At 39.5% G+C, this 72089-nt stretch overlaps 1 protein-coding gene and 1 long non-coding RNA gene across 3 annotated transcripts; one reads left to right on the top strand and one right to left on the bottom strand.

The window, feature by feature from the left end:
- Positions 1-46519: 46519 nt before the first annotated feature.
- IntS3 (integrator complex subunit 3) lies at positions 46520-63606 on the bottom strand. 2 transcript variants are annotated; one of them, XM_070277558.1, is made up of 12 exons: positions 63420-63606; positions 63213-63339; positions 62548-63158; positions 59595-60228; positions 59358-59544; positions 59106-59302; positions 58248-59057; positions 58034-58191; positions 57835-57979; positions 57553-57678; positions 46841-47029; positions 46520-46783 (listed from the first exon to the last, which is right to left on the bottom strand). In XM_070277558.1, the coding sequence occupies exons 2-12, from the start codon at positions 63291-63293 to the stop codon at positions 46712-46714; spliced, it is 3210 nt and encodes a 1069-aa protein (XP_070133659.1). In that variant the 5' UTR covers positions 63294-63339; positions 63420-63606; the 3' UTR covers positions 46520-46711. The 2 variants fall into 2 exon arrangements, with proteins under 2 accessions (XP_070133659.1, XP_043069639.1); XM_043213704.2 differs by having other exon boundaries at positions 63213-63605.
- On the top strand, positions 55515-56271 carry LOC138925848 (uncharacterized). Its single transcript, XR_011442084.1, has 2 exons — positions 55515-55747; positions 55801-56271. It is a non-coding gene; the product is annotated as an uncharacterized lncRNA (long non-coding RNA).
- Positions 63607-72089: the final 8483 nt, after the last annotated feature.

The raw sequence follows: 72089 nt of genomic DNA, 5'->3' as shown, positions 1-72089 counted from the left end.
GTCGGAAAACTCGGACTTGGAGTTGACACGGAGGGAAAAACAATCTTGCAGCAGTGTGAATGAAATTTAATGTTCGGATCACTGCTGAAGACCGGCAGAGAGATGGGGACTGAAAAATGTACTTATCTTTTGGCGAAACAATGCCGAGAACTGCCTGCAGAAGAAAATCCAGTAATTATCCGGCTCGAAGGACCAATGTTTGTAGGGGGGCGTGGTTGCCGCAAAAGATTCCAGGTATAGAAATGTTGAATAAAAAGTCGGGGGCGTCTTCCAGTGAATATAACGCGGTCAGCTTTATTGGGCTGCTTACATCGAATACTGACTTAAAAACTAGTACAAAAAGAGACGATCGACGACAACCAACGAGCGAGAGAGAGGGCACAGAGGGGCGAATGTGGATGCGCTCTTCAGCGCGGGTGCGCTCTTTAGCGGCACAACGGCCCCTCACCTAAACAGATATTAAAAAATGCTCTACTACAAATTCATATTGTTTGGATATTCATATTAAATTTTAAAAATCTTTAAAGTACTGCATCTCAAAATGAAAAATCGCGAAAATGTATGCGATTGTGTAATACCAGAATAGCGAGAATAGAACTTAATAGAACTTTTAAAAACGCTGTATTTCAGTCAATTTACGAGATAAAGCAAAAAGAAAAAATATGTATTTAATTATTTTAGATAAACTATCAACATATGCAATATAAAAAGTTGCTTCAAATTCCCAATTAAAGAAAGAAAAGAAACACAATATTAAAAAATTGACAAGAAGAGTTTTAAGATAATTAAATTAAATAAAAAAAGAATTCATTAATACAGAAAGTGCAAGGAAACCGAAAGATAAAATAATCCAATATACCTCGTATCTCTCTTGAAAGTGGACATTTGAATTTGAAGTTGGCTAGTACACAAAGGTCTATTATGCGTGCATTATTTTTTACTGGTATCCCCTAGACCCAGGTATACCAGCTCCTCATATCTAGTGTCACTTCCAAAAGAGATACATGATATTAAAAAGTTGGAAGAACAAACAAAAACAAAAAAGTAAAAAAGTGCAGAGAGCCACAAAAAACTTCTAGGAACTGCACTAAATATCCATTCTATCAAGGAAAAAATTCAAAAAAAATTGATATACAAGGAAAATATTAAAAAATTTAATAAGGGCACCGTATCGCTCAAATAAAATTTTGCGTGATTATGGTTCCACGTTTCAATGGTCTAACTATTAGGATAGATGCGTTTTATAATTTATCAACCACTCAAACTTTAAAAAAAAAAAAACCATCGTTAATGCAATATAAACCTCAAATTTTAGAGAAATGTGACAAAAGTACATACCATTTTCGACAGCCTGTTTCGATTCTTCAGCTAGAAAACGCGTGAATAGTCACCAGTCCCTTTTTACTCGAAGAAAGAAGGATTTGAAAATCAATTTCAATTGGAAATTGACTTGATAGAATAAGGCACCATTCATACCATTCGATCAATGTGCCGGTCAGTGTTTGAAAAGCTACGTTACACCCGTAGTTTTTCGTTTTGCTCTTGCTACCGCTGCCACTTTTTTCCAAAGCAAGAGCAGAGCCGTAGCAGAAAAAAAAAATTTCTTCTCTGCTCTGCTCCGAGCTACGAAAAGTTGAAAACAACAGCAGAAAAAAATATTCTGTGCTCCTCGTAGCCGTAGCCAAAAATCTAGAGCGAGAGCAGACCAGAGAAAAAAATATTTTTTATGTGCTATTTTTTTGTGCTACTTTATGTGCTACTTATTTTCGTATGTGAAGAGATAGGAGGTGGGATAGACAAGGAAAGAAGTGGGGCAAGGAAGGACTGGAGACACGCTGTAACACGCAGGTTTCCGAAGTTCACGCCAGTTTACTCCGCTCACGCGTTTTCTGAGGAGTCGGACGCATTTAAGTAAAGCACCTTTTTTCAGAAGCTGGGGGGGGGGGCCCCTTGCAGGATGTTCAATCATTAGGTTGAACATAACAAATAAAAGCTTAAATAATTCTAAAACATTAAAATTCAAATTAAATAATACTTTCAAATTAAATAATGCTTTCACTTATAATTAAAAGAAAAAAATGTATTAACAAAATACAAGAAGAAAAATATAAAAAATTATACAGCCCACTAAAAATTATAATCGAAGAAAAGGTTAAAGTAACATCAAATTTATTCAAAAAACAAGAAAAAAAGCTAACTTCGGGCGGAGCCGAAGTTAATATACCCTTGCAGCTAAAACCGGATATATAGCGCAAACATCGGATATTGTTGGGCGATCCTTATGCGTATATGATAATATAACCCCATTTATTACAATATAAAATCTAAAAAAAAGTACCAAACTTCTATCTTCAAAAATACCAAAGTTGGTATTTCTACCAAAAACCATTTCCAATCGTTCAGTTATATGGCAGCTATAAGATATAGTCAGCAGGTCGTTATAAAATTTGGTAGGTCGGATTAACTGACCAAAATATAATCTGTACCAAGTTCCAGCTTTCTATCTTCAAAAACACGAAAGTTGGGTCATTTCCGATCGTTCAGTTATATGCCAGCTATAAGATATAGTCGGCCGATCCTTATGAAATTTGGCATGTCGTAATATTTTGCCAAACATAGCTCTCATGTAAAATTTGAACTCTCTAACTCTAAAAACACCTAACCCTAAAAGTTATACCATTTCCGATCAATCAGTTATATGGCAGCTATAGGATATAGTCGGCCGATCCGGACGTTCCGACTTATATACTGCGTGCAAAGGAAAAAAGGGTGTGTGCAAAGTTTCAAGTCGATAGCTTTAAAACTGAGAGACTAGTTCGCGTAGAAACAGACAGACAGACGGACATCGTTAGCATTTTTTGCGGTCAAGACTGGGTCTTTCGCTGTTCGCCGGCCATGAAGTCCTGCCTCCTCAATGTTCCTTCGAACGGTTCGAGTGCTTATTTTGACCCCTTTCAACTGGAAAATCTTACTTCTTACATTTTTTGATTCGAAACGATCAATATTGCCTAATCGTGAAAGGATTCGATCCTCGTGGTAGTTGGACTTCTTTTTCTTTCCTGATCCTGGCAAATGCTTTAGAGCTCTGGTATTCTCAAAATGTTGTAGGAAATCCTCTAAAGAAGACCTAATAAATCCAACGTTAGAGCTTATTCCTCGGAAGCTTTAGATTTTCGATTGTAAGGCCAATATGGCTCCTTGGATATTTTCAGTCATTTGCGACATATTCAAAACAAAATTATTTGTAACATAAGAAGTTTAATAATTTAAAAAATGCTTTCAGATCATGAAAGCTAAATACCTTTCGGATATAACGAAAAAATTTGAACTTAATATAATAACACGCGCTCCTACCTTACTATTACAAAGTTCACATTTAGTGCAAGTACTTAGAAGTCCGGATTTCATTGTCCGCTACCGTGTTATTATTTATTTTTTTTTTCATATTAAAATTTCATATTTCATTCATTTATTTTTTTTTTTTTTTTTTTGTTTAAAATTGCTGCCGGGTTAATTAAAAAAAATTTGTTGTAACAAACAACCTGCCTAGTTTTGCAGTGAGGCTTTATGGGCCCCACTTCTATTGGGCATAAAATATTCTGCTCAATTTCACATAAAGCTGTTTATAATTATAATGCAACGAAGTACATTAATAATGCAACGCAGTGCATCAAGTAAATCAAGAAAGGAAAGCTAACTTTGGGCGGAGCCGAAGTTGATATACCCTTGCAGCTTTAACCGGATATATACCGCAAACATCGGATATAGTTGGCCAATCCTTATGAGAATATGATAATATAACCCCATTTATTATAATACAAAATACAAAAAAAAGTCCAGACTTCTATCTTCAAAAATACCAAAGTTGGTATTTCTACCAAAAAACATTTCCGATCGTTCAGTTATATGGCAGCTATAAGATATAGTCGACCGATCGTTATGAAATTTGATAGGTCGGATTATCTGACCAAAAGTAGAATCTGTATGAAGTTTCAGCTTTCCAACTTCAAAAACATGAAAGTTGGGTCATTTTCGATAGTTCAGTTATATTGCAGCTATAGGATGTAGGCCAACCCGGGCCGCTCCAACTTATACACTGCGTGCAAAGGAAAGAAGGGTGTGTGCAAAGTTTCAAGACGATAGCTTTAAAACTGAGAGACTAGTTTGCATAAAAACAGACAGACGGTCATGCTTATATCAACTCAGGAGGTGATCCTGATCAAGAATATATATACTTTATAGGGTCGGAGATGTCTCCTTCACTGCGTTGCACACTTTTGACCAAAATTATAATACCCTCTGCAAGGGTATAATAATAAAAAAAAAATATTTATTGTTGTTGTGCGCTCTTTGTAGCGCTGACGGTTCTCTATATCCGTGGTCGGGCTTGATGCACCCGACGGGGCCGGTGCTGGCTGCACAGGTCTCAAGATCTCAGGTCCCCGGAGCTGCTGATGTCCTGGGCCTTTTGCACTGCTGTGTTATTTTTTTGCAAATAAATTTGCACGCTGGGGCACACTCCAGTATATTTCGGCAACGGCTTTGGGGATGGCAGCTTATTAGTTTGAATTATAGTTTTTATTTTTGCTGAGTGAGTATGCGGTGTAGGGTTTTCTTTAATTTGTTTCAGCTGTTTCTGATAAAAGTCAAGCATGGCCTGTAGCCTTGCTGTTGCATTCCACGGTGTGTTGGCCTCGGGTGAATATAATTGCCACTTAATGTTAGCAATTACTCTCTACTTCCTCTTTTTTTTTTTTTTTTTAATTTTCGTTTCAGTTCGCCTTTGTCCTCTTCAAATGTTGTTTTTGTTGATATTGTTGTTATTAGGCTGTTCCTGCTGAGCTGGTGTTACTGAGTGGTGTTGGTGGCTGCCTTAGGATGTTTAATATTTGCTTGCTGCTGATAATTATTATACCCTTGCAGAGGGTATTATAATTTTGTCCAAAAGTGTGCAAGGCAGTGAAGGAGACATCTTCGACCCTATAAAGTATATATATTCTTGATCAGGATCACCTCCTGAGTTGATATGAGCATGTCCGTCTGTCCGTCTGTCCGTCTGTCTGTCTGTCTGTCCGTTTCTACGCGAACTAGTCTCTCAGTTTTAAAGCTATCGTCTTGAAACTTTGCACACACCCTTCTTTCCTTTGCACGCAGTATATAAGTCGGAACGGCCCGGATCGGCCGACTATATCCTATAGCTGCCATATAACTGATTGATCGGAAAAGGTATAACTTTGGTGTTTTTAGAGTTAGAGAGTTCAAATTTGACACGAGAGCTATTTTTGGCAAACCATTACGACATGCCCAATTTCATAAGGGAAATTTCATATAGCTGCCATATAACTGAACGATCGGAAATGACCCAACTTTCGTGTTTTTGAAGATAGAAAGCTGAAACTTGGTACAGATTATATTTTTGGCCTGTTGATCCAACCTACCAAATTTCATTAGGATCGGCCGACTATATCCTATAGCTGCCATATAACTGAACTATCGGAAATGGTACTTGGTAGAAATACCAACTTTCGTATTTTTGAAGATAGAAGTTTGGGACTTTTTTTAGATTTTTTATTTTAGTTAATTAGTTTTAATATGATGTAATCATGAGGATCGGCCAACTATATCCGATGTTTGCGATATATATCCGGTTTTAACTGCAAGGGTATATAAACTTCGGCTCCGCCCGAAGTTAGCTTTGCTTTCTTGTTTTTGTTTGTCATGATTAAGGGGGAAAAAAAAAATTGAGGGCATTTGCTGCTACTAATAGCCCAAAGCAATTGCTGTCCTGTGGTGTCCTTTTGGTCCTGGTCCCGTCACGGTCGCCATGTAGAGTCTCCTGGCAGGATCGCCATGTAGTGTTCCGACTTATATACTGCGTGCAAAGGAAAGAAGGGTGTGTGCAGAGTTTCAAGACGATAGCTTTAAAAATGAGAGACTATTTTGCGTAGAAACAGACAGACGGACATACTTATATCAACTCCGGAGGTGATCCTGATCAAGAATATATATACTTTATAGGGTCGGAGATGTCTTCTTCACTTCTTCAATTTTTATTTTCGCTGAATGAGTATGCGGTGTAGGGTTTTCTTTAATTTGTTTCAGCAGTTTCTGATAAAAGTCAAGCATGGCCTGCAGCCTTGCTGTTGCATTCCACGGTCTGTTGGCCTCGGGTGAATATAATTGCCACTTAATGTTAGCAATTTTTTTATTAATATTTTTAACCCGCCCACCGCGACCCATAACACTCACTTAACTCTACTTCCTCAGCTTTTTTTTTTTTTTAATTTTCGTTCCAGGTTGTGTTTGCCCTCTCCAAACGTTGTTTTTGTTGATATTGTGGTTATTAGGCTGCTCCTGCTGATGCTGGTGTTACTGAATGGTGTTGGTGGCTGCATTAGGATGTTTAATATTTGCTTTCTGCTGATAATTATTTTTTTTTGTCATGATTAAGGGGGAAAAAAAATTGAGGTCATTTGCTGCTACTAATAGCTCAAAGCAATTGTTGTCCTGCGGTGTCCTTTTGGTCCTGGTCCCGTCACGGTCGCCATGTAGTCTCCTGGCAGGATCGCCATGTACTGTTATTTAGAAGATTTAGTCCAGTTGTTTGTTGATTAAGGCTGACGCCTGCTCCGATCAATCTTTATTGAATGCGCTTGCTTTTGCGCTGTGCACTGTTTAGCAGTGAGCAGCGCTAACATTATTTTGTTTTTGCTTATTATGTACAGAAACAGGAACGTTGCTGGCTAGCTATGCGCGCACATACATATGTATACACAGCGACGGTCAAGCGTGGGAACGCTGACATAGCTATTGGGCTGTTATCCAAGTGCGAATCATATTTCGTCTGCACTTGAGTATGTGCAGAGGGCACTTAGCGCTGCGAAAAAGTCGCTGGTTATGTATGATGTATGTTGGCGTAATAACAAAGTGTTGCAGCCTTATTTATATGTATTTATATGCACATGTACGCATGCTACAATAGTGATCCCTTCCATATAGAGAGTCTTTTACGGACTACTTACAGAAAAGGGAACTATGCATTGCAATGATGCGGAGGCTAAAGTAAAGTCAATAGCCGTGAAGAAGTTGTGGGTAGAATGGGTTGATTGATTTGGTAATTACCTTTTCTAATTGAAGCCCTCTTGAGTTATATGGGGCTGACCCCCACGTATTGAAATCTCCAACATAAAGGATTGGTTTCCTGGTAAGTTTTACTACAGGGTGACAATAAATAACCCGGACAAACTTTGAAGCAATCTATTATAAATGTATTATGATGCAGACATTAAAAAAATGCATTTATCGATAGCTTGTACTTTTCTAAAACAAATATATTTACATTTTTGTGATTCCCATCAATTTGATATTTGTTTCGGGATGTCTAAAAATCGTTGTGAAATTTTAAAACTGTTTCAACAAGGAAATCGCCAATGCGACATTGTTCGTTTGCTTGGAATACCAAAACAAACGGTCTCTGAAGCTATCCGGCGATTTAATGAGCTTGGCCATGAAGGTGACCGTCCCGGACGAGGCAGACCATGTACCGCTAACACTTCCACTCGGAATTGCAGAGTCTCGGTCAGAAAAATAGCCCGTGAAATCGGAGTGAATCGAGAAAGTGTTCGGTTGATTGCAAAAAATGAACTTAATCTCAAGCCCTACAAGCTCCAAAAAGTGCATCTTCTTACGGATGACAATAAGCGCGTGAGACTCCAAAGATGTCGTCAGCTAAAGCGTCGGGCCGCAGGTCAAAAATGGGAGCGTATTCACGGAAATGACATCACCAAAATGACAGAAGCTGTTTTGCTAAAGCTCCGGGTACCTCTGCAATAATCGAGCGCCGTCAATGTGAGCAGTCTTTATTGGTTTGGGGAGGAATATGCGCCACTGGCAAAACACCCCTTGTTTTCATCGATCAAGGGGTCAAAATCAATCAGGAAGTGTACCGCCGGGACGTTTTGGAAACTGTTGTGCTTCCTTGGGGCCAGCAGCACTTCGGTGATACGGAGTGGACGTTTCAACAGGATTCAGCGTCAGCCCATAGAGCCAAATTGACTCAGGACTGGTGCAAAGCCAATTTCCCGGACTTTATCACATGCACGCAAGATCAGAAAAGGATAACAATAGTGTGAGCAAACGCGAGGAGAACAAAAAGTCGTTCTCGGTTTTCGCTGCCGCAGCGAGCCAAAGTGGACTAACGAGTAATATTTGGTGCATTGACAGTGGGGCAACAGCCCATTTATGTGCAAACAAATCGTTATTTGTTTCAATTCGTGAGCATAAGGAAAAAATAATTCTGGTTGGAGAAAATTACATTGAGGCTGAAGGCATTGGAACAGTAAAACTGTTTTGGCAAGAAAACATTATTGAAATGGTTGATGTATTGTTCGTACAAAACCTTCAGTGTAATTTTATTTCGGTGTCGAGAGCAACTAATAACGGGTTCGAAATAAGTTTTTCGAAAAATAGTGCTAGTGTCAATAATAAGAACGGCGAAACGGTATTAAAAGCAAACAAACAGAATGACTTGTTTATTTTCGAAAATAAAAACAAAACGGCTTTTGCTGCAAAAGGAAAAACAAATCAAGTAATAACGTGGCACAATAGATTCGGACATTTAAATTTCGAAAGTTTAAAATCCATGATTCGAAAAGAACTAGTGTATGGTCTACGCGGAGTAACCGGTAGCACGAATGACTTTGTTTGCTATACTTGTGCGAAAAGCAAGATATGGAAATGGCAAGGAGCATGATGGTTCACGCTAATGCGAAACGAGTACCTGTGGGGGGAAGCGATAATGACTGCGATGTATTTGAGGAACCGATCAGAAACGTCTACATTGCCAGACATGACTCCATACGAAGCATGGTTTGGGAAAAGGCCCAGCGTATCCCATTTTAAGGTGTTTGGTACAAAGGCAATTGTGCTAGACAAGACAATGAAAAGAAAATTTTCTCAGAAAGGAATAGAGCATATCCTGGTTGGGTATTCAGAATCTGCCAAAGCGTATAGACTCTTCAATCCTGATACGCAAAATATCAAGGAAGCCAGGGATGTGGTGTTCCTTGAGCACGATATAACAAAAACCGAGGATATATCGACAGTAGAATTGGTAGAAAAAGGAAGCGTTTTTGGTGAGGAGATAAATGGGGGTCACGATGCAAATGACGGAGATCATGCAAGGGACGGACAGTCGGGAGCCGAAGATGGTGAAGACGAGTTGGTTGATAGCGTCGAACGAGTTCAGCGAGGCCCAGGTAGGCCTAAGATAATTCGTACTGGAAGGCCAGGACGACCACGTAAGGAGTACAATATGCTTAACGCTATTGGAGTTGCCGACGTCCAAGTACCGAGTGGAGTCAAGGAGGCTTTGAGCTCGATACAGGCTGAAGAATGGAAGGTTGCGATGCAGAAGGAGTATTCTCAACTACAGTCCACCAATACATGGAGTCTTGTAAATCTTCCTCCTGGCGAGAGAACTATTGGATGCAAATGGGTGTTTGCGGTTAAAGGAGACCAGTACGGCAACGTGGAACGGTTCAAGGCTCGCTTAGTTGCAAAAGGTTGTGGACAGGAGTACGGCATAAACTACAAACTACGATTGGTGATCGCACTGGCTGTCGAGAACAAAATGTTTATGCATCAAATGGACGTCTCAGCTGCGTATCTAAATAGCGACCTACAAGATGTAGTCTACATACGGCAACCGGAAGGGTTCGTGGACACAGCGTATCCAAAAGGGTGTTGAAGTTACACAAGTCTTTATACGGTCTGAAGCAGAGTGGGCGTGAATGGAACCAGAAATTGGACAGTACTCTTCAGCGTATTGGTTTTGTACAATGTCCCAGTGAGCCATGCATTTACACCAAGAACAGCGGCGAAAAATTTAACATAATTGTTGTATATGTCGATGATCTAATTATTGCCTGTTCCATAAAAGAAGACCTTGTCGACATAAAACTTCAAATCGCACGGGAATTCGAAGTAGTAGATGGCGGAGAGCTGAAACATTTTTTAGGCATGGAGATCGAGCGGGATGGAGAGACGGGCAGTGTGGCAATTGGCCACAAGCAATATATCGAGGGGCTGTTACGAGATTATGGCATGGAAGACTGTAAGCCGAATGCAACGCCTTTGGAGGTTGGTTATCAGAACCTATGTGTTTTGGAAGAATGTCCACGAGCCAACCAGAAGCAGTATCAATCGCTTATTGGATCACTGCTGTACCTAGCAATGACTACGAGGCCGGACATTGTTCATTGTGTGGCAAAGTTGGCTCAGAAGTGCAGTGACCCCCATAAGGAACATGAGGTGGCCGCTAAACGCGTCCTTCGTTACCTAAGAGGAACTTCGAGCTTGAAGCTGCACTTTGATCGAACTGGTGTGCCTGTTCACTGCTTTGTGGATGCAGACTGGGCAGGTGACTCTTCTGACCGCAAATCGTTCAGTGGTTTGGCGTTCTTTTTGGCTGCACGGAGGCTGAGTATGTGGCGCTTTCAACAGCAGCTAAGGAGGCAGCTTACGTGCTGAAGCTGATATCTGAGATGGGTTTCGAGACGGCGCCAACATTGATGATCTACAGTGACAACCAGAGCGCCCAATGTTTAGCGAAGAATGCGAGTTTTCATGCTAGAAGTAAACATATAGATATCAAGTATCATTTCATAAGAGTTTTATATAAGAAGAAAGTTATTGATATTGAATATGTTCCAACCGAAAATATGATTTCAGATGTTCTAACTAAAGCTCTATGTAAAGTTAAGCACACAAAATGTATTACTTCACTAGGGTTAAACTAAAAAATAATCTTTTGAATTAGATATACCGCGGTGAGAAGGAGTGTTGAAAATATTTGTATATGCACCACTGTATATCTTATTCCTCTTATGTTATACACTAAAGTAACGAGTAACGAATTATCACTCTCTCTTTAAGTTCTGGTTCTGCCTGCGTGCAGCATTTTTTAGTCTCTAATAAATCGTCAAACCGAATAAAAATCGGTTAAAATTACGCGTTTAGGAATTTTTAAGCGCAAAAAAGTCACGAAAAACGGGTTATTCAAATAAATCACGATTTTGAGAGTGTTACAAATATTTCAAACACGGTTTTGTATTATATTCGACCTAATAAAAAATTCCTACTAGGATGTACAATGATTCCTCTTTAAAAGTTCCTCCAATTGTATTTTTTTGTCGCATTGTGTTATTGCTGCTCGCTTTTAGCTTTCTCAATCTATTTCTTTAACAATTCTGTGTAATATTCAAGTTGGTTTTTATTTGTTTAAAGCATATTGAATTAATTATGGGCTCTTACAATATCATTGTCTGCTTGTTAAAATCGTCTAACAAGCCGATTTCATCCTTCCAGGCCACCATCTTCTGTTGGTTGTGTGGAAGTGTTGCTCATGCTAAATGGAGCGATCTCCGTGTGAAGCGATCTGCGTGAGGTCTGTTAGGTCCGTAAATGTTGTTGCACCCAGGAGTCGACTACGCCCAAGCGCAGAACAGTGGTACAAGAGGTGTATTTCTGTCTCCTCCTCCACATCCCTGCAGTTCCTACCGTAATCATAGACCGATAGTCTAGACGGATGCGTTCCTATTAACCAGTGTCCCATAATGGCCTTAAACGCCGCAGTCCTGCCTATTAAGGTAGATAAGTATCATTGATCTTTTTTTAGAGTAGATGGGTATATCATGCGAGAATTCCTGCAGTTCTAGAGATTCTCTCATTTCTTCAGTGCTACCCGGTCGAAGTGATCCCTGCATTTTATCCTACATTTTTTTAAGGGAATGCCAACTAGTTCTTTCTCCGGAAGGATAGGGTTGGAACTACCTGCCCTTGCTAGTTCATCAGCGGCGCAATTTTCCTCGAGGCCCGTATGCCCGCTGCACCGACATCTCGTTGAGAGATCTGCGACAGTCATTCACTGTCCTAGAGTTGGATGAAAATCCGTCAACATCCCTGAGTGCCGCTCGACTATCTGAGAAAATACAAATAGTTCCTTGAGTGGCAGCCATTGCTGGGGATCCAAGTGCTTCCATGATATCTGTTACTTCAGCTTGGAACACACTACAGCTTAGCCTGATTGACGATTGACGGTACTTTGACCCCCAATATCTCTACAGGCAATAGATCGAGTATGAAGTCTAGGGCGTCAGTTGGTGTGGTACGATGACTGCCTGTAACGCAAGCCAACGCCATTAAAGAACGCAAAGGCGTTTTCCTAAACCTTTACCTACATATGGATTTCGATTGGGCTGGCCACCAGACCACTACCCCATAGAAGGGGATACCTATATTGAACGCTGTATAAAGCCATCTTACTATTTTTTGGTACCCAATTCAAGCCCAATGGCCTTACGGGAAGTATAGAGTGCGATAACCGCCTTGCTTGCTCTATCAAAGAATTTAGCGTCCAGTTTCCTGTCTACCGTAACGGGTAAGAGTTCCCCCTGATAGAGCCGTCTCTGAGGATCGGCCCATCTTTAACGTGTGTCCTGTGATGTCATTTGGGTTAATGGTAAGATGATTGTGGATGCTAATAAGTCTATCCATTGTCATGAGGAGGAAGGACGAAAGACTTATTGCTCTGAAGTCCTTAGGGGAGAAGTGCAATGGTTTTCCGCTTTGGGTATGAAGACAACCTACGTTCGAAACCCCGTCTCGGGTACGATACCTGTCCTCAAGATTTCTGTGATCCATAACCATAGATTGAAACCGGCTTTGGTTTCTTGTGCCGGGAAGATGCCATCTGGGCCTGGAGATTTGAAGGGCTTAAAACTATTTATCGCCCACAATGTGCTATGTTTTTCTTCTTTGTGGTAAAAGGCTCGCCTTTTACATGTTGTATCGGCTTTACAGAGCCTATACTCCTGTCTCCAAGGACCCAAAGTTCCTGGATGAAGGCCACATCAGCTTCACTTTCGGCGAGGTGGAGTTGAAGGGCAGCTGATGCCAGCTGCTGATTTTATCGCCTGATGCCAGCTGCTGATTCTATCGCCTTGAAGCTACCCTGAAAGCGGCCTGCGTCTTCGCATTCTGGTAGGGGTCCTCCACTCTTCCGCATCTCCTCCATCAAGCGCCCCCGCACCTCATTGACCACCTTCCTCCAAAGGTCCATGGGGATCAGTCCATTTTAAAATCCCCTGTCTAGGACTCCAATGAGTGTACTGTCCTCTGTAACCTCGGTGAATGAAGGGTTAGTCGTCGAATGAACGTTTAGTCGGCTGCGGCTGGACCTTCTTCTTCTTCGCCTGGACGCATGACTATCCCCAAACACCCTGGACCCCAGACCGCCTTCCTTAGAGTTTGACTTGTCATTGACCTCATTTCCTGACTTTTTAAGTCGGGAGTTCCGTTCTCCACTATGAAGAATTCTCCTACTGTCACACTTTTTATTTAATTTTTCAAAGTTCATATTGAGTCCCACGAGTAGGCAAGAAGGGACATGACCCAGCCCGTTTGTCACAATAAGGCTGGTTAAAACGATAGGGGTCGGGTGGCCCCCCAGAGTTCGAATATTATCGTCCGAGACGTTCTTCTCCCCGCCCAACTACGATTAGTCATCATCCTCCGCAGAGACATGACCGTGGACAGTAAAGTCGCACTAACAGCGGTGTACACAGTTATGGCACGCAATTGCTTGAGCGTAGGTCCCGCTGGTGCACCCGTTGCCTAACGGCCTATGGACCTAGTCAAGGGACTGAATAAGGAAGGAACTAAAAAAGTACATGAAGTACATTAAGCATACTGTTTCGTCATTGAGCGTTTTCAATGCCGTAAATAAAAAATCAGAATTTAATTAGGTTCAACGTTATAACTTTATTCAGGCCGCATAGGAAATTTGGATTTATGAGGATTTATGAAAAATATGGGAAATCCAATTTAGGATGCGAGCGAAGTAAGGAGATGAACGAGAGTGGCGCCAACCTTCCAGAATAGGCTGAGCGGATGCTCGCTAACTATAAACGCCGAAGTAGCAAAGCCGAGCGGCCGAAAGAGAGTCGGCTTGCGACCAGCAAAACATCAGTTACTAATTAATTGTTGTGTATAAATTAGTTGCTTGCTGCTTGACCCGACATTCTCCCCCCAGTTGGGGCTTCTACTCCAACTTCATCCTTAAGGGGTAAAAGGCACAGCTTAGTCACTGCTCGCTTGGTAATTCCAGATGAGGTTTTTATCACCGCCACTCGAAAGATATCATCCCGACCAGGGATTAACTCCATTATTCTCGCAAGCGGCCATTTCATCGGAGGTAGATTCTCGTCCTTTACTAGCACCACATCGTTCGGGGCCAAGGCAGGACCGGAGGCGCGCCATTTGGAGCGCTGCTGGAGAAGGCATAGGTACTCCTCCTTCCATCGGGACCAGAAAGACTGTTGCAGGAAAGACACGCGCTGCCAGCTGTCCCGGTTGAAGTTCAGCTTTGTGACATCAGGCTCGATAAAGCTGACTGACGGACCACCAGTTAAAAAATGAGCCGGGGTCAGAACATCAAGGTCTGCAGGATTTTCTGAAAGAGACAATAAGGGTCGTGAATTTATAACAGCCCCAATATGGCACAGCAGCGTTCGCAGCTCCTCGAATCCAAGAACTGCAGATCCGACAGCTCGATAAAAATGGTGCTTGGCGGTTTTAACAGCCGCTTCCCACAGACCACCGAAATGCGGAGATCGAGGAGGAATAAAATGCCATTCGATGGACTCCATAGAGCAGAGCTCCAGCAGTGCCCGTTGATGCTCTTCGCTTAGAAATAATCGGCGCAGCTCCTTTAGCTCGTTTTTGGCTCCAACAAAGTTGGTTGCGTTGTCAGACCAAATATGTTGAGGCCTTCGGCGGGTGCATATAAAACGCTTCAAAGCCTGCAAAAAAGACATTGTGGACAGATCCCTTACAAGCTCCAGGTGGACGGCTTTGGTAGCAAAAAAAATGAAAATGCTAATGTAACATTTTACTGGAGCCTTATTACGCACTTCCGGCTTATAATAGAACGGTCCACGAAAATCCACACCAGTAACTCCAAAGACCTGGGAGCCGCTAACTCTTTGCTCCGGGAGATCAGCTATAATGTGCTCCAACAGCCGAGGCTTAGTCCGGAAGCATGGGATGCATTTGTGTAATGCCTTCGTCACGGTTTTTCTCCCCCCAATTGGCCAATATTGGGACCGAATAATTGCCAACAGTGCGCGAGGTCCCGTATGTAAATTTCGCTCATAGAAGTCAACAATTATAGCCTGCGTAACTGGATGGCTTCTTGGAAGTATAATTGGATGCTGACTATCAAAATCCAACGACGACTTTTTTAGCCGACCGTCTACGCGCAACAGTCCAAATTTGTCCAAGAAGGGAGAGGATGAGGCAAGGGCACTGGATACCGCTATGTCTTTTCCATTTTGAAGAGCCTTTATGTCCTCCCAAAAATGCACACGCTGCACTAGCCGCAATAACAGCTGTGTTCCAGATTTTTTATTGCTAGCCGTAACACCGTTGTGGTGAATTCGTTGAGAAAACTTGTATACGTAAGCGAATACCCTCTGCAGTGCTGGAATCGAATTAGCGTACTTAGAAACCGCTGTTATATCCACGTACGGAGACTGAATGAGCAGGACCCTTGCACGTAACTCCAGTGTTGATCTCTCAGATGGGACCGCGGTTGGCCACGTCTCTTGGGATCCAATGAGAAACGGAGGACCATGAGACCACAACTTATTCTCAACCAATTCATTGGGAAGAGCACCACGCGACAGAATATCTGCTGGGTTCAAAGAAGTGGGAACATACCGCCACTCCATTACTCTAGTTAGCTTCTGAATGGTCGAAACTCGATTGGCGACGAAAACATTAAACCGAGAGGGTTCTTCTCGAATCCAAGATAGAGCCACAGCAGAATCGCACCAGCAAAAATACTTTCCAACGTAGACCTTCAACTGCTCTACTTCCGACATAAGTCGAGCCAACAACTCGGCTCCCGATAACTCCAGCTTAGGCACCGTAACAGTCTTTAACGGCGCAACTCGGGACTTCGAACAGAGTAAAAAGCTTGCAGATCCTGCGCCCTTGGACACGACATAAACGCATGCCTCATACGCCTCGATGCTGGCATCACAGAATCCATGGACCTCCACCTCGGATTTCGATGTTAGCACCCATCTAGGGAATTCGGCGCGCTGCGTACTAACAAAGCTGCTACAAATCATATTCCAGTCGCAGTGAAGAGCTTGAGGAAGACTTTCATCCCAGGACAACTTCTCACGGCACAGTTTCTGGAGAAAGATCTTTGCCTTTGAAATTACAGGACCAACAAGGCCTAAAGGGTTCATAAAGCCGAGCGACTGAAGAAAGCACAATGCGCCTAGTGGGTTTTGAGATTGACTGAATCCCTTCAAAAGAAAATAGCAAGCGGTCAGTTGCAGGATCCCAAGCAAGACCCAGTGTCTTTGTGAAGTTGCTACCATCATCAAACTTTAGGAAAGACTCCCGGTCTTCTTCAGGCACCTTATTCAGCACGTCAGCAACATTGGAGCACCACTTCCTTAACCGAAAATGGCCTTTGGAAAGGATCGCGGATGTGTGCAGCATTATGCTAATAGCTTCATCCATAGAGTCGCCTCCGGAAAGCAGATCATCCACATAAAAGTCGCGACGCAGAATTTCGGCCCCCTTTGGAAACATTATTTGCTCAACATCTGCCAACTGATGCATTGTCCGAACTGCTAAAAATGAGGCAGGCTTCGTTCCATAGGTGACCGTTTCCAGCTTAAAAAACTGTAACTCATCCTGGGTGGAATCCCGCCAAAGAATACACTGATGATAGCTGTCCTCAGGAAAACCCTGACGCAACGATACATTTTACAAATATCTCCAGTAATGGCCACCCGATGGCATTGGAACCTTAACAGAATATGCAGTAACTTTGGCTGAATAACTGGGCCAGACATCAACACGTCATTCAATGAATATCCAGAAGTTGTGACAGCAGATCCATCAAAGACAACGCTGAGCTTGGTTGTTGAACTGTCCTCCTTTAAAACACAATGGTGTGGAAGAAAGTATTGACCAGTGACGCTCGCATCAGAAGGGACTGGAGACATGTGACCCAACTCCAAATACTCCTTTATGAAGGCAGCATATTGCTCCTTTAATTGAGGACGGCGACAGAGCTTCCTTTCGAGGGAAAGAAATCGTCGAACGGCTTGGGGGTACGACTCTCCCAGCAGCTTAGAACCGCATTTTAACGGAAGCCTCACAGCGTAAGCGCCGGAATCCAGCCGAGCAACATGTTGCACGAAATGCGCATCGCAATCTAGCTCTTCCTTCGTCCGCTTCACAATAAGATCGGAGCAGTCTTCGATTTCCCAAAACCGGCGGAGCAAAGAATCCAGCTGTTCATCCAGCATTGTTGCGCTCTCCGGAACATCCTTGTGGGCAGTGGAAACGAGTGATCTTCTCTGGACATGTGAACCGCCTCCACACACGACCCATCCAAGTCGAGTGTAAATTGATTTGTATTTATTGAAGTCGAAAATTTGTATTTTATTGAAGTCGAAAATTTTGAATTATATTTATAGCTGAATTGTATTTGTTAGCTATTAATCTGTAAATTTACTCTTAGATAGCTTAGGGCGGAGCGGGATATCATATTCGCTCTTGTGCGAATTCGCCCCGCTTCGCCGCAATAGATAAGTTAGGCTTAAGATTAGAGAAAAATATAATCGAATTTATAACGTGGAAGAGGCAAGATCATTTCTTTCGTTTTTGTTTTTGCCCATTTTTAAATATTAAGCAGCCACCTTTTTGTTTTGTTATTCGAAGTGTGAGATAAACTAATCTCGTTATACATTTTGGCGCCCCCGGGTGGACAATAGTGCAAAATATTTAATAAATAAACAAAAACAAACAAAGTGACAGTGACACTGTGTAACTAAACACAAAAACAAAAAAAAAAACAAAAAAAATAATACCTACAATTTAAAGAGCTGCTCGCGACGCGTCCGTGAAGTGGAAAATAAAAACCAAAAATCACCGCGTCGTAAAACCATCAAGCCTCCAGCCTCCAGGATCATCACCGCAGGATTTTCGCCACTCATCGAAACCTATCTACGTCCATGCCGTGCACCTGCATCGACTGCAACAGGAAAGTGGCAGCGGGATTAAAGGATCCCAAGGCAGAACCCCAGGTATTTGTGCGAAAAATTGAAAGTTGAGAAGAGACAAATTAAATCTTCGTCTTGTGCTGAAATATTGCACCCTCCTTTCAATTCTTGGCGCATACGTACTTGAAATTAGTAGAGCTTAAAAATTTGAGTAGTTTAGTTAAATTATTAACAAACTGCCTGTGGCTAAAATTGACAAAAACATACATAAATACATATCCACATCACTGTCGCCCTCCCCTTTACCCCTCGTTCGTTTTCGCCAAACAAAATAGTTAAATTTAGTGCAGCCAAACATTTATTTATATACAAATATATGTACAAATATAATACATATTTACGTGCATAAGTAATTTGGCGTACATACAAATATATGCAGCGGTAAAATTTTCGTTTTCGCTCCAACCGTTGTCCGCTGCTATATATTTATGTATGTATATGCATTAGTTTGGCGCATTTTATTTTACCGGAACGCCTAGTGACGCGCTACCCTATAATTGTGGGGTATACACCTTTTTCGGTGTCATTGGCAACCTACTATTTTTTTGGATACTCAGTGCCTCGACTATCAACATTATTCGACTATCAAATAATTAATTAATTATTTTATCTTTTTCGCCATATTAATTAATTATTTTTCGTTTTCGCTAGATATTAAATTAAATATCTTTTTTCGTTCGTTTTCGTTTTTTGAATTTAATTTATTAATTAAATAATTAAAATAAAAAATTTTTTATATTAGTCAAAAATTTTTATTTTTACAAATTAACAAATAAATTAAAAAATTTTTATTTAAAAATAAAAAACGCAAAATTTTAAATTTTTTTAACGTTGTCTGTTTATTAAAAAAATAAATATATTTAAAAATGGAAAGTAATAAACAGAAACTAAAATCCACGACTCTTGATGAATTAAGAAGAAGATTAAATGTCAGGGTAAGAAGCATTCGCCGGTTAGAGGAACGTTTGGAAGCTGGGTCAGTTCCTTTAGTGAAGACCGAGCTAGAGTGCAGGCTTCAGGTTTTAAATGAGACAATATTTAAGGCAAACGAGTTGCAAGACAAGATCGAGCAATTAGATGAGGAAGATGAATTTGGAGCCGAGTTGGAAGAATTAGAGATAACAACTAAGGCAAGGGTGATGTCTTTATTAAATGCTTTCACGTTAGCTGAAGAGTCCCCTCCAGCTACTGCAATTTCTGCAGCCCCAACTCGAGCTCGACTTCCCAGTTTGGCATTGCCAAAATTCAGTGGAAACTATTCGGAGTTTAAAAATTTCATGAGTCTCTTTGAGACATTAGTAGACAAGGATGTGAACATTCCTGTTATCGAGAAATTTAACCATTTAATTTCTTGCCTCTCTGGTGAAGCCTTAGGAACTATCAAGGCATTCCAAGTCTCGAATGTCTCATCTTTGCAAACCAAATAAGCAAATTATTCAGCCTTCCGAAAGTTTACCAGCCGTCTGCGTCGTCGTTGAGAGGTCTCATCGACACAGTGACATCGATCTATGGGTCACTATTATCCATTGGAGATGACCCTAAAATTGCAAACTCAATGATCATTCATTTAGTTTTGAGTAGAGTAGATCCAGTGACCAGAGAAAAATGGGAAAAGTCACTGGATTATGAGGAATTGCCGCTGTGGTCCGATTTCGAAAAAATATTAAACCGTAGGTACCAGCACCTGTCCGCTGAAGAGACTGGCAAGCCAAAACAGGAGAAAATTGGGTTCGGGAAGCAGCACAATAGGAGTTCGTTGGCTTGCTCCGCTTCCAATAAACAATCTTGCAGTTATTGCAACGCACAAGACCATAGTCTTGCCCAGTGTAGTCCGTTCGCTCGCCTTGCTGTAATGCAATGGTTTAAGTTTGTCAAGTCAGCCTCATTATGTTTAAATTGTCTGCGAAAAGGTCACACGGTTGCGAAGTGTAAATCGACTAGATGTCAAATTTGTGCAAGATCGCACCACAAACTTCTGCACCGATTTACTGTGAGCGAAAATAACTTGGCGTTACCACCACCAAATGAACATCCTCCCCCAGCGCTACATCTTGATGGCCCTTCTACGTCACATGCTTTGCATGCGTCATCACTAGAAAGGGTTTTGTTAGCGACGTCGATCGTAAGCGTTAGAACCAAAAATGGCGAGCATATATTGGCCCGAGCACTATTTGACTCTGGGTCACAAATGAACTCTATTACTGAAGAACTTGCTCAACGCTTACAGATCCGTAGGGAGGAATCGTGTATCAACTTGCTTGGAATTGGTCAAGCTAATTCCCAGGTTAACAAAAAGATACACACTGTGGTGAATTCAACGATTAATGGCAGTGAGTTTCCGTTCGACTTTTGGATTTTGAGAACTATCTCGGGTTATCACCCTGACCAGTCAGTGAACGTGAAAGATTGGGACCTACCAAAGAACTTGCCTCTAGCAGACCCATATTTCTACAAACCTCAGCGGATAGATATGTTAATTGGAGCAGAGTCATTTTTCGAATTGTTGTCCGTGGGCCAAATAAAACAAGGGCCAAACCATCCCATCCTCCAAAAAACTCTCCTTGGATGGATAGTATCGGGAAAATATAAGGCAAATACCTCAACTCCTCAACAGCCTGTCTCTAGACTAAATTGCCAAGAAGAACTACTCGAGTCGATAGATGGCAATTTGAAAAAATTCTGGTCGTTGGAAGAAGTACCAACTTCCAAAAAGCTTTTGTCACCTGAACATGAGTTATGTGAGGAACATTATCAGAAAAATACAGTTGTGCTGCCTTCAGGTCGATTTGAAGTCAGGCTTCCATTTAAATCGGATCCAAGCGTTTTGGGAAACTCGTTCGAGGTAGCCAAAAGCCGTTTTTTGTCGCTCGAGAGAAGATTATCTCGAGATCCGAATTTAAAGAAAATGTATGTGGAATTTATGGAAGAATACGAATCCTTAGGTCATATGTCCCCTACAAGCAATGATGTTCTTGCTACTCCACACTACGTCATACCCCATCAGTGTGTCTTACGGCCTCAAAGCACATCGACCAAATTACGAGTCGTGTTTGATGCGTCTTGTAAGACATCAACACATAAGTGCCTTAACGATCTGTTGATGGTTGGTCCTACCATCCAGGAAGAGTTGTATTCAATTCTTCTTAGGTTCCGGCTGAAAAGATTCGCTCTGATAGCCGACATAAAAAAGATGTATCGCCAAGTAATGGTAAATGAAGCCGATAGGCGATACCAGTTGATAGTGTGGAGGAAAGACCCATCAGAGTCCTTGAAACTGTGCAAGCTCAACACCGTTACATATGGCACTGCGCCAGCCCAATTCCTGGCCATAAGGTGTTTGAAGAGGTTGAGTGAATCTGTGAAAAATACATTCCCTCGAGCCGCCGAAGTTATTGGGTCCGACTTTTACGTCGACGACATGTTAACGGGTGCTGGTTGCATTGAGGAGCTAAAGACAATTAAGTCTGAAGTAACTCAGGTTCTTCAAAACGCTGGGTTTGAATTGAGCAAGTGATTTTCAAACTCGCCTGAAGTTACTGCATCCGAGAGCACGGTTAAGCCAATAATACTTTCGGACTCAGAACTGACTAAAGCATTAGGAATCGCTTGGGTTCCTAAAGAAGATGTATTTAAATTTGAAATTGATGCTTCAGTCATGGGTCAAAGGGCGACCAAGCGGAACATCCTTTCGGTGACATCGAAGTTGTTTGACCCCCTTGGCCTATTAAGCCCTACACTTATAAAAGGAAAGATCCTATTGCAGGAACTTTGGCTAAATAAGCTAGATTGGGATGAGTCAATTACACTGCACTTAGAAACAGCGTGGAACAAAATACAAGTTGCCTTGTCGCAATTAGAAGACATCTCAATTCCGAGATTCGTGTTTACCGAGCCGATGTCACCGATTCAAATTCATGCCTTTTCTGACGCATCGATGAGAGCCTATGGAGCCTGCGTCTATATTCGTTGCAAATCTGCAGAAGGTATTAAAGTTTCATTGTTGACGGCAAAGTCCAAAGTAGCGCCGCTCAAGACAAAGACGCTCCCCCGTCTTGAGTTATGTGCCGCTCACCTTCTCGCAGATCTCTGCCGCAAGATAAAGCCTCTAATAAAAGTTCCGATCGAACGAAGTGTATTTTGGTCGGATTCAGAAGTAACTCTTCATTGGATTCGTTCCCATCCATCGTCGTTGTCAACGTTCGTATCGATGATAGCACGTGGCGGCATGTACCAACTAAACAGAACCCGGCAGATATAATGTCTAGAGGTGGAGACGTAAAGGAGACTGTAGAATCGATCTGGTTTACAGGTCCATCGTTTTTAAAGGAACCGGAAGATAAGTGGCCGACGAGCCCCCGGTTTGATCCGTCACCAGAACTTCTACAGATGGAAGCGAAAAAGAATTCGGTCGGATTAACCGCAATCGTATCTACTTCAGATTTGTTGGAAGTGATAGAAGGTTATTCCTCTCACCTAAAACTGCTGCGAGTTCGTTTATATGTTCCGCTTTATAAGGAAATCGAAGAAATTAGTAGTGAATTCGGATATTGTTCCCTCACCTGTCGAATATAATGAAGTCTTTAAGAAAATAGTCGAAATAGTCCAAGAGCACGAGTATCAAGATGAAATAGAAAAGATCCGAAAAAATTTAAGTGTTAGCCCTAGCCTACAAAAGCTAAATCCCTTTCTACACGAATCTTCAGAGGCTGGGCTTACCTTTTCGTTGTTGCGGGTTGGGGGGCGACTAGCTAATGCTCCTATATCGTACGATGCCAAGTTTCCAGTATTGTTGACAAAACGCTCTCAATTTGTTCAGAGCTTCGTCCGATACTTGCACGAGTCGAATTGTGGGTCCACGAGCACTTGTGAGTCTTTTGCGACAGCGCATATGGATCGTAAATGCGCAGGAAGTCTGCAGTCAGACAGTACGGTCATGCATACGCTGCTTTAAATGCAAGCCTCATCTGATGACTCAAATCATGGGTGATTTACCCTTAGATAGAATTCGTACTCTCCGCCCATTCTCCATATGTGGTGTTGATTTTTGTGGCCCTATTGATACGACATTGAAAATTCGTGATAGGCCACCCTATAAGTCCTACATTGCCTTATTTGTTTGTTTTGCGTCCAAGGCAGTTCATTTAGAAGTAGTTTCCGACCTTTCAACTGATTCCTTTTTAGTGGCTTTTCAAAGGTTCGTTGGGCGCCGAGGATGTCCGCAGATCGTGCACTGCGACAACGCGACGAACTTCGTCGGAGCGAGTCGCCACTTCGCAGACCTTCGTCGGAGAATCGAGGACGAGGTCGACGCGGTCACTAAATACGCATCAAAAAGCGGATGCGTATTTGCGTTCATACCGCCGCGGGCTCCGCACATGGGCGGACTATGGGAGGCAGGTGTGAAGTCTGCAAAACAACTACTCCTACGAGCGGTAGGGAACGCCAGACTGACCGCGGAGGAGCTGCAGACCGTCCTCGTTGGAGTCGAGGCCGTCCTGAACTCACGACCCCTGGGGGCTCTGAGTCAGGACCCAAGCGACGGCGAGGCGCTTACTCCCGGGCACCTGTTGACAGGCGGGCCGCTCATCGCCCCACCAGCACCGCGGACCCCGGACCAGCAGGGTCTAACGTGCTTGCGGCGATGGCGGCTTGTCTCGTCAATCAAGCAAATGTTTTGGCAGCGATGGTCCTTGGAGTACGTCTTGGGCCTACAGGCGCGGTCGAAGTGGCAGAACAAGGAGGACGACATCCGGACGGGCGAGCTGATCCTGATCGCAAAGGATCACCAGCCGCCACAACAGTGGTTCACGGGACGAGTAGGAGCAACACACGCCGGCGCGGACGGAAGGGTCAGGGTCGCCGTCGTCCGAACTAGCTCTGGAGCGGAATGTAGGAGAGCGGTCCACAAGCTGGCGCGGCTGCCAGTTAGTTGAAGCCTGATGGAGGCCTTCAACGGGGCCGGTGTAAATTGATTTGTATTTATTGAAGTCGAAAATTTGTATTTTATTGAAGTCGAAAATTTTGAATTATAGTTATAGCTGAATTGTATTTGTTAGTTTTTAATCTGTAAATTTATCTGAATTCGCTCTTGTGCGAATTCGCCCCGCTTCGCCGCAATAGATAAGTTAGGCTTAAGATTAGAGAAAAATATAATCGAATTTATAACGTGGAAGAGGCAAGATCATTTCTTTCGTTTTCGTTTTCGCCCATTTTTAAATATTAAGCAGCCACCTTTTTGTTTTGTTATTCGAAGTGTGAGATAAACTAATCTCGTTATACATCAAGTTTTCTGCAGCAATGGCAGGCCGGCTGAGAGCTTAATTTGCCCAACACACAGCAGCTCATAAAACAGACTGGCTCCGATAAGAAGGTCGACGCGCTGTGGGCGGGAAAATTCAGGATCAGCCAAAGAAAGATTGCCAGGAATATTCCAACTGGAGACATCCGTGATATTGGCGGCGATGACGGCGTTAACCAGGGACGAGTACTCGGAACAGTGGGAACGTAGGAGAACATCAACAGAGAATCCATCTGTCGCAAAGCCGGTATCTCCAATACCAGACACCGCCATGAATGATTTGTACCTCCGGAGCTGCAGCTGACTTGCCAGCCGGGAAGTGATCACGTGCACTTGAGATCCAGAATCCAACAGAGCTCGGCATGGAACAAGGGATCCAGCGTGACTACGAACAAAAATGTTCGCTGTAGCAAGCAACGATATATCGCCGCTGTGACCTTGAGCAACTAGTGCATTAGCAGTGGACGGCGAAGAGGCTGCAGGCTCGGCGACCTCGGCTATGGCTGACGTGGGAGGACCAACCAAAGGCTGGCCGCTAGATGCCGGCGGCTCCAGGAAATGCAGCAGGCTGTGATGCCTCCTTCCACAACTGCGACAACTAGCAGCGAGGCACTCACGCATGTGATGGCCCGTTTGCAGACACTTCCGACAAAGAGCGAGTCGCCTGGCCTCACCAAGGCGAATCTCAGGGGGCATTGATAGAAATCGGGGGCATGCAGACATTATATGGGACCATCTCCGCATAGAGCGCAGGTAGAGGGAAGCGAATTAGTAACAATAAAGGATGATCTACTATTATTTGCACTTCGACGCCTTCCCATATGAGCGCCCAGGGTGTATGCAGCCATGGCCACGTCCATAGCCTCCAGCGTCCTACACCGCTGCTCCAAAAATTCGGCCATCGACTCCCAAGTAGGGATGGCGTCTGAACCTGAGGAGTTTTGACTCTCCTCCCACTTGGCCTGGGTAGCTGGGTCCAACCTTTGAAGCAGAACTTGGACGATAATGCAGCTGGCGATCTGAACTGAAGTACCCAAATTTTTGTAAGGCTCGCATATGGGCATTGAATTTGTCCATAAGACCTCGAAGAGCTGCTATTGAGCCACTTTCCAACAGACTGAGGCCCAGAATCTCGTTCACGTGTGCCTGAAATATTAAGCGACGGTTATTAAATCGTTTCTCCAATAAATTCAGCGCAACATCATAGTTCTCGTCGGAGACTTCCAAAGAACGAACTGCTTCGAAAGCGGACTTCCGGAGGCAAGATCGCAACCTTGCAACTTTTCCACCTTACTAATACGAGGATTGCTGCCGACGATTGTAGAGAAGATCGAGTAAAATTCAGCCCATTCCGAGTATCCACCGCTGAACGTAGGGAGCGGCAAAGGAGGCAGCACTTGAAATCTTTGACCTAACCCAGCCTGCATGGTGGACATTCCGTTGGCAAGGGTGGAGTGGGCAGCCATTCGAGATGAGCGAAGGGTCGTCTCGTGCTCAATTTCCGCCTGCATCGTCGCTACGAGCTCCGAAACAGTCCATCGAAGGTCCCTACTGATCTGCAAAATGTCCAAATCCTCAAGCTCCCCGTGGATGGCCTTGAAGTCGCTGAACATGGTGGCTATCTGACCATGTCGCACGTGTGGTATCATCACCCTTGGAAATACGCTGAAAAGCTCCTTGGATCCTCTGTAAGTCCTGGAGAATACCCAGGGCCTTGCGCTTTAAAATAGCACTCCGGGTTGGAGTGGGTGCTTCTGTGACGGCGCCGCTGGAGTTCATGATTTATTATATTGAGTTCCGAACAACCCGAAATAAATTTTATTTGCTCGCGGCGAACACGATCTGTCCCACTGTGCGCTCAGAACCGTAGCGGGATTGTGGAATGTATATATATATGAAGCTATGTGCGAGCGAATGCACTTGCGTTGTGGATCGTATGTTTCTATGAAGTCTATGCGCGGGCGAAGGCACTTGCGTTGTGGATCGTATGTTTGTATGAAGCATATGCGCGGGCGAATGCACTTGCGTTGTGGATTGTAAATATGTATGTGTGCTTGTGAACTAACGTTTATGTTTATGCCTGTATGTATGTATAATATAATAATATATTATAATTTGTTTATTATTGTAAATAAACTTATTAGCCACGTATAATAATTTTTCACATAACACTGTTTACAAAATTGCTTTGTTTTTGTTTTAGTAATTTGTTTTTGTGTATATAAATATATTAACGATCACGTCGGGGTTCACCAATGTTTGGTCATTGAGCGTTTTCAATGCCGTAAATAAAAAATCAGAATTTAATTAGGTTCAACGTTATAACTTTATTCAGGCCGCATATGAAATTAGGATTTATGCACAATATTTGAAATCCAATTTAGGATGCGAGCGCAGTAAGAAGACGAACGAGAGTGGCGCCAACCTTCCAGAATAGGCTGAGCGGATGCTCGCTAACTATAAACGCCGAATTAGCAAAGCCGAGCGGCCGAAAGAGAGTCGGCTTGCGACCAGCAAAACATCAGTTACTAATTAATTGTTGTGTATAAATTAGTTGCTTGCTACTTGACTCGACACATACATTAAGGACATCATTTGACATCATCAGCATACATAAATTTAGTAGAATAGTTTATAACACTAAGTGAATCGTTCAAAAAATAACAAAAAGGAGAGACCCTAAATGACTACACAAGATGTGATGTTTAGGTAATGTTATGTTGTGATCGAATGTGTATACAACATCAGTTTGCATGTGGATCAGAAAACCCCTGTAGATGATCAAAGAGAATTCAAGAAGGTCGGTTGTAGTAGAGTGATGCTTGAGAAAGCCGCGAAAGTGAAAATAATGCTTTTGCTAAAATTTTGCAGTTGAAAAGTAACCAGTTTCTCTGGCACTTTGGGAATCGCAGATACGTTTCAAGGAATATTTTTGAATGGAATAGAATGAAGTGAAAGAAATGCTAGAAATGAAATGTCATTTAATATGTACAATTTTTTTTTCCTCTCACAATTTGACAGATCAAACTAAATGAAAGAGAATAAGCGAAACGAAAAGTGAAATTAAAGATTTGGCAATGCATTTTATTCTTGAATCTTTCGAGTTGTTTATACCATGATACAATTATACATGGTAGTCCACTCGGTAGAATTATAGTCCCTTAATATAAGTTGAATATAGTAAGCGTTGAATAGTGTGAGTGAACCGGCTAAACAGTGCTTCGATTAACCCGCACACGGGGCATGGGGCTAAAAGTTTTTTTTTTTTAGTTATGACAAGAGTTTTAGTGATTATAATTTTATTTTGTACCTTACAAACAAATACAATTTCCAACTAGGGGGATATTCATTCTATGGAACAAATCATCCAGATGATAAAGCATTATAGATAAAGATGATAAAGCATAGCACACGGCGGGTCTGGAATTTTAATCAGGAGCCGTGTTAAGCACCATTATCATACGAAATTTGCTAAAAACTACCTACAGGCCACATCAATAAATATACACCTAAATACTGGCAAGCAATTAAATCTAGCTGCCGTATACTGCCTCCAACGCTTCACCATAGCCGAAGATGAGTTTATGCAGTTTTTCAACTCACTCGGAGACCACTTTATAGCAGCAGGAGACTACAATGCCAAGCACACACACTGGGGATCTCGTCTTGTGACCCCAAAAGGAAACCAGCTCTATAATGCAATTATCAAAGCTAAGAACAAGCTAGACTATGTTTCTTCTGACAGACCAACATACTGGCCGGCAGACCCAAAGAAACTTCCTGATTTAATAGACTTTGCGATTACCAAAAACATTCCTAAAAATCTGATAAGCGCCCAATGTCTTTCATCTGATCACTCGCCTGTCCTTTTTACTCTACTCCGACACCCAGGAACATGGAATCAATCATCAAAACTGACCTCACATAAAACCAATTGGGTTAAGTACAGGAAGTACATCAGCTCAAACATTGAGCTAACTCCTCACCTCAGCGACGAAGCCAACGTAGACAGTTTTGTTAATTCGCTGGAGTCTGTACTCGTCTCTGCAGCTCGAGCTTCAACACCTCAAACTATAAAACTACAAAAGAAGGCAAATCTACAAATCGAACAACTCATCCTCGAAAAGCGACGCTTACGTCGAGAATGGCAATGTCACAGATCGCCATCTGCTGAGCAACGCTTAAAACATGCCTCACGTCAACTTGATCAAGCTCTACAGCAAGAGAAACGTGTTTCCACCGCCGCTACATAGAGCAATTGTCAACTAACAGTACTATGGAGAGCTCACCCAACTCTGAGCTCACCGAAAGAAACCGTGATGCCTATTAGAAATTCCAAAGGCGGGTGGGCGCGCAGCGACGCAGACAGAGCCAGCACGTTTGCCAAACACCTTAAAAATGTCTTCCAACCAAATCCTGCCACCAATGCGTTTACTTTGCCGACTCTATCATATGAGCCCCAGCCTCAACATGAGCCAATTGAGTTTCGCCCAAACGAAATCGTTAACATCATCAAAAGACAACTGAATCCGAAAAAATCTTCGGGCTGGGACCTCATAACTCCCAAAATGATCACTGAGCTCCTTAATGCTATTTAATGCCATCGCAAAACTTTGCCACTTTCCAGTGAGATGGAAAAAGTCTATTATAATAATGATAGCAAATTATTGCCTTGCCTATGTAAACTCTTTGAAAAATGCCTAATGACTCGGATAAATACATACCTGAAAATCCAGGAAGGAATCCCGTCACACCAATTTGGGTTTCGTGAAAAGCATGGAACAATTGAGCAGGTCAACCGGATAACATCCGAAATTCGGAACGCGTTCGAAAAACGAGAATACTGTACTGCCATATTTTTAGATGTCTCTCAAGCATTCGATAGAGTCTGGCTAGAAGGTCTAATGTACAAGATCAAGACCTACAGCACTACCTACTACACCCCTACAGCACCCACAAGATTTTAGAGTCTTACCTTCACGACAGAAAATTTGTCGTGAGGTGCAACACCGCTATATCCGATGATTACACTGTTGGAGCTGGAGTTCCTCAAGGCAGCGTGCTAGGGCCAATATTATACGTCCTCTACACAGCAGATATCCCGACAAGCTCACGTCTAACAACATCCACGTTTTCCGATGACACAGCTATTCTTAGCCGCTCAAAATGCCCGATTCAAGCAACTGCGCAGCTAGCTCATCATATGGTCGATGTCGAAAAATGGCTGTCAGATTGGAGAATTAAAGTGAACGAACTAAAATGCAAGCATGTTACGTTCACTCTGAACAGGCAAAACTGCCCGCCGATAACATTAAACAACACTCTACTCCCACAAGCAAACGAAGTAACATCCTAGGAGTACATCTCGGCAGAAGACTCACATGGCGCCGGCACAATGAAGCCAAAAGAACACACCTAAAGCTAAAAGCCAGCGGCCTTCATTGGCTTATCAACGCTCGGTCACCTCTTAGCCTTGAATATAAAGTCCTGCTGTACAACTCGGTACTAAAACCTATATCGATATACGGATCCCAGTTATGGGGGAACGCCAGCAATAGCAACATTGACATAGTTCAAACAGTTCAGTCGAAGATCTTGAGAACAATCACCGGGGCACCGTGGTACGTTCGCAACGAAAACATACACCGCGACTTAATCATTCTACCAGTTAAAGAAGTGATCGCTGAACAAAAGGTAAAGTACTTAACCAAGCTATCGGTGCACCCTAACCACCTGGCGAGAGGTCTAACAAGGTTGAACCACCAATCACGCCTTCGTCACAATGACTTACCCAGCCAGCGACCGACCTGAGGGACGCGCAACCAGAATGCAGTCTTAGTATACTGTTAGTTAAATTTTAATGTTAAGATTCGCCAACTTATTGTTAGTCTCAAAATTAAGAGTAGATTCAATAAATAAAATCAAAGCTATAATAAAAAAAAAAAAAATGTTTAAGACTCGGTGGACGGCAAAGCATGAGAGTAGGGAGATCGTCTTTTCGGTGTTGGTGGAGGCAATTATTATGTACTTTGGATTGTCAGTTGGGAAATGCCATATCCAGTTTTTGGGGCTGTCTTCTTTTTTTTCGATGGGGGCTTATGGCAAGCGGAGCGAACCGGCCATATTCAAGCTTTAAGATTATTATTTCGTATTTTTTGTAAGTAATTGCTTCAAAAATTAACGTAAGAAAATAGGATGAAGAGGAGGGAAAAATATAGACCACGTGGGTCGATAAAAATAGAGACCAATAGAGAACCGCTGTTGGGAGATAAGAGACGTCCGCTCGCAAAGTGAGATAGTCGAAGACTGAATGACAAACTATTTTGCGGCTCTTTTTTACTCCTTTCAGGTGACTTCAGACAAACTCTTCCCGTTATTCTACGTTCAACGTACGCTAATTAAAATAATGCTTGCTCAAAATCATAGCTACTGTGGCGTAATGTTGAAAAAGTACAACTGACGAAGAATATGCGCGTTTAAATGCTTCGGGCCGTAATCCATCCGCCGATAAAATTAGATATTGGCGATGGGAAAGTTTATGTACGTGAAAAAAATGGATGGAAATAATGGAAAATATTTATTACTCAAAATAAATGAAAAAAAAACAACTAGCCCTACTTCAAAATAAAAAAGGGCAAAACAACGTTTTCTGGAGTTGCTGGAATCAAAGATTATAAAGTACATAAATGGGACTTTAGGGCCCAAAACGGTCAACATTTTTCGTCGAGCTTGTAGGTACGTTTCTATTTTTTAACTCTTTACATTTATCTGTCAAAAAAAAGTGTGCCTTTGTATGAACTGCTCGCACGACGGCATAAAAATGTTTTGGCTTCCAAATTTCAATTTCAATTTTTCGTTTCTGTTTCGGTAGAATAATGCATAGAGTAGTTACTCTATGTACAATTTTTCTGAGTTCAAATCCTCCTGATAAATTCGAACTTTTTCTTTCTTTTATATTTATTATACCCTTGCAGAGGGTATTATAATTTTGGTAAACTTTCCATGACCCAACTTTCGTGTTTTTGAAGATAGAAAGCTAGAAAGCTTTTTGGTCAGATAATCCGACCTACCAAATTTCATAACGATCGGTCGACTATATCTTATAGCTGCCATATAACTGAACGATCGGAAATGGTTTTTGGTAGAAATACCAACTTTGGTATTTTTGAAGATAGAAGTTTGGGACTTTTTTTTAGATTTTTTATTATAATAAATTGGGTTATATTATCATATTCTCATAAGGATTGGCACACTGTTTCCGATGTTTGCGACATATACCCGGTTTAAGCTGCAAGGGTTCGGCTCCGCCCGAAGTTAGCTTTCCTTTCTTGTTTTTTTTTTTATTTGTATTTAATTGTAGTACTAAGGAAAGTATATTCAAAATTGTGTCCGGCTAATAAAATTTCAAAGGAGTCCGTCCGGCATTTTGTAATCCGACACGTCCGACACTTATTTCTGCAACAATTAATAATAGAATGCAATTTTAAATAATAATAATAAAGTAAATATGAAAAATAAAAAAAAAAAATTAATTAGAAAAATAAATGTAAAAAAAAATAATAAAATAAATAAAAGTAAAACTATAGTCATAAAACTAAAACTTTCTAAAATTAAAACAACCGTCCACAAATGAAAACGAACCCAGGACCCCAAGAATTGGTGAATTAAAATTGGTTTAAAAGTAAGTGCGAGAATCCATATCAAAAACAGAGGTGAAGAGTAAGGATAGTAGAACACATTTCGGATCTGTTTGCTCTCACACTGGTTCGATTTGAACGTTTCAAACTTTTATCGTTCCAAAGATGTTACGTTCTAAAAATAGAATTCTCTCTTTCCCTCTCTCATCTGCCAGCCGTTTGTCGTGGAACCCGCTCTCAAATGTTTTCATGTTTACAGCGTTCCACGACGCGGCCTGCAAATATGCCGTAGAACCCGCACTTTGAGAAATTTTTTACAGCGGGTTCCACTACAAACTGAGGAGATTTTAAGGTAATTTTAAAATTTTTTATTTTTTTTGATTGGATTATAAATTGGGAAAACACTTTAATACAAATAAAATATAACATAAATAGATTCAAAACTAAAAAAAAAAGTGGATGTGCCGAGCCTTGTTTGAACTCGTTTCACTCTGCACATTAGCCCGCTTCCAACGGTGGAACCCGCCATAGAAAATTTTTCTTTGTATGAGATGTCCCATCATAGATGGGACTTTACTTTATTATCTTTGCTAGTAAATCCACTGTTAATAACAAAAACGACTTATCGATCCCGCTTTCAGTGCAACCGGGGAGTGTTCATTCTTACTCTTTCGCGCTTTTGAAAGCTTTTAATGCAATCAGCACATAATCAGTAACAATAAGGACATCACTCCTTAAGTCCTCCTTTATGATTGTGGCTGCAAAGCTCCTCATGCCTGCCCGGAAGTGGGCGTTCTCCAGCAACATATTACCAAGAAGTCGTAATTTCCCCTAGGAATCTCCGCGTCGGAGATTCCAATATAGACCACATGCTTTTTCGTCTACCCCGTATTCAGGGCCCCTTGGATCATCATCATGGCCAAGCAACCGTGGCCACTGTTAATTTGATAATTTGGACACCTGCATTTAAGTATTATCTTTCCCAGTGCACTGGCGACGTTCGCTGCATTTTTATTGGATTTTGCGAAGTGCTCCCAGACCCTGAACCTTGTGTCCAGGGTTACTCCCAGGTACCTGAGAGCCCTGATTGATGTAACCGCGTGTTCGCTTGTGTTGATTGATGTAACCATGTGTTGGGCGGCTTGCCAGGCTTTAGTAGTAAGACCAGAAATTAGGCTCTGAGCATGACGCGTCATGACGTTTCACACACTTATACTGTGAGAGCACGGGCAGATAAATGCAGACTGATCTAAATTATATTTTATATATAAAGTTTTAACATGTTAAATACACAAAAACAAGTTAAGAAATAATGTAACGATATTTGAAATATCAAATATCGCACAAAGGAGGAGGATAGGAGGTGGAGGTGCCTGATAATTCTTAACATCGGCAAAAAGCCAGAAGGTCTATTGTATATGGCAAAATGTATAATTTGAAGGCTAAGGAGAAAAAGTTGCCAACTGGTAAATTCAGGTAACTGGTAAGTTATCAACGTCACACTTCAAAGGTTGAAAATAATTTCCCAAATACATTTTCAGGTAATATGGCTGATGTTCAATAGTGAAGAGGTAAAGCCTAGCCTTGTGAAGAGGTCAACGAAAAATTGGATCTTACTTTTGAGTGGCGCAAAAGATTCTTTTTCTCGGACGCTACACTTAGCTACATTTAGCTTATCGAGGAATTGCCCATTCTTAGGCAGAGTTTTGAAAACAAATTGGTAATTTTTTTTATACATTAACTAGCTGTACGCTGCCACGTTTCGCGTTGTCATATTGTGATCTACTGATCCCCTGCGAGCAATATTAACGCATTCCCAAATGGTAGGACACCTCCAAAACCCGCAATGATCGACCGAGAGCCTCCAGCAATTTTTTTTGTGCCATCGTGCATTCATCTCAAACAATGATTTTACATCTTTGCAATACTTTTCCCATGCCAGATGCTCTGGAAATGTTGCACGTAGGAGTCTCGATGATTTGCATGTTTAATGGCAACTTCAGCGCTGAAGGAGAAGTCCTCCCACCAGGTAACAATATCGCAGCGATTCCAGATGAAGCAAGAGCTAAAGCTATGTCCTTGTTAGCTCAAACCGTAGCCAGGAGCATCGAAAAAGAAGATGCCCCCAGCCCGACTATTTATCTTTTGCATGACATAATCATAAACCATTTCTTTGTTCATGGTTTAATTTCGTAATGTTGGATTGGACATATGACTGGAGATCAAGACTGTTTTAATTCTGCTCACGGCGCAAATCCACATCAAATGCTGCAGTCGCAGTTCGGGCAGGTGCTGGCATTCCCAATTGACTGAGCGCTTTATTTGCAAAAGCTAAGCACTTGTCTTCAATCCTTATCAAAGTTTCATTGTCAGAATTTTTTTAACGTACTCTGTGCAAAATATCCTCAGCCATATGCGAACGATATCTTTCCCATAAATCTGTTGGAGATGAAGGAAAGCGAGCAGTCAATATTTATTTTTTTTTAACGTTGCTTTTGTTTCTTGGATCTTTTCTTTGCGAGACTAACAACATTTTTTAACTTAACTTTAACTTTATTTTTAACTTAACTAACAGTCATATTGATTTATACAGAGTTAGACGGCCCTACAAATCGATTGCTGGGTTGGGAGGTCGTTGCGTCTCAGGCGGGATACGTTAAAAACCCGAGTCAATCCCCGAGCGAGAAAATTTGGGTGCGAAGACAGTTTTTCTTTGTATGACTCTTTTTGCTTCTGGAGTTCGTCTTTCACTGCGAGGATGCCCAGATCCCGGTGGATGTTTTCGTTGCGAACATACCAAGGTGCCCCTGTGATAGTTCTCAAAATTTTTGATTGTGCGCGCTGTATGATGTCTATGTTGCTGCTGCTCGCGTCCCCCCACAGCTGGGAGCCATACGTCCAGATTGGCTTTAGGACTGAATTGTACAGAAGTAACTTGTAGTCCAGGCACAGTGGCGATCGTGAGTTTATGATCCAGTGGAGGCTGCTGGCTTTCAGTTTTAGGTGCATCTTCTTGCATTCGATGTGCTTACGCCAGGTAAGTCGTCTATCAAGGTAGACGCCAAGGTACGTTACTTTGTTAGCTTGAGGGATCTGCATACCGTTTAGTAAAAGCGGAGGGCAAGTTTGTCTATTAAGAGTAAACGTTATATGTTAACACTTTTGTTCGTTTATTTTAATGCGCCAGTCGGACAGCCACTTCTTCCAGGGCGCTCGTAGTGTAGTCGATGTCCGATTCCAGGTTAAATTCCGGGGCGAGTTCTATGTGGGCACTAACGTACTTTTTGTATTTTAGCCAGTTCGTTTTTGGCGTCGTCAGGCTGAATGGGTGTTCGGTTATTTCTGGGCTTTGAAGAAGCGTTAGAAGCACAGGCAAGTGGTCTGATGATAAGTCCGAGACTGCTTTGGCACTTATTAGATTGCGAGGTATGTTTTTGTCACTGCAAAATCAATAAGGTCTGGGAGCTTTCGTGAGTCTCTTGGCCAGTATGTGGGACTTCCAGGGGAAACGTAGTCCAGTTTATTCTTCACATTTATAATTGCATTGTACAATTGTCTTCCTTTGGGAGTCACTAGAAGTGATCCCCAGTGCGTATGTTTGGCGTTGTAGTCTCCTGCGGCAATAAATCAATCCCCAAGTGAATTGTAGAAGTCCATAAATTGACCTTCCGAGATTGAGAAACGAGGAGGGCAGTAAACGGCAGCGATTGAAAGGATTCCGTTGCTTGACTGAATTTGTATCGATGTGGCCTGCAAGAAGTTTGTTGCAAACCTTTTGTGAAAATGGTGTTTAATGCGTTCTCTGATTAGAACTCCAGTTCCGCCGTGGGCTTTCCCATCTGGATGATCTGTGCAGTAGATTGTGTAGCCTCTTATATGAAAGTTGTATTTGCTTGTAAGATGCGTTTCCACCAGTAGCATAACGTTAATATGGTTTTCGGTTAAGAATTGTGATAATTCTAGTTTATGCCGTTAGACACCATTGGCGATCCACATTGATATTCGTAGCGCCTGCATAGATTATTTAGACTGTTGAGCTACGAGTTTGGGTTTCAACGGTCAGTAAAGCCGGGTTGCTTATAATCGCCGATTTTTCCACTTCGGTATCGCGGGTTGAAAAGTAAGAGTAGAAGCCGTTTCTTTGGTTCACTGAACTTCTACGCTCGTTCTTTTGATCGTTGCTTACTTTTAGTAAATTGTAGTTCAGCGTCCTTTCGCTTATATTGGGTTACCCCAGTTTTTTTGATTAGCTGTATTATGATGCAGTTTTCCCGGAGCTCGGACAAAGCACGTCCGCTCAGTTCGGTAGTTCGTATACGTATCGCCGAGCAGTCAATATGATTGCAAACAATGAGCGAATTTGGTGCGGATGTGCCGTGTTGCACGCATCATGAATGCAGATGAATGCACTGTTGGTCGTTCTCCAACAAATTTAAGGCTTGACACGCACTGCGGAAGGTGGCATGCGTGATGCCGTTGAGATTTTTCAAATGCTGGAAAGACCCGGGACAGGCCACATTCACCAACAGCATGCGAAGGAATATTGTCTACCGATTGTATTCTCTTTGAATATGCCAGGTTGTCAGTCTGAAGGCAGTCAGAGTTGTCGCAGTCAGATTCAGGAGTCTTTCTTGTACATTTCGTTCGGTGAAATAGACACGTTGACCATTCTCCAAATGGACTGCCAAGTGAACTACATCTGGATAGCGTTCATGAATGGGGAACGAAAAAATTCGCCATGCAGCCTCGTTGCTGCTTATGTTGCTGCTTCCAGCCTGATATTGAGAGATTTCATCGACAACTCGTACTGCATTGCTGTCACCATTTTCTGCCTGAACACCAAAAACTGCCATATCGCTGCCTTTATTTACGCACTTACAGATATATTTAATCGATTTCACGGAATTGCAATATTCTACGTTAATGTGCGCTTTGTATGATTTTGAAAATAGGGGTGAGTATGGAACCACCCAACGATTGTCTACCCCAATATCACCAATTCTCATGTTTAAAGTTGCCGAAGTCCCGCCATCTTCAGTTGACCGTCTCCTATACAGAGGATATCCATCGTTTCCTGTTACGGTGTTGGCTGCAAATGCTCGAGGATATCGCTTAGAACACTTCCCGTCTACAATGCATGGTGAATTTGGGTTGAGGGTACCACATGGGTCATGGATCATGTTCTTGATGACAACTGTATGCAAATCCGTATAAACCTCGGCCCGTGCAATCTCAGCGCATATCACATCGTCGATTTCGTCTGGAGTAATTTTATCATACAGCCAGATCAGTATGTGCGCATGCGGCAATCCTCTCTTCTGTCATTCTACTGAATACATCCAGAACCGCACAGATCCAAAAACTCCATGTTTCACAATGAAATCCATCAGTGACTTGAGCTTTTGTCTGAAAACACGGGCTGTGATGTCATGCTTATCCGTAGACGATTGTCCAGGAAATAGCAGCAGCACTATGTCGTCCCAAGCTGGATTGCATGTGAAGGTGATAAATAAGTCTGGACGGCCGTAGCAACGAACATATGCCATGGCATCTTGAGCATATTCCTGCATGTGGCGTGAACTACCTATGTATGAGGATAGCAAAATCGTGAGCATTCCAACGTTGGTTGTATTACGGTCATTCATCACAGCATCCCGCAAATGGATATATTCCTCGGACCGAAGTTTTGTCTGAATCAATCGGAGGAACATCAAACGTGCTGTTTTAATTTTTGCTTACATATCGACAATGTACTGATGAAACAGTAAAGATTCCTCCGAACCATTAATCGGTATGAGTAAAAGTTCATCGCGCTGCACTTTTTATTCGTTTCTACACCATTGACTACTCCATATCCATAGGTACCACCCCAGAAGATGAGTGAATACTATGCAAAGCATCGTAACAACGGTAAGATTCTGCGACGTTTACCAATCGATCGTTTCGTCGATGGGGAACAATATCTAGAGGTTGGAACTGATCCCCGACTATGACAATTGCCACTTCGTCTATAGTTGGAGCATTATATCTCCTGATATGTTCTCCAGCAGGCGTTTTGTCTGCATGAATGACAATTTTATGGGTATCCGAAGGCATCATATCGATTGCTGTTTTAAACAAACGCACCAAATGGTTCCGTTCGTGAAAAAGCTTCTGTATCTGCGAAATAATGGGCTTCTTGAGCGAGGTATTGATTCCATAACGTGCATCGACTTCAGCTCCATCATCACCAATGAAGTACATTTGAAGAAATTTGTGTTCGCTGTCTGAGAACGGAAGCAGGGAACCGGCTTTGAGATAGATTTGTCCTTTGATTTTAAAAGTTGGCATGAATTGCGCAGTTGTAATTTCCGCACCAAATGACGTCATTTGGAAGCAAGAGTTGTATTTCCTAATGTTCGACAGGAAATGCTTCGATTCAGCAGTAGATCCAGCTAAAAGAGAGTGCAGAGGCTTTGGTGGTGCTTTAAGTTGAGGCATTTTCACTTTCCCGGAAGCGCAACACAATCCTTTTGGTTCGTTGTTGAATTTGAGAGCCTGACAGTGTGTGCAGCCCTGATTCATCCGGCCAATAACGACATTGCGATTCGAGCTATAATCAACAGTTGGATTATATCGGAATGCAAGACGATTGTATTGCAGGTTTCGATCTGTTGCAAGCTGTTAACGCGCTTCAGCTACCCTTGCCCTGTCGCGTTCATAGGACGCACATGATTCACGCTTTATTCCAAAAGGGGGGAACGTGGTACTACTGGAAATTTAAAAGTCAAGTATACAATTCAAGATTCGAGGGTCAAATTTATTATACACCATAAATAAAGTCTTATGTGAAGGTAAGAACTGAAGAGAGCTATTAAAGGAAACAAAAGTAAATATAAAAATAATGTAAAAAAATGTAAATATAAGATGTAATATGTAATGTAAAATGTAGAAATAAAATTTCTAGTATTTAGAAAAGTTTACCCTCAACTTAAGGATTTTTGTATATATGTATTGTAGATTGTAAATGTATTTTATTAATTTTAGGGCGCCTTGCCCTGACCGACAGGAAGTTTAGGGTCAGAAGCGGAAATGCGACATCGGAGTACAGGCCCATTGAAGCTGGAGTTCCGCAGGGCAGTGTACTTGGTCCCATCCTGTACACCATGTACACAGCCGACATGCCTGTCGCTGAAGAGGAGGGCCTTCTAGTGGCTACTTATGCCGACGACACGGCATTTTTGGCCCCTTCAATCTTGCCAGAGGAGGCTTCTGCAAGACTCCAACGCCAGCTGGACATCCTCGACCCGTGGCTTCGAAGGTGGAACATCGCCGTCAACCATGAGAAGTCAGGCCAAACGACGTTTACAATGAGGAGAGGCGACTGTCCTGGAATCAGTCTCGGAGGCACCCCAATTCCAGCCAGCCCTACACCCAAATATCTGGGTATGACCCTGGATAGAAGGCTCACCTGGAAAACTCACATGCTGCGCAAACGGACGCAAATCCGGATCAAGCTACGTCAGCTCAACTGGCTCATTGGAAGGAGGTCCAGACTGAAGCAAAGAACCAAGCTCCTTATATATAAGGCCATTGTAAAGCCAGTCTGGACCTATGGTATCCAGCTATGGGGGACGGCGTGTCTAAGCAACCGAAGGATCATCCAGATCGCCCAAAACAAGGCCCTAAGAACTTTAACTGGAGCTCATCCGTTCCACGACAATGCGACTATCCACGCCCAACTGAGAGTCCCATATGTGAGCGAAGAAGTTCAGCGATTCGCCAATAGGTACGTGGAAAGGCTGGACCGACATCCTAACCCTGAGGCCATCAATCTTTTGGACAACAGCTACACCACAAGGAGGCTGAAACGGACCCACCCACTGGACCTCTGCCACTCGGGCGAACGGGACTGAGCTGCAGTTGTAAAACCAATAAGGCCCCCTAAAGGGCCCGACAATAAATAACTTGAATTATATCGCTAAGGTTTACTGTTAAAATTAGTTTCCTAGGATAAGCAAACATTGTACTACTCAATATTTCATTAAGTTAAGGTCCCATTATAAAATGTAATTATTGTCCATAACTCCGGACAGATTTTAAATATAACTATTGATTGATTGATAATAAAAAAAAGGGCGCCTTGCCCTAAGGCTTAGAAAAAAGTCGCCATAAAATCAAGACTTTTTTTCTTTAGTTTTAGAAAAGTTCTTTCTAAAACCTAGAAACAAAAAACCTAAATTTAAGAAATTTGTTCTATTTTTTTGAAATTTTTTTCTTATTTTTAGGGAAATTGACCCTAGATTTTAGAAAGGGAATGCCATTAATTTTAGAACAATTGACCCTAAATTTTATGATGCGGTGACGTTGAAGACAAAATTAGGGCGAATTTCTAAATCTTAGGGTTAATTTTATTTTGAGTGTATGAGTATGAAAGAGTGAAGAAGTTGGAAGTCTGTACGCGAAGGATTTGGCTAACTCTTTAGCTGTGGCGAATTCAATTCTGTAAATGGGTGGGAGCTCAGCAGCGAGATGATAAATAATTTTAACAGGAGTTGATTTAATAAGGCCCACACGTTAAGAAGTCTTCTTCTAAGGTTAAAGTGTATATTGGCTGATTTGGTTGCATTGAATGTAAGATTGATTAAATTACATATTTCAACAAAGAGATTAACTTTCTGCTCTAATTTAGATTCAGCAGACTAAAAAAATCGTTCGCGTACTGGAAAAGAGTACTGTAATGATTGTTGCTTAGATTATGAAGCTCAAGAGTGTAAAGGTTAAATAGAATTTGGCTAAGACAGCTTCCCTGATTAACCCCTTTGTCGACTGTAACCTCTGCCTTGCCTAAAGTTAAAATTATTTCAGTGGCTAAAACCTAAATTAAATAATTTTCTACCTAGGATAGGAATTTTGACCGCGTCAAACGCTTTGCTTAAATCAAGAACTGCTGCTGTAACATGGAAGCCACGAGCTTTTAAATAAGCTATAGTGTTGATCACATTATTAATACATACCGATGTTGAATGGTTTTTCCTAAAAGCATAGGACCTTGGAGGGAGAATATCGTGTCTATTAATGTGATTCTCCATACTTGATTTAATAAAGCCCTCTAAAAATTTGAAAATTACACTTAGAAGGCAAATATATCTTTTGTTTGTAATTACAGAAGAGTCAATGTTTTTCTTAGGTACAGGAATAACTTTTGTTCTAAGCCAATTATCTGGAATATTACCTTGGTCTAAAGTACAATTAAGCAAGGAAACAAGGTTTTCTAAATGCACAGTAGGTAAGGCTAGGAACATTCTATATGTAATCTTATCGAGACCCTTAGCAGAATCAGGGTTACGGGATTTGAGAAAGACAAGAAGTTCACGATATGTGAAGTTTGAGATAGAATTTGTGTAAATTAGGTCGTCAGGGAAAATATCATTACAAATAGCAGTGTTAGGAGCTGTGGCTATTTGACTAAGAAAATCGTGGTGTTCCGAGTCAAAAAATGTACTTTTGGAAGGTTTGATTTTTTACAAAGTTTAAGGGATTGAATTTTTTCCCACATATCTTTCATTGAGGTAGGGTCAGATAAATCATCTAAAAGCCTGTTTAGGTTATCCTTTATTTTATAGAAATAATTAAGTTTTCTATTACTGTTGATATAGGGAATAGCATCTGTGTGAAGCTTGGATTTAAGGGGACCCCCCCATTCTTGATTTTAAATTTTGACGATTTTCAATGGGCTGGCAAATGAACATAAATTATTTTTTAGGGTTGTAACTGTGCTTACATATATTAAGACACAAAAAGGAAGAAAACCATTTCACAGAATTTTTTTTTTTTGTTTTTGTTGTTGTTTTTTGTGATCAAAGAAAAGCCCTTCTTTTCGGCGGCGCATGTGATTTCCGCTCATTGGGACATCTGAATCCAAAAATTCCAACGGGATTAGAAAAAGTACATGTTTGGCTCTGGTATGAACTAGGATTATTAACTTCGCTCAAAAATTAACAAAATGGTGGACCTTTGAAATTTTTTTTTTGGAAATTTCCAGTTTTTTCAGCCACAAATCGAGTTGAAAAGTAAAGAAGATCTTCACCGATTTATCCTAGTTCATACGAGAGCTATATATGTAAAGAATAACGTGTTAACATTTGGAACCGATTGGATTAATAGTTTTTGAGTAACCTCATGCGCCAGTCGTAAAAACACTGTTTCGAGAAAAACGCGTTTAAAGTTTTGAGATGGCTCTCGCCGTCGCCTAAGGCTTCCACCATAAATCGGCTATATCTTCAAGACTTTTTGAAATTTGTTCTTGAAATTTTCAGGGAACATTCTTGAATAGTTATAAGTTCGAATTAAATTTAAAAAAAAAATCGATTTTTTAAAATCGAGAATGGGGGGGGTCCCCTTAAAATATTTTTTTCTTATTTGTTTCTTACCCTAAACAGTTTTTCTCAAACCTCATCCCAGTATTTTTTAGGAACGTATCTATTATTCCCATTTAATTTTATCTATTATTGGCGTGTGTGTTTTGAGAAGTAATATGAACATTAGAGAAATCTTTAATAATTTTTTTGGCGATTATATTTATAAGAGTTGAAAGAAGCCGAAATATTATCCTCTTCAATTGAAACTTCAATAAATTTTAGAATTTCCTGAAGCCCATTTAAATCTAAGATGATTATTGTTTGTGACAGTGACATCAAGGGTAGAGAAATAGGACGGACTATGTGTCCGTTGGATAGGATCGTAGGTTGGATCGCCATTGTTAATGCATAAAAATCCTGAATTTAAAAGAGCGTTTACCAAGATGCCTCCTCTGGCATCAAGCGTGGTGTTACCCCAAATACTATATTTGTCATTAAAATCGCCACCTTTAATACCAGTGCGGCATAGATACTAAAAATGTTTATGTTGTTTTTTAGATTGGTTGTACAGCACCAACTGCTTTAATATTAATGTAACATTTAACTTTCCTAGAATAAATTCCAAAGACTCCATACCTAAAATCCAGATTTCTGAAAAATTGCTATGTTTATATTATTATTAACTAAAAATAGAGAATTTTAGAGTCATTTTAATTTTTGTTATTATATTTAGGAAGATTATTATATTTTTATTATTATGATTATTATTATGTTATTATTTTTATTTATTTCTTAAAAAAATATCTTAAGAAAAGAATATAGACAAGCAACGTTAAAAAAAAACTTTTGTATTGATTGGTTATTTTTAATTAAACCAATTTTTGTCGATCTTCTGGACGCGTTTAATTTTTGCTTTATTGCCTGCAGATTACTCTGCGGGCTAAGCTTAGGTGGAATGTACCGATCCACTCCAGTTTGTGTGCGCGGGCCGCTTTGGCACTTTCCGAAGTTGTTGTTTTTGTACTCGCTGTAGTCGTTGACGTCGCGGTATTTTTAATTGCAGTGGTTGTTACTGTGGTTGCTGAAATTGTAGCACTTCGTGTTGTTGGGGCGAAATTTGTTTCCGCCATTGGATGAAGGGTTTTACACTGCGAACTCCATGACGCGGGAGTCGGAGCAGAGCGGGTGAGCAAGGCCGTGTGTTTGCCTTTCAGCGGTCAGTAGAGCCAAGTTGCTCTTAATCGCCGATTTTTCCATTTCGGATCCATTTCGTGGGTTGAAAAGTAAGAGTAGTAGCCGTTTCTTTGGTTCACTGAGCTTTTACGCTCGTTCTTTTGATAGTTGCTCAATTAGCTCATCGCTCGGGACTCTTTTATTTAAACTTTAAAAAACTTTTTTTAACACATCACAACTGTTATATAAAACTTGTCTATTGTTTTAATATTGCTTTTAGACCGTTTGTATGGAAAATTGTATATACATATATGATTATATCTCCTCTAAAAATCGGCCGATTTGGTTGAAATTTTCAGATATTGTTTTTGTTTTTTTTTTCAGATATGTTTTTCAGATATTAACTAAAGAAATAGTTTGGCAACAACTTTTTTTAGGAAACCTTCCAGTACTGGAGCTAAAGAAATTTGGATTTGTGAGGAGGGAGAGGACTTGGAAAAATTTTGAAACAAACTTGAACTGCGTGGGCATTATAAGAGTCTCCATGCCAAATCCTTAGCTCTATCTCTAAAAGTCTCAGATCCAAGCCTTCATACGGACAGTCGGACGGACAGACGGATATGGCTTAATCGACTTGGCTGTTGATTCTGATCAAGAATATCAGGTCCGCCGAGAGGGAATTTCGTGCCCGGGGGGTACAAATCACGGGCCCCCATATAATAAAAAACAAAAATGGCCCCCATTTTTGAAAATAACGAAAATTATGTTGAATTTGGTAATGTATAGTCTATAATTTGATAATTTATCACTGATCATTTCTCAGGCTCCACATCTTAGCGATTTCTTAAAATATCGCGGAGCATTTTTTTTGTACACAGTTTATTTAAGTTTTCGCCAAAAAGCATCGAATTTGGAGAAACTTCAGTTTTGACGTAAACCGTATCGCTTCGCGTGGTATATTTGGAGGCGAATTAATAATATAATTAATTTCAATTAATAATATTTTTTAATATTTTTTTTATTCTTAATTTTTACAATGGAATTTAAACTCGTCTGTTCAATGAAGTCTTGTAACAATACAATCTCCTCATCCCAGCCTACCATCCATTGCTGGCTATGTAAAAACGTCGTACACGCCAAGTGTGCCGGATTCACTGCCTCAGTTTCGGATACCATTTCCCGTAGGTCTGGTTTACATTATTGTTGTGATAATTGTCGAGCTGTCCAAGCCTAAGAGACAGACTAAGACTAAGACTAAGAGACAGACTTAGAATGGATTTAAAGAGTTGATCACTGGTTTTCGTAAAATCAATGACCAGCTCTGTGCGCTTGACACTCAGTTTAGCGGCCATCAGCTACTAAATGAGGTCCCTAAGCGTAAGAAATCCGCTGTTTGTGATCCGCCTCAGGCAGCTCAACCGACATTAACGCAGCCGCTCTGGCCACCCCAGACTCCTCTGGTCTAAAACTGAGAACAATTCGTCGTCCGAATTTCTTAGTGCAAATGAGCTATTTTCCGAAATGTCCTCCGTGGCATCCCTTTAAGTGATACCACAGGTTCTAGTGAATGAAACCCCCGTTAGAGTCACCCAAGAGGGTATTCCACAGTCTGTACCACCGGTACCGACTGATGCTGCAGTTTTCGTACCTGCGACATCAGAAACCTTACAGGTGATTGCTCCATCGAAACATATATTTGTTTTTCTGCTTGCCCCTGATATTTCAAAGATTGATATCTCGGCTTATATCAAAGCCAAAACAAAAGCCGATATAAAGGTGGAGAACATAGCTAAATTTAAATATAACTATATAAGGCGCACGTCTTCTTTCAAGATTTGTGTGCTGAAGTTCAAGACAATTTGATCACCCAGTTTTTGGCCAGAAAAGATTTTCGTCTAAAAACAACATCCTAGTACCGGAAAGAAGAAAGGTTTAAAACCATTGGGTGTGAAACTTCGACATATTAGACCACAGACCAACCTTCCACCTCTTCTTCGTCCAAAAATTAAAAAAACTAATATCGTCACTAACACTTACCTATAAGTACAATGGGGTTACGTAGCAAAATCCTTAAACTACTTAAAACTTAATCCATGCCAGATCCTGTAGCTTTATTCACGCGTTCATACTGACAGACGGACATGGCTATATCCAGTCGGTTGTTAATGCTGTAAGTTTCAGACCAATCAGTCTACTTGAGACCCTAGAAAAGCTCATATACCTTTACCTAAGATCCACTTTTATCCTAAAACTTATTTCTAACGCATAATATGTCTACAAAAAGGGTAAATCCACTGATTTACGCGTGGAATTCCTCCGGGCGCTCTTAGAGACATGGAGGGGAAGATGGCCACTTGAGACATGGCTTTTGGGAAGATGACAGGCCACTTGATAGGACTCATTGATCAATTGCTAATTTTAATAAAAGGAAGTCTTCACTAGGCACATAAACCCTCTTACGGGCCGCCCGCAAGAAGGAGTCCACTCTTCTTTCCAATGCAACATAGCTTCCAATTCGATTTTACGTAAAATGGAAAAGGTGGCATATACGCTGCTAGTTAGTGGCATATGCGGTAACTTGGAAATGATCATGAATGGGTCCCTCTAAGGCAGTGGTCGGCACGGCCCTATCCCGAGGGCATAGGAAATGTCTCTGCCCGAGCTCTGCCACACACACACAGTATAAATGTGTGAAACGTCATGCTCACAGCCTACTTTCTGCTATTCGTTATAACACTTATGCGTTTAAATCATATCAATATATTGGGGTGCCGACCACTGCTCTAAGGGAAAGGGAAGTAAATTCATTGCGGTACCAAAAGGGACCGAACACGTCCTAGGTCTAGGGAAGACCGAAAGCCATTAAAACATTTTTCCTTTGTACCTTCTCCAGAACAGGATTCCTTAACAGTCATAACATTCAATATATTAGATTTTATTTACTCTACAAAAAATAATATATAACGTTACATTTTCAACATGAAAAAAAAATTTGACAATTGTATCCTGATTATTTTTATTCATTTACAAATTCTTAAACCATGTCGTAATTGTCGATTTAATTTGATTCTCTTCGTCAAAGCAGGAATTTATCAACTGATATTTGAACTGTCATTCAGAATCATTAACAGTTTTTTTTCTTTTTTTTGCTGCTTGAACAATTTTTGGTTTCGACCAATCCTCCTAAATAAAAAAGTATTAATGAATTTATTATGTATAGTATATAACTTGGCCACCGACCTCACTGGAGTTATCATCCGATGAATATATTGTTTTAACGATTTCGTTATTTTTTTTATTTGTTGTGCTGTGATTATTCGCTTCTTTCTTGCTGATAGGCTGTTTACGCCCACGTCCACTAGCTCCCCGACGACCAACAGCTGCGGTTTCATCTTCGGCAGCCAATGCAAAAAGATCACAAAATTGTTTCTGTGAAAGAAAATGTTTATAGCTTTGTTAAAAAAATGTATTGAAACGAACCAGCAAAATTCAATTTTTTTACTTAACCTTTGTTTACTCTCGAAACGACTCAAAAAAAACATCCACCACCCTGCTTCTGCGCTATGCACAATATGTTAATTAGCATATGTACATCGGCTGTACATCTCGCAAATATCGGATTTATATTTATTTATGGTATCAAATACATTTTTTTCTAATATACAATTTTGGCAGTGAAAAGCTTCTCTTTTCATTAACACTAAAGTTGTGTAATTTCCCAACTGATCGCTAGCCAGCGGGCCAAATGACTATAGTTAAACGAAACTATCCTACAATGCTCGGTAACTGACTTATGATATAGATCAGCGAAAATGTTCCGAAAAATAGCTTTTAGTGAAAGTTATATTTCACTTTAAATAACTAGTTTTCACTCATGTTTGTATTCGTTTTCGGAATTTTGTCATTACTCGGTGATTTTTATATTTCAAAGCCTACTATATCATTATATATTTAAAAAAATAGCTTAAACGACATGGAGCCATAACTGAACAATAGAAAATGCGGTAGAATTTTTGGGTGATGTGTGAAGGGTACAGGGTTTGATCCGAGCTGAGAACTCATCTTTTTTTGTTTGTTTTTTTTTTTTAATTTAATTTTTATACTCTTGCAGAGGGTATTATAATTTTGTCCAAAAGTGTGCAACGCAGTGAAGGAGACATCTCCGACCCTATAAAGAATATATATTTTTGATCAGGATCACATCCTGAGTTGATATGAGCATGTCCGTCTGTCTCAGTTTAAAGCTATGAAACTTTGCACACCTTTCCTTTCCTTTGCACGCGATAAGTCGAAACGGCCGGGATCGGCCGTCTATATTCTATAGCTGCCATATAACTGATTGATCGGAAATGGTATAACTTTGGTGTTTTTAGAGCTCGAGATCAAATTTTCCAAATTTCAAACCGACCTTCCAAATTTCATAACGATCGTCCATATAACTGAACGATCGGAAATGGTTTTTGGTAGAAATACAAACTTTGGTATTTTTTAGATAGAAGTTTGTGCATTTTTTTAGATATTCTATTGTAATTAATTTGATTTATCATGATATTCTCATAAGGAACATAAGGATGTAATTTCGACATTTGTTTTCAATTTGGACAATGCACTATAGTCTTAGACTAAATTAATCATAAATTATAAAAGTGATAATTAAAATCATTAAAAGCGCCACCAAAGCTGAGCTTTTAAAAATGAGCTTTTGATCAGTAGATTTCCGAATTGAAATTTGCTCAAAAACAGTTGCTTTATGTTTGTCACACACGTTAAATTGGACCACAAAATTCAACTAAATTATGGAATGTAATCTTCAAGGTATGCAATATTTTATGTATATTGTTATTTTAATTGAAATTCTAAACATTTACTATTTTGCAATGTCCAATATATCTGAATTTTTTTTTAATCTGATATGCGCCCTTGTGTGTTTTGTGGAATATAACTAATAAGCTGTTCCTAATTGGTTAGCTGTTCCTAAGCTGCAACTAATTCCTGATAGTACTTGTGGGTGTTGTCTTTAACCACAAACAAAAACTCATCCCCTTTCTTCCCCATTTTCTCACATTTTTGTAATATATAGGCACGTTAAGTTGTAATATACAGGCGCGAAAAATTTAATGTATATAGGGGTGGAGTGTAAAGGAAATAGACAAAAAAAATCTGTTTTTATTTATTCATTAAGTTACATTTATCAAATTCCAAATTTTTTGAGGAATCCTTTTGCTTATGTATGTATGCAGAAATTCCTGTGGTATCCAATGTCATCAACGAATTACAACGAGAACTAGTTCACGGTTATAAAATTAATAAGTCGACAATAATTCCATTAGAATGTTTAAGCGAAAATGCAACAGAACCACGTCAGAAGAGAGACCCAGACTCTCACATGCAATAAAAAATAGTCGAATCACTACTATGACTGATCATTTTCACAGGGTGCTATCTTAGGAACGTTTATTATCTAAAGAAGAGACAACTCTAAAGGACGGCTCTAAAGGAAAAAGCTTTCTACCGACAACAAAATATTTGACAAACAGTTACGAGGTAATTCCGATAAGGACCTTAACGAAGAATACTCGTTAGTAAAATAAGAAAAAGAAGCTGACTTTTAAACTCATAAACCATTATTATTTAATTAAATAAATTTCACCATATTTTCCTAATTTAGCGTCATACTCAATTGCCCTAAGAATACCAAGAATTGGTTTATATAGGAGGCAAACGAGGGCCACCACTGTACGACCACAGAACTAAATTTTGTTGGCATACTTATTAAAAAACAAGAAAGGAAAGCTAACTTCGAACGGAGCCGAAGTTGATATACCCTTGCAGTTAAAACCGGATATATATCGCAAACATCGGATATAGTTGGCCGATCCATAAGAGCACATCACAATAAAACTAAAACATCATAAAACATCATAATAATAAAATTTTAATTAATTAAAATAAAAAATCTAAAAAAAATTTCCAAGCTTCTATCTTCAAAAATACGAAAGTTGATATTTCTACCAAATAACATTTCCGATCGTTATATGGCAGCTATAGGATATAGTCGGTCGACCCTAATGAAATTTGGTAGGTCGGGTCAACTGACCAAAAATATAATATGTACTAAGTTTCAGCTTTCTATCTTCAAAAACACGAAAGTTGAATCATTTCCGATCGTTCAGTTATATGGCAGCTATAAGATATAGTCGACCGATCCTTATAAAATTTGGCATGTCGTAATGATTTAGCTGTCGTGTCAAAATAGCCAAAAATAGCTCTCATGTCAAATTTGAACTCTCTAACTCTAAAAACACCAAAGTTATACCATTTGCGATCAATCAGTTATATAGCAGCTATAAGATATAGTCGGCCGGACGATCGTTATGAAATTTGGAAGGTCGGTTTGCAATTTGGAAAATTTGAACTCGAACTCTAAAAACACCAAAGTTATACCATTTCCGATCAATCAGTTATATGACAGCTATACGATATAGTCGGCCGATTCCAGTCGTTCCGACTTATATACTGTTAGACTTATAACAGTTAAATACTAAGTTAAGACACAACATGTACATATCCCTCAACATTCAACCATCCCTTAGGCTTAAGCACTATCAACTCATATAGCCGAAGGCCACAGTAGCCAGCGCTATACCATTAAGTTAGTCTAGTTTTGTAAACTTTTCTATCTTTCATAATAATAATAATAATAATAATAAATCTCCTGATTTTTTGTATTCGGACAAAGAACGACTCATGTAAATGGCGCTGTCGGTAGGATCTCTTTAAAAAATATCCTTGCGATAAAACAAAGTCGGGAGCTTACTGATCAATTAAAAGGATATTTCTAAACTACTAGGATATCCAGATCAGCGCGTGGAATTGCCTACAAGTAAGCAATTTATTCGACTAGCTCGGAAGTGCAACTAAGAGATCCGCAAAATAACCTAAGTGCAAATTAAAGGCACTGAACAAATATTATAATAAATTAAAGTTCAATCGACTACTGAATAAATCCAATTCGGTCAGTAATAAAGTTGAGTGGAATTTAATTAAACACAACAAAATGGACCAACAACCACCAGCTCATAGGCAACCACAAATTGGTGTGGCACCCAACCATTGACGGAGCAAAACTTAAATCAACTTTTCTCCCAGATCCGGAATATTCCAACTTTTGAAGGAGATCCATCTACCCTAGGAACCTTTGTCTGAAGAGTTAATTACCTTTTGCTTCTGTATCCTACAACCAATGATCGACAGACAAGCGTTATATTTGGATCAATTGAACTTCAAATCACCCAGAGGTGATGCCCAGAGGATTCTGCAAGTTCTACAAGTCAACAACTGCAGCCCTAATCGACGAGTAAAAAACGCAAACACCTGTGAAGGAACTATTAAGGCGATTATACAATACTAATTTTCAAGGTAATCTAAGAAAATTTTGTAACGAGATCGAGCTTGAGCAGTTAGTTATAAACAACAAATTAGAACGTGAGGGAAATCCAAATTAATTAATATTGTACACAGAAGCAATGTTTAAGACTACAAAAAACCTTATACAACGAAAATTACTTGACAGAATTTTTATGACATTAGCAAGAAGCGATACTTCATCAGTACTTAAACTGAAACAAGCGGCAAACAGCAAGAAGTGCTATACGAAGAAAATGAAAATTTAAAACATTATAACATCAATGTTAATAAAATTCAAAAGCATCAACAAACAAAATAAAATAATGAATCAAAGCCAACAGCCAGGTGGACGATCGGGCTCAGTACCCAACCAACCACAAAAGAGAGTCAGAGAAAGTAATAGTGGACAATAAAGAATGCAAGTAGACGAAAATTATCAACAAAATAAGGACGATCGGGCTCAGTACCCAACCAACCACAAAAGAGAGTCAGAGAAAGTAATAGTGGATAATAAAGAATGCAAGTGTAGACGAAAATTATCAACAAAATAAGGAGTACAAAGAAGATGTTTATAATGAAAATGAAAATTTTCCAATGCAAGCCTCGGACCAATTAAATAAATAGAAATTGTTATATATTGTCAATTTCACATCTGTTTGTATTCCTCCATTCTATACACTTTAAGAATCTGGTAACTCTATAAGCTTCGCATACAATAAAGTCTGTCTGAAATAGAACTCAACAAGAACACAACAGAAATAACTATAAATAACCAAAATTATCGTTGCCTCGTCGATACCGGTTCATCAATTAACTTAATGAAAAAGAATTTTCTCAACGGGAGCATACATAAAGATCCGACAATTATACGCACTATGACAGGTCATTATGAACTAAATGACTTTGTAATAGTTGCACCTAACAAATATTTTATATTCACGACTTTTCTTCCAATTATGACATTCTATTAGGACGAAAGTTACTAGAGGCAAACCAGGCAAATATTGATTATTTAAATAATCGCACTACTATTAGTGGGCGCATTTTTTTTTCACAAAAGCATTAGTTTGAAAAATCCAACACAAATAAATGATATTGAGGCATTGCTTAAATCTAAAAATTATACTGATGAAATAAATTATGCTGTTCAAAATGAATTAGCAGAGGGAAAAAGTTATCGCTTAGAACACTTAAATAAAGAAGAAAAAGTTAAATTATTAAAATTAATTAACCAATATAAATGCATTCAATATCGTGATGGTGAAAATTTGACCTTTACGAATGTTGTTAAGCATGAAATAAAAACTCATCATAAAAATCCAATTCATAAAAAACCGTATGGGTATCCTTTTTCATTTGAAAAAGAAGTTGAGTCTCAAATACAGAATATGCTAAAGCAAGGAATAATTAGGCACAGCCAATCACCTTATTGCAGTCCATTGTGGATAGTACCAATAAAGAAAGATGCTTCAGGCAAACAAAAATTTAGACTTGTAGTTTAGACTTGTATAGGGGCTTAAATGAGATCACTATTAGTGATAAATTTCCCATTCCCAATATGGACGAAATACTAGGCAAGCTAGGACGGTGTCAATATTTTACCACCATTGATTTGGTTAAAGGTTTCCACCAGATCGAAATAGACCGAAATTCCATAAACAAAACAGAGTTTTCCACAAAGTACGGACACTACGAGTACACGCGAATGCCATTTGGATTAAAAAATGCACCTGCAACTTTTCAGCGATGCATGAACAATGTCCTTCGTGAATTAATAAAAAAGCATTGCCTTGTATACTTGGACGATATAATTGTTTTCTCTACGTCCCTTGACGAACACCTAACTTCATTGAAAATTGTTTTGAAAAACTTAAAAACGCTAATCTAAAAATACATCTAGACAAATGTTAATTTTTGAAAAAAGAATTTTTGGGACACATAGTTGGACCAAATGGCGTAATGCCAAATCCTGAAAAGGTTAAGGCAATCAATAAATTTCCAATTCCCGAAAACTCAAAAAGAAATAAAATCATTTCTTGGTCTTTGCGGTTATTACAGAAAATTCATTCCAAATTTCGCAGACATTTCAAAACCTTTAACTAAATGTTTAATAGCTGGTTCTAAAGTGACATTCAAAGATGATACATTTATTGCAGCATTCAATAAATTAAAACAACTTATCATAAACGATCCCATACTGATTTGTCCAGATTTTGGAAAAAGGTTTCAATTAACTACTGATGCTAGCAACTTTGCATTAGGTGCAAACGACCATGAAGAAAACTACAGTGCAATTGAAAAAGAATTATTAGCTATAGTATGGGCAACAAAAGCCTTAAGACCCTATTTATTCGGAAGAAGATTTTAGATATTAGGTGACCATAAGCCGTTAGTCTGGCTAAACAATATCAAAGAACCTAATATGAAATTGCAAAGATGGAAGATAAGGTTAGGAGAATATGAATTCGAAATAAAATATTTAGAAGGAAAGCAAAATCACGTAGCCGATGCATTGTCAAGAATCAAAATCAACGAAGTATACTATGGCAGTAACAAAGCAACAGCACACAGCGCTGAAGAAGATAATGAAAATTTAATAACAATTACTGAAAAACCATTCAATCATTTCGCAAGACAGGTAGAAATGATTCGAAGCGATAAAGAAGGTGAAGAAAGTGATAATTATTTTAAGAAAGTCAAGATTAAAATAATGTTTAATGAATTAAACATCGAAAAAGCTAAGCAAATATTAATAAAACACTTTTGTAGCAAGTCAAGTGCACTTTACATCGAACACGACTCTGATTTTAAAATTATTCAAGAAGCTTTTAAAAAGGTTATGAACACTACTACAAAAATTGTAAAAGCAGTAATTAAATTACAGGACATAAAAACTTACGCTGAATTTAAAGAAATTATTTTTAGCAACCACGAAAAACTATTGCACCCAGGAATTGAAAAAATGGTATGGCTTTTCAAAGAAACCTATTATTATCCCGACTACCAGAATTTAATTCAGAATTTAATTAATGAGTGTAATGTCTGTAACCAAACAAAAACCGAACATAGAAAAACATCGCTTTTATTAAAACCAACTCCAGAAACAGGTAAGGATTGGTAAGGGTTGTTTTCTTTGTATGCGAAATGAGTGAAATTCAAACCAATGTGGAATGGATAGAATGAGTGAATGCAGAGTAAATGCTTCGAGTACTCGGATAAAATTTTGGCATTCTCGTCATTCATTGCAGTTAGAGCAGAAGCTAAAACTAGTTGCACAATTTTTTGTATACCTGCAAGCAGCTCCGCAAGCAGGTAGCAAGCAGCTACCTGTAAAGAGCCTTTTCAGATGCTAGAAATTTAATTTCTGAAAAGCGATGTATTATTGCTAACAATGCAGATACAATAAAAAAAATTATGTTTTTGCATTCAAAAACAAAAAATAAATTTGACGTCACAAATGCGACGCACAACTAACCGAGTACTCGGTTACAAAACTCATTTGGTTATTGCGTCGCCGTTCGGATAGAGTAAATTTTTTACTCATGCCTTTACCACATTTGCCAAATCCGTTTTACTCAATGTCTCACTCAGTCAGTCAGAACTTTGAGTGAGAGTGCCAAATGCTGCTTTGACTGTATTCATGCAGACCTCTAATGTCCACCGCAAGACACCATCAAAAAAAGACGTTCTTGGAATTCGGCTATAACATTTTTATTATTTAATATTTTTTTATGAAAAAATTTAATTAAGTACCCAGAAACATGTACTAAACAACGTAAAACATTTTTCATAAATATTTTCTATGGTGTCAAAAAAAAATCGATAAAAATCCATATTTTTGCGCGGTACAACTGTATATAACCCCTTAAGGAAATAATAAAGATTAAATATTTAATTGAAAAACTACAAAGAGAAATGAATGGGTTAAAAATTGTTAGGAGAAACAAAAGAGGATTAGCTAATTTTGTAGGAACAGCTTACAAATATCAATTACAAATAGATAATAATGATAAAGAAGAATTAGAAGAAAAAATCAATGTAATCGCTCAAAACAGTGTACAAGTAAACGAACTAAATAATATAATCGATACAGTTAACAGTTAACAAAGGCATTGATATAATAAACAAGCAACTCGAATACAACGAAAACGAAAAAATGCTTGAATTATTGATTTTTAATTTAGAACATTTCGCAGAATACATTGAAAACCTGGAAATGGGAATGCAGTTAGCAAGATTAGGAATATTTAATCCAAAGTTATTAAAACACGACTACTTGACAAACATTAATTCTGAGATACTTCTGAACATAAAAACCTCAACTTGGCTTAGGTCAGATTCAAACGAAATTTTAATCATATCCCACATACCCAGAGAAATAAAAAACCTTCCCGTATACGAAATATTACCTTATCCAGATGAAAATAATAAAATATTACAAGATAACACCCAAAACAAATATTACGTATACAGAAATAGTTTTTTATAACAAAGAAACAAAAAAACCTGTTACCTACACATGTCTATAAGGACTCATTAATAAAACAGATACCAGTTGCAGGTACACAAAATCGCTCTTAACTACCCAAATTAATTATGTCGAACCAAATATCATAGTTACATGGAATTTGTCAAAAACTATACTAAATCAGAATTGTATTTAGAATGAAATTGTAATTGATGGAAACAATATGATCAAAATACACAATTGCTCAATTGCAATTAACGATTTATCCATTAGTAATTATAATTCTGACTACACACAAAGCGTATAAGTTAACACGCGCAAACAGAATTTAGGAAAAGTGCCAAATTGCACACCGGATCCGGTGGCCCGCACGCGTAACGAAAGAGGTGCTGACTACGCATTCCAAGGGCAACTGTCCGCGGACCGGCTCGGGCACTTGCGCAACATGTAATCGTTGCTGGCCGGATACGGAATGCTGACACTGCAATTAGGCAACTGCGCCGCAGCCCAACGAAGGCTTCGGAGTACAGCCCGGGTAGTATTTTAGTTCAGTCTTAAGTAGAACTCCGCAGCCTTAGCTCGCGATATATTTTATCTTTGTCAGTAACACTAACCCTAACGGGCTTGTGCGAAACAAATGATCAATAAATATTATTTGTAAAACCCACACACAAATAATTTATTATTAACTTATACACAAGAAATAATGTCACCAAATTAGACCCAATATCATACATACAAGAAGCAAAAGAAATATTTTTTGAACAAAATAAAGAAAACCAGATTTACAAAATAATTGTAATTGTAACACTGGGCCTCTTAATATTAAGTATATCACTGTACCTACTTTATAAATTTAAGGAAATACCTAAAAGAATACTTATAAAATACAATAACACAAAAGGTGACGACCCAACAATAGACTCACAAGAGTTACAAGAAATACCAAAACTATACCCCAAAATCACATAAATAACCATACGATTTTGTCTAAGTGATGAGGGAGTGACGTGTCTGCACTGCGATTTGCCAACGGCCACCAGTTCAAAGAACGAAACCGTTCACAAATAAACAGAATCACCAATTTCGGCTTTTATTAAAAACGATACAGAAGCTCGAGATCCCGCAATGCAAACAAACGAAGAAAATTGATTAAGTCCGAACGTCAACAATGACACAGTTCCATAAACGTAAAAATCCAATAAGATCGCAAAATCTAATAAGACCGAATTATGTAAACATAAACAAAGAAGTGGCGATCGCATCATCCACTTGCTATTGCGTCACCTAATGCACTAACAGTAAATTCTAAGACGCAAACCGAGGTTTCATTCTAACCAATTCTGTAACATACAATTAGTCTTTTTCCAACGCTCTAATAAAGAATAACCAACGGATATAAAATAAATCTGATTTTTTTATTCGGGCAAAGAACGACTCATGTAAATATATACTTTATAGGGTCGGAGATGTCTCCTTCACTGCGTTGCACACTTTTAACCAAAATTATAATACCCTCTGCAAGGGTATAAAAACGATTCAAAGAAATTCAATTTTTAAATCATTTTTAATATTAATAGTTCCTTGCTATTAATATTAATTTTGAAGTTTTTATGATATTAACATCGTTTTGCAGCAAAACTTTTGCTAAAGATATTTTGGAAGTCTCGGTATTTACTGCCACAAACTGAGCGACTAGGTTTTGACTATATACTTTTTTACTATACTATAATTTAATAAATAGCGAAATTTCTATAAGGATCGAAAAATTATATTCGAAAGTTTCAATTGACTCTGCCCAAAGTTAGTTTTTTCTTTCTTGATAATGATTAAGTTAGGTATCCTAACTACGTTTTAACTATTATCTAACTACAATTAAGAATATAAAATATTTCAATTAAATTAACCTTTTTTATATCATCTTAATTACCTTTATAATGATCATTTATTAATCAAATAAACGCTCATAAAAAATAATTTTATGTTTTTTTTGTTACTCAGATGTAGAAAGTGAATTTAGGTGTGTTCTAAAAACTGATCATTTGCTGTTGACTGGTGTAATTTGTGCAATATTTACCTTTGTGCTTTCATTACTGTGGGAATAAGCTAACTGCAATGCACGTTGCATCATATCGTGAACATAAAGTCCTGTGCCTGTTCCGTGCCTACAGCTTCTTCTAAAATATTCTAGATGGTTTAATACCTATTTAAAATAGTTAAGAAAAAAACATTATAATATTGCTGAATTATTTGAATTCTTATATATAAATAAGAATCTTATATAAATATATAACAATTAAAAATTATTAATTATTATTATAATAACATTATTACATATAAACCTTTTTAAAAAACTCACTTGGTCAGCAGAAGGGGTGTTATTCGTAGTCAAGCTACTTTTAGATGGTCTTTTCCTCTTGTTCGGAGAAGAATTAGGATATTTTGATGTTAGCAGTGAAGCAATAATTTCAGAAAGCTTTTCTTCATATTGTTGGCACCAAAATCTTTCAAACAAAATAAATTTAGTCTTAAAAAAAATTTAAAATTAAAGTTTTCACCTTAAGGCAGAGGTAACAAATGGATCGCCTTTAGATTTTGGGTCTCTGCTTAGAATGAGTCGTATTAATTCAATGGTTGGTTCTTCATTTTTTAAAAGTAATAGAAAATTGCTTAGTGCTTCTGGGTGATTTGCAGATTCTAACTCAGGCAATAAATCCTGTAGTAATAAAAATGGGAGATAAAAAATATTTATTATATTTTAAATATGCTTACCTGGATACATTTAAGAGGAACATCATGTGCTTGAATAAGTTTCCATAAACAAAATTGTTCATATGTTTCAAACTCAAAACTTTCTCTAATACAATCAATAAGCCCGTCGTGTTTGAATAATGTAAGTTTGCCTTGAGCCACTGAATATATTATATCCCGCAAATTTTTGGCATCTATGCATCTTAAAGTTATTCTTAACAGATCAGTGTTATTAATAGCTATAGACTTAAATTCTCTATATATATCTGGAAGGAGCCACAAGTATATATTTGTATTTTCCTTTTCGAGTAAATCTAGGTCTCGAATTAAACAATTACAAATTTTTTCATCTGTTGCATCGCATATTTGTCGGTAAATTGTTGATTTAAATTGATAGGATTGTTGAGAATTTTTTCGTGTTTGAAGCTTACAATATATTTTCATAAAGTATAAAAGCAAGTATCCGGTTTCGGGAATATTTTCGCATATTTCCGACATTAAAGTTTGAAATGGCTTTTTGCTTTTCTCATCATTCTCATAAAGGAAGCGAAATAACCCATAAAGAGGATAGCTTATACTCTTAGCTAAATACTTTTCGTCGGTTTTACTTTCAGAGAACATATTATGCTGTGGAAGAGTTTCGCGCAGAATTATTAGCGAATTCGATAAGACATACGTTAGCTGAAAATCCTCAAATGCAGACGCTGGTAAAGAGCGAAAATCTTTAAGAAATTCCTCCCACGTAAATGAGTTTCGCTTCGTAAGAAATGCTTCAAATGATTCAGCTATTGCTTCAGACAACTCAACTTTTGGCTTTTCTTTTAATCGAACCTGCAAAATGAAATCTAGTTTCAGTTGAACTATTATCTTATTATATACCTTTGAGAGTGGTAAATCATCATCGTCATCTGTATTTTCTTCATTTTTATTCATGACCCTTAGATTATCGATGTCAGAATCACTGAAGACACTTTCATTTTCTTGACCCGGTAACATGGGTTCATTGTTTTCCTGATCTACTGTAGAAATCGAAGAACCGCTATGAGATAAACCTGATCCAACTAAATCTATGTATTCTGTCAAGAAATAATTTGTAAATTACATATAGTGTAAACGAATAATATAACAAACCATGAAATATTCTCTGTTCAGACTCTTTTTTACAAACGGATGAGGGAATTGATGTGGGAGATGAATAAATTGTTTGACTTATATTTGTACTGGGTGACATAAATTCCCGAAAGTTTTCTCTTATTAAGTTACGTAGTTCTCTGTCGAGTTTTGGTGATTCAAAAAGAGGTTGCAAGTTTGGTATAACCTGAAAAAAAAATTGTTAATATTTGGATACCTTAAATTTATATCATATACCTGTTTGTCAAGGATAAGTTTTAAGGAATTGTACACGCCCATCCGTATTTTGTCTTCATAATTAACATAAAAATTTTTGGTAATGCGACAAAGAAAATCCAAAAGCGTGCTGCTGACAAATGGATGATTTCTGATGGAGTGATACATTACAAGAATTCCGGGTTCTATGTTCATAATGTTATCTTTGGTGGGATCAAAAAACAGCCAATCATAAAATAATGATAACTTAGCATTGGCAGAAGCTATCGGGTTTGTGCATGACGAGATGAGCCAGCCAATAATTGCCCAACGAGGAATAATATCGGAACATAACATATCGTTAGTTGGATGGATTACATTTATAATAAACCTTATTAGATCTGAGCGTAAGCTATGAGACTCAGGTGTTGCGAAATATTTTTCCTGAAACCAATCCTGGTATCTTTTTTGATTTCCAAACTTCACAGATGAGGCCAAAAAGCTTATTTTACGTTCCATCTCTGGCAAAAGGCGACATTGCAAAAATCTTCGACTCGTTCGGATTTGTAATAAGTGCCAAATACCATTAAAAGTTGGGTGTAAGGTTTTTGGATTATAAAGAATATCGCGCCATAGTTGTTCAAATTCTGGAATGCGGGCTACGTTCTGTAAGAGACTTTTTAAACAATAATAAAAAATAATTAACAAAATTGGAGGAATAATTACGGATGGAAAAGTACATTATACATATTTACACAAATAATTCCAAAATGGCATTACATTGCAATTGAGTAGTGCTTGCTGGCAAAATCATCATATGGATAATAGAGATGTAAGAAAACAAGAAAGAACAGCTAGCTTCGAGCAAAGCCGAAGTTGACATACCCTTGAAGTTAAAATTTAATATATATTGGAAATATTGGATATAGGTGATCGATCCTTATGAAATTAGGTAGATCAGTTGCCAAATAGAATCTGTAAAAGTCCCAACATTCTTTCCTTAAAAACACAAATGTTGGGTCATTTCCGATCCTTAAGTTATAGGATATACTCAGCCGATCCCTCTGAAATTTTCTAAGACGGATCAATTGACAAAAAAAAAAAACAAAATCCATAGAAAATAAAAAAAAAATCGATTCTTTGAAACCGAGAATGGGGGGGATCCCCTTAAACGACTGTTACTGTTTTTTCTGTTAGATACGCATGTATTCCAAAACGGGTTTTAGAATCAGACCAATTTCTCTTAATATGTAATTTGAAAAAAGCTGGAAAGTAAAATAACCCTCAGGAAGAAAAGTTCAGGTTCAGAATGATATTTAAAGGGATTTAAAAGAATATTGGTGAAAAAAAAAACTAAACCAATAGAAATGTCAGGAAGAAAAGTTCAGGTTCAGAATGATATTTAAAGGGATTTAAAGGAATATTGGTGAAAAAAAAAACTAAACCAATAGAAATGTCAGACACTTGGGGATTTTCAATGATCTCTGGGATTCGGGGAAAACGAGAAAAGTCGGATGAAATTGAGACCCGGTTACTCGTAGAGTTCAAGGGTATATTGAATTCGCGTGAATGTATGTAACATTTAGAAGGAATAATCTCAGACTCCATTAAGAATTTATATATATTCTTTATCAGCATCAACAGCCGAGTCGATATAGCCTGTCCGTCTGTATAAACGCGTCGATATAAGACTTTAAGAGATAGAGCTTCTATTAAAGACTCTTATAATAGAAGCGCAGCATCGTCAGCATAAATAGCATATTTTTATGCCTATATGGCTATAATTATTAGAACTATCCGATTTGGCACTTGGACTCCTATGGTATCAAATTCTGGTACCGCGCAAATTAAGTTTGTGTCAAAATTTTTCCACGCCAACTCCCGCCCCCTAAGCTGAATTATTGTTGTAGCGCCAGTTCAAACAAACTTTTGGAAAATATTTTAATGCTATACTATTCTTAGGGCTAATATAAACCTATAATTTAAAATTTAAATCGATCAATTTTTATACTTTTTTATTCTGCTTTCCTACTGAAAGTTATTCCCCAAGCACAAAAATATCCAACAAAAATGTTTTTGTTTAGAGTATAATTTTGATCTTTAAAATTTTAAAGGTAATGTGGAGTGGAAGGGATGAGTACCAGAGAGCTGCAACGATCACAATTTTTTTAATCATACCCGATCATTGACTCGGATTTTTTTTGACGCAAAACTTTGCTTCAACGAACATGAATTGATCGTAAGCAAGCGTGTTCAAATCGAACATTCAGTTCCAATCACTCGTGCCTGGTTCATAATGATTTTCTTTGATCGAACGCTTTGAATGATTGAGAACGCTGCTTGCATTCAGATCGATCACGCTCATACCGTTTGGTCATACCGGGTGGTTCGATTCAACCCGATCTACTTATTTCATCATCAGCAATAATTGAATTTTAATTTTAAGCGTTAAAACTGAAGAAATAAATGAAGTGATTTTTTAGTTAATTTTACGCATCGCAACTTTTTTCCGTTACAACATACAAATTTGTACATACAAACTAAACACATTCACATATTCACAGGGCAATTCTCGATTTGATTGCTTTACTTACAATCAAATCAAACGCAACTTGATCGATGTCTGAGCTTACGTTTGCATCGTTGGGCTCGATCGTCTTTTTCTGTACATACATTTTCTATCATCAAACCGGTATGCAACAATCAGTTTGAATCAGTAAGCAGAGCAATCAAATCCATTTTTCGAACTGTTTGTTTTGTGCACGAAGATCGATTGAACAATTTTGTAGCGAACAATTTTTTGAGTTGTGACGGGTTTGAGCGAGGCTGATCGAACCGACTCGATCATACTCAATGCAGGTCTCTTATGAGTACCGGGTATAATATTGTGAAACTGGTCTACAGCCCTTCCTATAAAACGCAAATGCCAAATATCTTATATTCGTTTTTTACTTTTTTCAATATTTCCCCTTTTTAAAATGAAAAAGTAATTTACCGCACAAAATCTCTTCCTAAAGGTATTATGTCTTGAAATCGATCCCGAATAAGTGATATAGTAAACTTCACTTCTTTTTGACGAAGAGCCATAAGAGCAGGATTAGCGTGGTCTTCAATAAGGCGTACATAGCTGTAAACAGCAGATTGAACCAGAAATGGGTTTCCTTCTAGCCAAGTTCTGTACTCGATGAATATATCCAAAAGGCTTTCAATGAGAAATAAATTTTTGTGAGAAGCGTCACCGCCACCTGCTTGACGCAAACAATTCCAGATTACGTTTTCGACACTGAGAACTTGATGCTTGACAAACTCGCGCAGCACCCAAATTAATTGCCTGCGAGCTATTTCTGTTAGCTTGGCATACTTCTCAGCCACCAATAAGGTAAGATTAGCAACAATCACATTCATTCCGTCCCTAGAAACGAGAGTTACGTCCCGATAGGTTTTAGGTGCCATAGCCGGATCGGTTAAAATGATGTACAAAAATCCGATCGAAATCTCTTCGTGTTGTTTATCTTTGCATACGAGTTGGGATAATAAGTCGTGCATGTCCTTATCACTAAGTCCTCCAACTTGCTGCTGCAAATGGCAATAGGAACGTTCAAATTTCTGAAAAAAAAAAACTATTAAATAAAAAGAATCTTTAACAAAATGCTTTTTTACCTCCTCAATATCATCTTTACAGTCGACAGCTGTACAAATAAACAACTTTGAAACGTGAACAGTGTTTTTTTGTTTCTCCATTTGGAAATTTAATATTAGTGACTCCTTGGAATTTTCTAATTTTGCACTTAAATTTTTTTTGCATTTCCAAAAAAAGTATATATTATTTAGAACAATTCATTATATCAATATATTTAATAAACATACACAAAACGGTTCTATATTGTGATTTAGAATGTATAGAAAAATATGGCCCCGTGATGAGTGAGACCAACATAAGAAAATAACGAAATCCTTTGTTCGTCAAAATTGCGTCGCAGTGGAACGATGCAATAGGAACAAAGCAACAAATTTTATCAATTTTATCAACAAATTACACAATAATTTAAAAGTGTGTAAAAAAAAGGAATAATGGAAATGGAACGGCACACCATTACTCCGGAACGCTAGCAAGATTGGACTGACTTGTTTTGGGAAAATTGTTATAGCTTCACCATTTTTCATAATTTCTTAATGCGCCCTTCCATTTCGCTTATTCCTTTCTTTTACACACTTTTACTCCGGAGCGCTAGTACAATTGTACTGACTTGTTTTGGGAAACTTCAACAATTTTCATAATTTCTTAATGTAACTGGTCTCGATTTATTCAGAATTAACGAGACAATATTGACATGTATCGAAAATGATACCATTTCTTGGAAGTTGTACCGAAAAAATGGCGTCAAAGTCCGAAAAACACGACAAAAATTCAAAAAAGTTTCCTGCGTAAAAATTGTATCTTTTTTGTTGAAATAAATTAAAGATCTATTTTTTTTTCAAAAGCTATAACATTTAACTATTGAAAAACGAAAAAAATTTTAAAATCGGTTTAAAATTACGCGTTTAGGAATTTTTAGGAGCAAAAAAGTCCCGAAAAACCGTTTTTTCCAAATAAATCAAGATTTTGAGGGTGTTTGAAAAATTTCAAACATGGTTTTATACTATACTCGACCTAATGAACAATTCCTACTAGGTCTCTTAAAAAGTTCCTCCAATTTTTCTTTTTTTGTCGCACTGTGTTATCAAGTATATCAATTATAGCAATAATTGAATTAAAAAATGTTGTTTTAAATTCCAAGGCCAGGTTGGCCCAATTTCGGGAAAGTTTTTAAACCCATTTTTAAGCTATTCAAAGAGTGTAAAATACGCTCAAAGAAGGAAAAAAAAATAATTTATTCAACTCAATTTAGGTTTATTGTATTCATTTTTAGGCGGTAATCTGTGAGATAATTGCTTGGTACTAATTCCACCGGCCGACCTCGACGCTAACTGAGCGAAGCTAATATGACGGTCAGCGAAATCCTTAAGCCTGGTACTTAGGCTGAAAACATAGTGCGCACTGAGACATAGATGAAGATTCGTTTATTTAGATACGTTTAAACTTTCCAGTGAGAATAAATATTTTCTAGTTACGGTCATACCGACAAAATCAATTGAATTTGAATATTGAATTTCAAATATTAATATAAAATAATTTTTGTTCAAATTGGTGCAATTGGGGCCTTTGGCGATTGGCATCAATATGTGGGTTTTCCCACATATCTGAACTGACGAGAAGAATTTCTACTAATTTAATTAGATCAGTGGTCGGCACCCCAATACATTGATATGATTTTAATGCATTAGTATTAGTAATGAATAGCAGAAAGTAGGCTGTGAGCATGACGTTTCACACATTTATACTGTGTGTGTGTGGCAGAGCTCGGGCAGAGACATTTCCTATGCCCTCGGGATAGGGCCGTGCCGACCACTGAATTAGATGCATATTTTCCAGTTCATCAACTTGTTTTGGCAAGAGTTTCATTGATTTTAATATTATCACAACAAAAAAGACCCAAACATGTCTTACAAGTGCAAATTAACTAGAAGTTTAATCTATATTAATATTATAAACAATTATTTCTGCACTTCCCACGAGCAGTGAGTTCCCACGAGCTCTTACACATTTATCCCCACACTCGCACCTACAACACAAACGGCAAGCCAAGCTTGAGTCAATCATAAACATAAACAAACTCCCCCTATTCGGTCGGCACCAGCAAAACAATATTAGACTAAACATCCGCTGGAATCATGCCACCGCGATTCCCCTTTTTGGCATTCCAATTTCTAGCCAAATTTTCCATGCTGATCGCAGCAAAATCATTCGGGTTCTAACTTCGGAATTATCTTCGAAATTAACTTCGGAAAGTTCTTAGGGAAGCTTGGAAAGCTTCAATCCCGAGACGACAAGGAAGACAATTAACTCAAGCTTGGTCAGTCGTAAATTAGCCCTAAGTTTATCTGTACGACAATTGCAAAAGTACTTTAAATAAAAATATATATTTTTATAAAACTTCGGTACGACATATATAATTTGCATATATCACGACCCTGTCCAACGGGATTAGAGATTATAATTTTTAAATTTTCGCTTGTTACTAGTTTTGTACTCAGATCGACAGAAACTGTTTTTCAGCCATGGGAGTGAGCGCGATGCAAAACGGTAAAAAAACAGTTTTTGATAGGATCTTTTACTCCACACTTGCATCAGAGAACGGCTTCGGGTGAATGTAAAAAAATCGTATGCGCTCAACATTCGACAAATCACACTGTTCGGATCAGCCGATCAAACTTGCATGCTCTCACATTTTCGTTGTTGATTTTAAATACACTCGGGTGCGAGTAATTTTTTGTTTCACTCAAAATTTTTCGGCTCGTGTTCACCATAATGATTTCGGGCACAACTCATTCGGTTCAACAATCCTTTTTTATGATTGTTTTTCCTTTTACGTATGATTTTACTCATGCGCGCAGCAAGCGGTACTTTTTTGACGCAGATGAAAAAGAACGAAAACAAAACAAAGCAACAATTACAAGCTTTAAGCTGGCATAAAAATTGTTATTGTAAATCCAGTCGTAACGCTCCCATTGTGTCGTTTTATTGCTAATCGTTTATTCATCGACGATCAACTCAAATTGATCCCAATTATGCTTTCGTCAACACATGCTCATTTTATAGATCAAAATGATGTGTACGGAAAAATTAGTTGATTTTTACTCATCACTGTGTTTTGTTCAGTGAGATGAGTTAAATTAAAAAGTTCGCCTATGATTAAATCAAGAAAATAGTTACTTTTTCAGTTCTCTGACTCACATCGAAAAAAATTACTAGAAATTTACATGGGTATGTCAATCAGCACCGATGAACGTTTTACAGGTTTAGTATGTTTGTTTATGCCTACTTTTAAATCGCTTATTAACAAAAAAATTAAAACTAAGCTCTAACAATAAAGTGCCTTCTAAGTCCCTGTCCCCTGCGGTAATGCCGCTAGGCTTGGCTTCGCAGGGCCAGGATTGGCGTACCTTAGCGCCAACTACTATTGCTTGTCTAGGCTAGCCTAGCCTTCGCTCGGTTTCTCTTTAGCAGTCTCAGCTCCTTCATTTCTGAGGCGGGAAAGCTGCTCATGCCTCCGTCCGATGTGGTCCCATCATCGTTGCCACTTCTGGATGCTCCTTGTTCTCGAGCTCACTTTTGGCCAAGTTCTTGTCGCTCCGCCGTGAGCAGGTCGAATGGCACCATGCTTGTGATGGCGAGAGCTGCGTCATCCGAAATCTTGCGGACGCCCAAGCACACTCTTAAGACGCATAGTCTGTATGTGCCGGTCAATCCCTTCCAATCCTAATCCCTACGTCCTTCCTTCGGGCCCCTACAGTTGAGCATGATCCTCCTTATTGCTTTGGCGAAATTCTCTGCCTTGCGATTGGCTTCTGCGAAGTGCTCCCTGAAGCTAAGCCTCGTGTCAAGCGTTACTCTCAGGTACCTGATGGCCCTGGTTGATGTGACTACGTGTCCACTTACATTGATCATATCCGTCTACACCCGCTTCCTGCTTGAGATCAGGACAGCCTCCGTCTTGTGGTGGGCTATGCTTAGCCCTGCCTGTTCGAGTCAACCGATAAAATTTGCAATTGCAGCATTGCAGGACTCCTTGACTTCCTGAATTGTCTTGCCGACGACCACCACCACGAAGTCATCCGCGAATCCGTCTAGGTGTGTCCGTTACGGGAGCTCTAGTCTGAGGACCCCGTCGTACATTACGTTCAAAAGAGTTGGGCCTAAGACTGAGCCTTGACGGACACCGCAGGTGGCCGCATGCTCTCGGATGCCTAAGGTCGTCTCGAACCTAATAGTACGATCGCTGAGGTACCATCCACCATGCTAGTCGGCACGCGGAGATTATGCAGCGCCTCCACTATGATGTCCCGCCTGGCTGTATTAAAGGAGTTCTTGATGTCCAGAGGGTCGATCAGGCAGTACCCCTTACTTCCGCCCGCCTATCTGGTCCCGTCGATTGCCTTGGCTGCGATCCTCCTTACCAGGGAAATTGCGTCGATCGTGGAACGGTGTTCCCTGAAACCGTATTGTAATGGGGAGAGATCTCCCGCGCAGATTACAGCCTCTTGGAGCCTCCGGCATATGCATCGCCTTAGAGATTTTCCGGCATAGTCAATGAGGCAAATTGGGCTTAACGACGACGGACGCTTAAAATTGGGCTTCTTCTTTACCGTGAAGTCCTCTCATTTCTGCTCAAAGTCCGGAATTCCTCTGGCTCTTTGATGCAGCTTTCTGGTTCGGAGACTCTCTTTGCGCGCATGGGCTATCTGCGGGGACCACCAGGGCTAGACCTCCTGCTGGCTCGGCAGTCCTGTAGAACCGCAGCCATGGTGTTCTGGACGTCGCGTTCAGCGTCACCCGAAGGATCTGGGATCCTAAGTTCCTGGGCGAATATTTTCGGTTGCAGCGTGTATGTGAATGTGTGAGACGCATACATACAAAGATCAATCGAAGCGCGCGCAGACCAACCTCCTTCATGGTGCTCCTTTCAGAGACTGAAAAACAGAAAACAAAAAAAATTCACACTACACATTAGGTTATTGTGTTATGTGTAATGTGTAGATTAGTCACACTATGTTCTTTAATTTTATGTAACCAAACTAGTGGTTTATGATCGGACCCTATTTTAAATTTTCTTCCAAATAGATAATGACGGAAATACTTAGTGTACCAGACTATAGCTAATAATTCTTTTTCGATAGTCTAGTAAACTTTTTTGTGATTATTTACTGTACGACTTGCATAACAAACGGGTCTTTCTTCTTGACTAAAAAAAGCTCCAAAAGCATAATTATTAGCATAGAAGTTAACTCAATCTTTTGGTCAAAGTCTGGATATCTCAAGATTGGATCATTAGTTATTAAAGTTCTTAAATTTTTAAATGCTTCAACATAATGGCATCATTAGTATTCATATTGGCACCCTTTTTAAAGGGTGTGATTGGCAAAGAGTGATTGGTATAGCAACTTTCGGTAAAATCCGCAAAGCCCTATAAATTTTTTTGTTTTTTTTTTAACGTTCCTTTTTTTTCTTGAATCTTCTCTTTGCGAGACTAACAAGTGGTGTATCAAATCTTATATTTTTAACTTAACTAACAGTCATATTGACTGATACGGAGTTAGAGGGCCCTAAAAATCGATTGCTGGGTTGGGAGGTCGTTGCGTCTAAGGCGGGATACGTTAGAAACCCGAGTCAATCCCCGAGCGAGAAAATTTGGGTGCGAAGACAGTTTTTCTTTGTATGACTCTTTTTGCTTCTGGAGTTCGTCTTTCACTGCGAGGATGCCCAGATCCCGGTGGATGTTTTCGTTGCGAACATACCAAGGTGCCCCTGTGATAGTTCTCAAAATTTTTGATTGTGCGCGCTGTATGATGTCTATGTTGCTGCTGCTCGCGTCCCCCCACAGCTGGGAGCCATACGTCCAGATTGGCTTTAGGACTGTATTGTACAGAAGTAACTTGTAGTCCAGGCACAGTGGCGATCGTGAGTTTATGATCCAGTGGAGGCTGCTGGCTTTCAGTATTAGGTTCATCTTCTTGCATTCGATGTGCTTACGCCAGGTAAGTCGTCTCTCAAGGTAGACGCTAAGGTACGTTACTTTGTTAGCTTGAGGGATCTGCATACCGTTTAGTAAAAGCGGAGGGCAAGTTTGTCTATTAAGAGTAAACGTTATATGTTTACACTTTTGTTCGTTTATTTTAATGCGCCAGTCGGACAGCCACCACTATTGTGAGATGATTAGCCAGTTGGGTTGTTGCCTGCGTCTGGGAGCGACTAAGGATAGCGGTTTCATCGGCGAACGTTGACGTTGTTAGTTATGCGCTCGTCGGAATATCCGCAGTATACAAAACATATAGACACTGGCCGAGTGCGCTTGCTTATGGGACACCAGCTTCGATGGTGTAGTCGCCCTTAGTAGCTGCGTTGCATCTCACTGAGAATACCCTATAGTAGACGTATGATTCCAGTAGCTTGTGGGATACGTCGAGGAAAATAGCGCTGCAGTATTCTCGCTGTTCGAAGGCTGAGCGTATTTCGGATGTTAATCGGTTTCTTCGGATGCCAAATTGGTGTGCCGGGACAAGATATTTTTCAAACATTTTAGACAAACAAGATAGAAGGCTTATTGGTCTGTATGATTTCTTCCACAGACCAGGAAAATAGGGGGGTACTTTGAGGGGGTACTTTGTGCTTGTTGGCGAGAGATTCTGGATGTACCTCAGCTGTGCATTTTCTTCCTGTTGGTGAAGAGCCTGGTCGAGTGATCGGGTTGCTTCCTTAAGGCGTTGTTTTGAAGCTGGTGATCTGCTGTTTTGCCAATTACGACGCGTGCGCCTCTTTTCTCGCACGAGCTGTTCGATTTGCAGATTAGATTTGAAGTGTTTGTTTCGGTCTACTTCTTTCCCAGGAGGAGTAGAGATTTTAGCTGCCGCAACGAGTACTTCTTCCAACGGGCGCTCGTAGAGTAGTCGATGTCCGATTTCATGTTAAGCTCCGGGGCGAGTTCTATGTGGGCACTCACGTACTTTTTGTATTTTAGCCAGTTCGTTTTTGGCGTCGTCAGGCTGAAGGGGTGTTCGGTTATTTCTGGTCTTTGAAGAAGAGTTATCTCGGATAAGTCCGAGACTGCTTTGGCACTTATTAGATTGCGAGGTATGTTTTTTGTCACTGCAAAATCAATAAGGTCTGGGAGCTTTCGTGAGTCTGTTGGCCAGTATGTGGGACTTCCAGGGGAAACGTAGTCCAGTTTATTTTTCACATTTATAATTGAATTGCACAATTGTCTTCCTTTGGGAGTCACTAGTGTGTATATTTGGCGTTGTAGTCTCCTGCGGCTATAAATCGATCCCCAAGTGAATTGTAGAAGTCCATAAATTGTCCTTCCGAGATTGAGAAACGAGGAGGGCAGTAAACGGCAGCGATTGAAAGGATTCCGTTGCTTGACTGAATTTGTATCGATGTGGCCTGCAAGTAGTTTGTTGCAAACCTTTTGTGAAAATGGTGTTTAATGCGTTCTCTGATTAGAACTCCAGTTCCGCCGTGGGCTTTCCCATCTGGATGATCTGTGCGGTAGATTGTGTAGCCTCTTATATGAAAGTTGTATTTGCTTGTAAGATGCGTTTCCACCAGTAGCATAACGTCAATATGGTTTTCGGTTAAGAATTGTGATAATTCTAGTTATGCCGTGAGACACCATTGGCGTTCCACATTGTTATTCGTAGCGCCTGCATAGATTATTTAGACTGTTGTGCTACGAGCAGCTGTATCACCATGTTCTGGGTTTGAACAAGCGTTTGCATGGTCGTTTTCATGAATGACATAAGCTCCATCATACTTTGTTGGAGGGTAAGCATCATAGTTTCCATTTTGCTGTGTGGCTGTTCTGGGGCCTGTTGAGCGCTTTGAGAGTTAGGCTGAATTGGAATTTCCCTTCCAGATCGTAGAGCATCGGCGTAGGAGAAGCCGTTGGTGGTGTTTAATGGACCGAATAAGGATCTCGCAGCTTTGGCGAAGAAGACGTCTGGCGTAGTTTTTGACGCAATGTACGCATTCTGTGGATTTTGGTTGCGCGTTGCGGTCGCTTGACGCATGCGACTCTTTAACTCCTTATACATCCTCTATAGTTTGCTGTATGGCTGCCTCTGCAGTTTCCACATTTCTTCACGGTACTGTCCTTGTTTGTAGTGCAGCAAGCGGACTTGTTGGCGTCCCCGCAGACTACACAGACGGCCCGAAGTGTGCAGTAAGACCTTGTGTGTCCATACTTTTGACAGTTAGTGCATTGCACTGGACCGTTGCGTTTATTTGGCTCTTCAACAGTGATTTTCCGATGCAAAAGATATTGCAGGTTGTAGATTGGGTGGTCTTCGTTCTTCTTAAGCGACCTGCTTTCTGGCTCGAGCTTGAAGAGGGGTTGTGGTTTTTTATCTTTATTTAGAATGTTAATAACATTCTTGGAGGCGAAGCCCTTTTCTTTAAGGGCGTTTTTTATTTCCGCGGCGGTAACATCAGGTTCTATTCCCTTTACTACCACTTGTAGGCCCTTACTGCTTTTCAGCTGGTACGTGTAATAGTTTTTCTGTACAGTGTCCAGATATTTGGACACGATTCGGAAGTGCTCTTCAGTCTTGGTTTGCACCTTTGTTTCATGGATGTTCCCTTTGATAAGCGGAACAACATGAAAGTTGTCACCGTTGCCGATCAACGACGCAATTTTGTTGACCAGGGCACTCGTGCTTTTTTCCCTAATATAGATTGGAGGGGGCTTGGGTTTTTTTTGCAGTGTCTTGGGCTGGTTGGTTTTCCTCAACCTCCGCTAGTAGGGCAAATCTGTTAGTAGTGGATCTGTCTGGTTCTTTATCGATCTTCAGGACTCGGTTAATTTTTGTTTTATTGCCTGCCGGACTACTCTGCGGGCTAAGCTTGCGCTTAATTTGGATGTAGCGATCCATTCCAGTCTG

The sequence above is a fragment of the Drosophila bipectinata genome, chromosome 2L, assembly GCF_030179905.1.
Source record: "Drosophila bipectinata strain 14024-0381.07 chromosome 2L, DbipHiC1v2, whole genome shotgun sequence".
Classification (NCBI taxonomy): Eukaryota; Metazoa; Arthropoda; class Insecta; order Diptera; family Drosophilidae; genus Drosophila; species Drosophila bipectinata.
Note: the sequence above shows the minus strand (reverse complement) of the source record. Positions and strands in the feature narration are given on the sequence as shown.

Coding starts and splice junctions, on each gene's coding strand:
- IntS3 (XM_070277558.1), bottom strand. CDS start 63,293: ATGGAGAAACAAAAAAACACTGTTCACGTTTCAAAGTTGTTTATTTGT. Junction 59,058..59,105: donor ATGATTTACCACTCTCAAAG/GTATATAATAAG, acceptor TTCATTTTGCAG/GTTCGATTAAAAGAAAAGCC. Junction 47,030..57,552: donor ACAGTAATGAAAGCACAAAG/GTAAATATTGCA, acceptor TTTCTTTCACAG/AAACAATTTTGTGATCTTTT.